The sequence below is a fragment of the Triticum aestivum genome, chromosome 2A (assembly GCF_018294505.1).
Source record: "Triticum aestivum cultivar Chinese Spring chromosome 2A, IWGSC CS RefSeq v2.1, whole genome shotgun sequence".
Classification (NCBI taxonomy): Eukaryota; Viridiplantae; Streptophyta; class Magnoliopsida; order Poales; family Poaceae; genus Triticum; species Triticum aestivum.
The window spans coordinates 230,569,374-230,641,462 of NC_057797.1; the positions used below are offsets into that span (position 1 = coordinate 230,569,374).

Sequence of the window (72,089 nt, forward strand, 5' to 3'; positions counted from 1 at the left end):
AGCGGCGTCGGTCTCAATGTCTAGCGAGAGAAGAGGGGGAAGAAACAATAAATATAATGCAAACAAAAGCATGACGATGCATGACATGACAAAGCGTGATGCTAGGTGTGCCCTAACGCGGTACGAGGTGGTACCGGTGAAGGGGAGGAACATCCTGGAAATTATCCCCGGTGTTTCGCGTTTTCAGGCAGAGGAGTCGGAGGGGGAAAGTTGCGTGTTTGCTATGCTAGGGATGTGTGGTGGACGAACAAGCTGCGTATCCGAATTCGTCTCGTCGTTCTGAGCAACTTTCATGTTCAAAGTTTTTCGATCCGAGCTACGGTTTATTTTATATTATTTTCTGAAGTTTTAAGCATTTAGAATTAATTTTAATAAACTGGTCAATGGTCAACAGTCAACAGAGTTGACTGGACAACAGGGTCAACAGACCCGCATGTCATTGCCTCAAACACTAACTAATAGAATATCTAACTAATTAGATTAGCTAATATTAGTTAGACTAATTAACAAATAATTAACTTAACTAAAATACCTAATTAACTAATTGATTAATTAACTAACATTATTATTTTATTATCTTTTTTTAGTGACAGTAGTACTGGGCCACTGGACAATGTCCAGCCGGACACGTCCAGGGCAGCACCACACATGGCTGGACAATGTCCAGGCCACACCCTTTGGCGCGCCGGACATGTCCGGGCTGGGTGGGGCACGCACGCGGCCAGCGGCCATGGCCAATCCGGCCGGTGCAGCGGGCGGCCAGGTGGCAAGCGAGGTGGCGGGGGGTCGGCCGGAGCAGCGGGCGGCCAGGTGGCATGGCCGGCGATGCGTGGCCGTGCGGCAGTGGGCGAGGCCAGCAGGGGGGCAAGCGGGGCATGTGCGGGCGAGCGGGAGCGGGGCGCGGCTGCCGGTGGCCGTGGCCAGAGGGGACGACGCGGTGGCGCGGCCAGGGCGTGTTGCGCTCGGCCGGTGCGGTGGCCACGGACGGCGTGGAGGGGCGCGACGACCGGGAGGAAAAGGGGCGAGCGGGGCAGCGGGCGGCTCACATGGAGACGAGAGAGGCGGTGAGGGAGGGAGCCGGGAGGCGGCCGGCGGCGGCGGGGTGGCCCGGCGACGGGGCGGGCACCGGTGGGGCGCCGTGTCGGGGAGGCGGCGGTGGAGCGCAGGATCGGGTCTCCTCCCGATCCAGAATGAAGAAGGGGGCTGGGTGAACAGTGGGCTGGTTTAGGGTTTGGGTGTGGTGGGCTAGGGTGGAGGTGGTGGCCATATAGGCCATAGGTAGTGGGCCGGCCAGCTGGGCCTCACGGCCCAGTTGGCCAGGGTGGGTTTTGTTTATTACATTTTAGGTTTTTGTTTTATTTGCCAACTCAGATTTAATTCATTTAGGCATTTTCTAAAAATATGTTTGCTGCACAATAATTACCCTTGTAATATTTGGCAACCACCGAACATTTTTGTTTCAACTTTTTAAAACTTTTGTTGTTTGCCTTTATTTTTAAATTTGAATTTTGAACTGGGTTTCGAACTGCGCGGGTTTATCAACAGTAACCGAGGTGACGTGGCATCATTAGCGGAGAGTCACTGTAGCTTAATTATCCGGGCATTACAAATCAACAACCATTCTCGAAGATCCATCCTTCTTCTCAACCAAAAGCACTGGTGCTCCCCATGGTGACGAACTTCATTGAATGTAATCTTTCTCCAATAACTCCTTAATTTGCTTCTTTATGTCCTCCGGGTCATTTGCGGGCATCCGGTATGGCCTCTTCGATGTCGGTCCAGTGCCTGGCAACAGCTCTATCAAAAACTCAATGTCTCGGTCTGGCGGCATGCCTAGTAATTCCTCTTACATCCGGGCAATCCTTCACTACAGGCACTTCCTCCTGAACAACTCCTAAGAGGGAATTTACTTGGGTTCTCCTTGGCGCATGCCTAGATACATACTTAATCATTTTTCCCTCCGGGGCGGTGAGCAGAATTGACCCACTAGCACAGTCAATGTTTCCTCCATACTTCGATTGCCAATCCATGCCTAGTATCACATCCAATCCTTGTGACTCCAGAATTATAAGGTTGGAGGGGAAAACATGGCTACCAATGGTTAAGGGTAACAGATCGCACCATCGGCTGGCCATATACTCTACACCTTGTGAGCTTACTAACATGGGCGTCCTAAGGGCTAAGGTGGGTAGCTTAAACTTGTCCACAAATCCCCTTGATATGTATGAATGCGATGCACTAGTATAAAAAAGAACGAGTGCGGTAAATGACTGAACCAAAAACTTACCGACAACTGTGTCTGGCTGCTCTTCAACCTCCTTCATGTTAACGTGGTTCACTTGTCCCCTATTGAAAGGGTTGGGCTTCTTCACAGAGCTTCCATTGCCATTACCATTCTTTGCTTCAAGGCACTCATTGGCATAGTGTCCAGTCTTCCCACACTTGAAATAGTGTCCAATCTTCCCACACTTGAAACAAGTAATGTGACTTTGGTCCTTCTTGGCGGGTGTGGCTGGGTTAGAGCTGTTCTGGTTGCTACCGGCTGCATTCCCATTTCCGTTCTTGGGTGCGAACTTCCTCCATTGTGCGTATTGTGCATATGTCCTCCATGGTTAGGGGTATATCCTCCCGAGTTCAGGGTAAAATGAGGCTTCTGCTGAGCTCCTCAATTGTACTTCCCTTGTCCATACTTCCTCTTGCGGCTCTCTATCTCTTGCTGCTTCCCTTCAATCATAAGAGCCTTGTCTACCAACTCCTGGTAATTGTTAAATGTTGCCACCATTAACTGCATACTCATCTCATCATTCAACCCTTCCATAAACTTCTCCTGCTTCACGGCATCTGTGGCCACATCATCTAGGGCATAACGGGCTAACTTACTAAACTCATCCACGTACTGCCCCACAGTACGGTTTCCCTGGCGTAAGTTGTGAAACTCATGCTTCTTCATGCTCATAGCTCCAGTTGAGATGTGAGCAGTGTGAAATTCTTGCTGAAACTGCTCCCAAGTGACATTGGCTATGGGGAATGTGGCTATGTAATTCTCCCACCATGAGGATGCGGGTCCATTAAATTGATGTGCGACAAAACGCACCTTCTCAGCATATGTGCAACCTGCGGTGGTCAACTCCCTTCAAATCCTGCGTAGCCAGTCATCAGCAACTATCGGCTCGACGTTACTAGAAAACACCGGCGGCTGCAACCTCAGAAAACGGGCTAAGTTGTCAACTGGAGGTGGTGGTAGTGGTGGATTGTTGTTGTTGTTGTTGCCTTGGTTCTGGACTAGTAGTTGCATCAAGTCATTCTGCTGTTGGAACAACTGAGTGAGCTCCGGTGGGAAGGCAAATCCGGGGTCACGTCTCGGAGGCATCTGATGGGTTTAGAGGGGAGAGATTAGAATAGAATGAGGTCTAGTGAGAAAGCACTACCCATATGCACATGAGACAATCATGTTCATATCACACCAATCAATTCAAACAAGGGCATACAATCGATCTAACTATCCTTACAGTGCTCGGACTATTACTATATACATGGGGAAAATACTACTGATCATATGGTGGTCTACTAGAAATTTTGATCGGTGGAAGACTCCATGATATCTGCTCTAGCTTCATCTTCATAGTCATCATCACTAATGTCGCGGTCGGAGTCGGTGTCGTCGATGATGATGTAGTCCTCGGGATGGTCGTCATCTCCTCCTGGAACGGGGTCTCCCATGAATACTCCTAGCTTCCTTGTCAGGTAGTCATTCTTCTCCACTAGTATTGCAATTTCCTCCTCATATCTGTCGCGTGTAGACTTGAGTTCCTCTTCTAGCTCCCGGTTCCTGGTCATCACCTTCTTCAGGTCTATCATGCTTGCGCACATTTGGTTCTCCTGGCAACCAATGTGCCGGTTTAACTCTTGGATGAAGGCTGCAATGGACATCCCTCCTGGTGCTGATCATCTCCCATTGCTCATCTCGGTGCCCACATATCTGGTAGATGGTGTCCTTAAGATCCTTGTGATAAACTTCGTCGATGCGTCCCATGGTGATGTGGGCTGCCATCCTCTTTCCTAAACTCGAGGTTGGTGCATCAAAGGAAAATTCTATGGGCTCACTAACTGGCGTGAATGCCCTTCCTGGAACTTGAACTCGAATCATCCAACGCTCTCATTCTGGTAAAGTGGTGGTGTAGGTCCCGGTGAAACTTGGTATTCCAATGTCCAGGTACCTAATGACTTCCTTCAAGTGTCGTCCAAAAGGTATGTCTTCATCAGATTGTGCAAACTTGTTCCTTGAGTCCGCCATCCTATAGTGTGGAAAATGGAGAGGAGTCAAAAATGAGTAGAGAAGAGTGACCTATGGCTCATCTTAGTGGTCGTGTCCTACAATCAGCGTGTGCTCTGATACCATCTTGTAGCGATCTGACCTCAAACAGTCAAATCTCTGTGCATAAGTGTCATCCCTGGATCGGTAATGCTGACACACATAGTACTTCGAAGGATTTATAACAGAGTAGCAATCACACACTTATTACATCGAATGTCTCAAAAGAGATCTTAATACAATAATATGGCTTAAGGTCATCTAAGTAAGATAACAGCGGATGGCTTGGAAGATAAAATGAGTCCATCAACTCCAACGGCATAGCTGAGTGCACGACAACGACCTAGCGCACCTTACTCTTTGTCTGAAAAGTCTGCAACATGATATGTTGCAGCCCAAAACGGGTCAGCACATGGAATATGCTGGCAAGATAACACAATAGAGCAATGAACAAGTAAATGCTATCACTACATGCATATATGGCTGGTGGAGGCACTATGGTTATAAGGTTTTTGTGAAAAGCCAATTTTTCCCTATAACAAAGAAATATATTTTATTTAGCTATCATGGTAGTTGATAAACATTGAGAATGGTACCCCCATCTCAATCCCAATTAAAAAGTAATTAATAACCCAACAAATTAATTTAGAGTGATGAGATCAACATGATAATCCAAGAACCAGATACTCAAGATGTCCATAACCGGGGACATGGCTAACCATGATTAGTTTGTACACTCTGCAGAGGTTTGCGCACTCTTCCCCACAAGACTCGATCTCCTTCGTTAGATTTCTTGCATTACATGTTGTTTGAGAAATGGATGACCGAGACACAGTCTTTCAGAAGCATTAACTCTTTACTCTGGGTAGATAGTACCAACCTACATCCGCTACATCTGCTAGCCTACCACTGAAATAGGTCATGGAACATACTCAACTATGCTAGAGCCCATAATAGCTTGTGGCTGCACACAGAAGTTTCTAGCATGAATAATCTTATGATCCCTTTGAGCCTGGGTGGCGAACCAAAAGACAACACTGGTATATCCCCAGGTGCCTTCAACCAATCCACCCAGATGTGTGTTTAAGTAGTCACCTTAAGTTGACCATTAATTAACAATCTCACATCTGTCATGGATCACTCAAACCAAACCACGTCTACGAGCATAGCATGGCAACCTAAGCATAACGTAGAAGTAACTCCCAAGGTTTGATAATAAAAGGGCAATAGGTTCTACCTCATCATCTACTTCCCAATACCCACATGTTAATCACATCCTAATCATGAAGTGTTTGAGGATTGAAACTAATGCATAAAAACTGGGTAATAAAAGGGTATGATCAAAGTGTTACTTGCCTTGCTGACGATCCGCAAAACCTAGAGACTCGTAGTAGCACGCTTCGCACTCTGGGAATTCTATCGCAAAACAATAGCGTACATAAGCACTCAAGCAAAGATGCAAGGGTAAAAATCAAATAAGAAGATCCAATCTGAAGTCCAACTGAAGAGCTTCAATTTGCAAAAAGAATCAACTAAATCGGAGCTAGGGAACTGAAACTACGATCAAAAGAACTTCGAAAACAAATCCGCTTCAGACCAAATTTTAAATTGTCAAAACCACGTTCAAGTTGATTAACTAGAAAGTGGGGCTCGAGACGGAGATTTTGGCGTTGGTTTCACTGGATTCGGACAAACGGTTGAAAAATTGCGATGGTTTGAAGATCAGGGGCTAATTTGCGATGAAAATAATCACAGATAGGTCCCTGGCGAAACTAAAACAGAAAAAGAAAAATCTATCGGACGAATGTCTGCTAACAGAGACTAACAGACGAATTCGTTCGTTAAAACGAACTAACAAACGAACGCTCATAAAATAATCTAAACCAAGAAAAACTGATCTATTAAAAAAACCAAAACGGATTTAGGGTTTCAAAAAAAATGAATGGTTTATACCTAAACCGAAAGGAAAACCGGCGGCGGCGGCGAACTCCGGCGACGGCGACGACGCCTGGCGCGGCGGCGGTGGCACGGATCTGGCGGCGGCGGCGCGGATCGCGAGGCTCGGCGCGGCTAGGGTTTCGGTGGCTGGGCTGGGGCGGCGGCCTCGGGCATTTATAAAGGGGACTGGGCGGGACGAGTCCGGCTCGGGCACGGCCCGATGTCGGTTCGCGCGTTTTTTTAAAACGGACGGAGTAAATAAATAAAAAGAAATATTAAACGGAGTCCAAAAATTCTGAAATAAATTTTCATGGTCCTCTAATAAAATTTAGGACAAAGTGAACAATTTTCCCGGACCTAATGCAACTTTTAAAAATGCAGTTTTTTCCGAATTTAATTAAAATAACTCCGAATAAAAATCCAAATAATATCTAGTAAAATATTCATTTTATTTTTAACATTTTTCCTCCAATATTTCTTTTATTTTGAAGAAGTCATATTATCTCCTTTTGTTTACTTTATATTTAAAATATTTTCGGAGAGAAAAATAATCAAAATCAAAATGATCCCCTTTTCAATATTTGAGAAGAATTTCAAATATGAAAATGAATGAAATCCCCAACTCTCTCCGTGGGTCCTTGAGTTGCTTAGAATTTTTAGGATCAAAACCAAAATGCAAATAAAATATGATATGCATGTGATGACCTATGTATAACATTTCAAATTGAAAATTTGGGATGTTACAGTTGGTTATGTTTCTAAATGGGTAGAAGCTATTCCAACCAGTAGTGCTAATCACAACACCTCTATTAAAATGCTTAAGGTAGTTACTTTCTCAAGGTTTGGAGTCCCTAGATATTTAATGACTGATGGTAGTTCACATTTTATTCATGGTGCTTTCCATAAAATGCTTGACAAGTATGATGTTAACCATAGAATTGCATCACCTTATCATTGCTACCTCTTGAGCACTGCGTTGGTTTTCCCTTGAAGAGAAAAGCGTGATGCAGCGAAGTAGCGTAAGTATTTCCCCCAGTCTTTGAGAACCAAGATATCAATCCAGTAGGAGACTACACGCAAGTCACCTCGCACCTATACAAACAAATAAGAACCTCGCAACCAACATGATAAAGGGGTTGTCAATCCCTTCACGGTCACTTTACGAGAATGATATCTGATAAAGATAATAAGATAAATATTTTTGGTATTTTTATTATATAGATAGGAAAATAAAGATTGCAAAGTAAAATAGATTGGAAACTTATATGATGGAAGATAGACCCGGGGGTCATAGGTTTCACTAGTGGCTTCTCTCAAGATATCATAAGTATTACGATGGGTTTCTACCTCTTGAGCACTGCGTTGGTTTTCTCTTGAAGATGAAAGGGTGATGCAGCAAAGTAGCGGAAGTATTTCCCTCAGTTTTTGAGAATCAAGGTATCAATTCAGTAGGAGACTACACGCAAGTCCTTCGTACCTACACAAACAAATAAGAACATCGCAACCAATGCAATAAAAGGGGTGTCAATCCCTTCACGGTCACTTACGAGAGTGGGATCTGATAGAGATAATCTTTCCCTATATATAATAATAAAGTACGGATGGAGTTTGTCGGGTTCACCGTCACGACATTTTTACACAAAGGTCCCTGAAGTTTGTAATAATCAACCCGCAGTCCACAAAGGTCACTCAGCGTAAGTGAAAAAAAAACGGTTCGTACGCAGCCCTCACTCGCCCGTCGCTGAAATTGCTCCCCCCGTCCCCCGCACGAGAACCTGATTTCTTCCGCCGCCTCGCCCCCTTCCCTCCGCCGCCGCCGTCCCTCCACTCTTCGGTGCCCGTCCTCGATCCGGGGTCTCCAAATTCGGACGATATTGGCAGGATCCGCCACATCTCCCGCGAAACCCATCCGCGAGCTGCTCGTCGGCCATGCGGGGAGCATGGACGAGCTGCTCGTCGACGTCCATCCCACACCCCCGTCGACGACGGTGCCCAGCCTCCTCGATAGCGCGCCTCCTACTTGCCGCACGGTATGTCTCCCCTGCTGCATAGATGATTTACAAGCACCACCAAGATCTGTTGACTCGACCCCTACCCCATCTCCGCAGTTTTCAATAATTAAATGTTTCTGATTGCAGCCAGATTTTATAGTAGGGGAAGGATGGATACTGCAGGGCTTTCATATGTTTTTTTGATTTTTGCGGATAGGGCTTTCTTATATTCTGGCAAGAGTCAAGCTAGCAACCGTGAAGATGCAGAATTCATGCAACCTCCAACCCTCAGGTTTGTCACTAATTGTCTTTGTGATGCCTATATGTAGCGAAATTGTAGCCTAAATCAGCTTGATCTCTGGCAATTTCCCGCAATATCCCGTGATTACTGCATGCAAATTGTGGGACGATTTCCTAGCAGCGAATGAAACGCGATCACAGCCAAATCACTGTGATTTGAAATCATAGTATAAAGTAGTTCGGCTTGATATTCAATATTGAGTGTTCATACATATGATTAACATCATACCATCTGGTTTTGTAAGTATTATATCTCAGGGATGCTTAAAACTATCACCATCTACCACTACTTTTCCATGGCTGCAACCATTAGTATTATAATTCTTTTGTTCTACAGAATTATCTGTTCAATTGCTTCCAGTCACAGAGTAAGGAAGGCCATCTTTTCCAACCAGCAAATGAGTTTTACATTTGTTGGTCAGTGTCCTACTCTGAAATTGTTTGTAAGATAGTGCTTTATTTTGTATAGCAAAGGGAAGAAGCCTCAGTTGGTAGCTATGGAGGGGAGTGATCCTTCGTTGGATGAAAAATTGGTGTAAAAATTGGTTCTCCTCCCCCCGTGTCGCTGCCACCATCGATGCCGCAAGGTATGTATGCTTTTCTAGCTGCTTGGTAGCTTCAACTTGGTGATGACGACTACCTATGGAGTAAAGTTAAAGGTCCCGTGCTCCTGTTGTTCTTCAGGACTTTTTTTCTTTTGCTCAAACCAGCATAAACTATTCAGAGTTTTAACAGAGAAAATTGGTCCTGTGCTTCCTCATGAAATACAAGAAAAGCTCAATTGTTTAGAGGAAGAGTACTTCAGGAGCCACTCTTCAGCCATTAAGTCATATATCTCAGAGCTGGATATAGATTTAACAGTGGTATGTATATTTCCAGTTTCATTTGCTTTTGGGGGATGAAACACGATTGCCAGACTTATTGTATAGTTTTTATAGGGCATGGTACCCCCCAGGGATCCTTATATCCAGGTTTGGGTGCTGGAGGACTTTGGTGAAGTATCTCTTGGTGACCATTCCATATCATTGACCAAAATTTGCTCCACTTCCTTAGGCGCACAGATGCAAAACAATTTATATCACATGTTTGCTATCTGTTACGCTATATTTTCCCACTCTGAAATCTTAATATTTCCAGTAAGAATAATATTCTGTTTAATTTTAATAGGGTCTCATGGAAGAATTTCTGGATTAGGGATCACATATGATGTAAAATAGGTATTGCTCCTCAGTCCTCACTGTGATCTTGTTAGTTAATTAAACAGCAGCGTGAACGTAATACAGTGACCAGTGCTGGCAGCATGTCTTAGATACGAAAAGGCTTGATGCTTGCTAAATATTTTTTCACCTGACACATGACTTGTACTATTAGCTACCTTGAAATTGTGTTGTGCATTCTGACCTTATTTTTGAATCAATGTGTGTGAGCTGCATATTTTAACTGCCACCCACAACATTTTCTTCATTGTTGCAGTCTGGTGGAATATGCACTCTTGAGGTTCTGATCGAGACTATGCGAAAAAGGAAAGAACATATGCTATCTTCAGGTGTCTCTCTGTTCTTCGGCAATTAAATTCATCACTGAATACTGAAATCCACTTCAATCCTAACGTTTGATCCGGGGAAATTCAGTTATGCATATTTATGAGCACTGGTCATAATCTTTTTTTAGATAAGCACACTCTTGACTTGAATAATTATGTCTTATATGAAGTGGAGGCACATGAGTTGGGGTGATCTGTATCGCCTCCGGCGGCATCGGATTCATGGAATTAGTATAGCAGCTCTCGCGAGAGTTGGCTTTGGTGTTTATTTTCATGTTTAACTATTTGGATGTGTTCTTTGAATGCCTCTGATTGTCTGTGTATAGTGTATCTAAGCATTCTTCCTTTTCTTTATTATTAAGATGACTAAATTTTGGATATTCTTTCATACATTTGATATTTAATTGTGTTGTGTACTGTTATGTTGTTAGATCAGAAAGTGGGACTTTAAACCGTTTGGCCATGGCCATATAGTTAGCTGCTTGGAGTACATTAGATGCACATGTTCCTTTAGTTACATGATCCATGATGTATGACAACAGACCTCCCAATTGACTGGCGATGTTTAAATAGATATGACAAGATTCATATGATGTTTTCCTACAAATCTAACTATAAATCCTAGAAGTGAGTTTTTAGTAATTTGCTTATTAAATGATCGTGTTGTTGTTTAATTTTGCCTGATTTATTTCTGTGAAACATACATGATCGTCTATAGTTTCATTTGGCCTGAAACAAATTAAGTTGTATTCACTCCAAACCTGCGTATTTGTTAGCATATTTTTGTGTTTGTTTTGGTCGATGGTTAGACATGCTTTGCATCAATCATTTCGTTTTTACATGAGGATGTATGCAGTAAACATTGTGTTGCAATCTTAATTTTTCTATAGGGTGAACCTCTGGACCTCTCAAATTAGAAGTAACCAGGAGCTGCGCAAATTGATGAAGCTGAAGTAGCGCAGTTTGTAGGAGAAGTTGGCCCAGTTTGGCCCCGACCACATTTTTTGGGACACATTTTGGCCCCAACCACATTCTTTTCCTCGGCCAAAGTCGATTTGTTCTCTAGAAAGAAAATACACAATTAGCGGCAGCAGCTACTAGTCGCCTGAGCTTGGACAGAGGGTGCCGATACTCCTTGTGCATCTGGACCATGATCTATCCTTCGATGATTGGCCAAATTTTCAAAGTTTGCCTGGTGGTAATCCGTCGTGATCCAAACCAACGGACACAAAAGGAAGTCACTCATATTCATCGTGATGCTCACGTCGTGGGAGATTTGGAACGAGTGGAATGCCTGCGGTTTTCCGGAACATTTACACCTTGCCAACAACGATCTTCGCAAAGATCAAGCGTGAGGCGGCATGTTGGGGCAAAACACTTGAGATGATCATGCCACGAGAGTAATTCCTTGCATATTATTGTGCCCTCGGGCAAGTGTTGTAATCGTAAATCTTATTAGTGAAATGAGGCAAAGCTTTTTACCATAATTAAAAAAATTATCCGCAGCAGCAGCAGCATACCTGAACAACAGCCCTGAGGTGACCGGTCCTGTTGTAATTGTCTTCCTCGATGATAACCTCCCCTGACAAAGGAAGAAATGAGGCCAAGCTTTGACATTTATTTAAATTGGGTATGGAAAAATGGTGCACGATGAAGCATGAAGTAGGATGTGCCCATTTTCAAGCATGAAGTAGGTTGTGCCCATTTTCGCCCGGTGCAACGCACGGGCATTTCTACAATAATAATAATAATAAGATAAATTTTTTTGGTATTTTTATGATATAGATTGAAAGTAAAGATTGCAAAATAAAATAGATGGGAAACTTATACGATAAAAGATAGACCCGGGGGCCATAGGTTTCACTAGTGGCTTCTCTCAAGATAGTATGAGTATTACGGTGGGTGAACAAATTACTGTCGAGCAATTGATAGAAAAGTGCATAATCATGTATATAGGCATCACGTCCGCGACAAGTAGACTGAAACGATTCTGCATCTACTACTATTACTTCACATATCAACCGCTATCCAACATGCATCTAGAGTATTAAGGTCATAAGAACAGAGTAACGCATTAGGCAAGATGACATGATGTAGAGGGATAAAGTCAAGCAATACGATATAAACCTCATCTTTTTATCCTCGATGACAACAATACAATATGTGCCTTGCTACCCCTCCCGTTGCAAGAAAGATCAATCTAGTAGGCCAAACCAAACTGATAATTCGAAGAGACTTGCAAAGATAACAAATCATACATAAAAGCTTTCAGAGAAGAATCAAATATTGTTCATATATAATCTTGATCATAAACCCACAATTCATCGGATCTCGACAAACACACCACAAAAAGAACTACATCGAATAGATCTTCAAGAAGATCGATGAGAACTTTGTATTGAGATCCAAAGAGAGAGAAGTCATCTAGCTAATAACTATGGACCCAAAGGTCTGTGGTAAACTATTCACACATCATCGGAGAGGCTATGGTGTTGATGTAGAAGCCCTCTATGATCGATTCCCCCTCCGGCGAAGCTCCGGGAAAGGCCCTAAGATGGAATCTCTTGGGTACAGAAGGTTGCGGCGGTGGAAATAGGGTTTCATGGTGCTCCTGGATGTTTTTGGGGTATATGGATATATAGGAGGAAGAAGTAGGTCGGTGGAGCTGCGAGGGGCCCACGACGGTGGGGGACGCGCCCAGGGGGCAGGCGCGCCTCCCTGCCTCGTGGCCTCCTTGCTCCTTTCTTGACATCTACTCCAAGTCCCCTGGTTCATGTTTGTTCCAAAAATAACTCTCCCGAAGGTTTTATTCTATTTGATATTTCTTTTTTGCGAAACACTGAAATAGGCAAAAAAAATAGCAATTTGCACTGGGTCTTGGGTTAATAGGTTAGTCCCAAAAATAATATAAAAGTGTATAATAAAGCCCATTAAACATCCAAAATAGATAATGTAATAGCATGGAACAATCAAAAAGAATAGAAATGTTGGAGACGTATCAAGCATCCCCAAGCTTAATTCCTGCTCGTCCTCGAGTAGGTAAATGATAAAAACAGAATTTATGATGTGGAATGCTATCTAGCATAATTCTTAATGTAATTTTCTTTATTGTGGCATGAATATTCAGATTCGAGAGATTCAAGACAAAAGTTTAATATTGACATAAAAATAATAATACTTCAAGCATACTAACTAAGCAATCATGTTTTCTCAAAATGACATGGCCAAAGAAAGTTCATCCCTACAAAATCATATAGTTTGGCCATGCTCCATTTTCGTCACACAAGAATGCTCTCATCATGCAAAACCCCGATGACAAGCCAAGCAATTGTTTCATACTTTAGTAATCTCAAACTTTTTTCAATTTTCACGCAAAACATGAGCGTGAGCCATGGATATAGCACTATGGGTGGAATAGAATATAATGATGGGGGTTATGTGAAGAACAAAAAAAGGAGAAAGTCTCACATCGACGCGGCTAATCAATGGGCTAGGGAGATGCCCATCAATTGATGTCAATGCAAGGAGTAGGGATTGCCATGCAACGGATGCACTAGATCTATAAATGTATGAAAGCTCAACAAAAGAAATTAAGTGGGTGTGCATCCAACTTGCTTGCTCATGAAGACCTAGGGCATTTTGTTGGCGTTCTGGGAACGGGGGTCCCCAGACTTGCCTTCCTGCGGCCTGCGGCGTGGCTCAAAAGGGGGCCCAGCGCGGCCCATCTTCACCAACACAAACCCAAGACCCTCGCAAGGGGCCAAGCCTCGCGGGGCGGACGACGCGGAGCTTCCTCAGGCACGGCCTCGTCAGGCTGGCTCACGAGGAGGCGGAGAGATCAAGGAGGGGTACCTCACGAGGTGCCCGTGACGCAAGCCATGACGACCGAGGGCGCCAGGCGGGTGCCAGCCCGCGCAGTGTCCTCCTTTCCTCTTTGGTGCAAAGGGGGCAAGCGCAGCCGCGGAGTACCGATGCATCAGGCAAATGTTGCCATTTCGGTGCAGCGAGACCAAGACCAGGAGGACTACGAGACGGAGGTCACCGTGGAGCCCAAGACGGCGTCATCACCAGAGCTTTGCGCAGGCGAAGACTACTTTTGTCAGGATAGCTAGTACTAGATGTCCCCCTTCAAATTAGCCTGCCATTTTTGGCTCCCTTCCCGCTCGATATTTGGGAAAGAGGACTAGGGCCCCTATAAATAGGACCAGCCACCCGCTAGACAGAGAGAGAGGACCGAGGGCAAAAAGAAAGAGAGAGAGAGAGAGAAGGGCGACTGAGCTCCTTCCAGCAGTTCATCGCCCCAGCCAAGAACAGACCCTCGCGAGGCTGTTTTTCCTTGTATTGTTCATCATCATCAGCCCAAGGGGCAATCCACCACACCACACACTAGAGTAGGGTATTACACCACAACGGTGGCCCAAACCAGTATAAACCCTGTGTCTCTTGTGTTGTTCTTTCCTTAGTTTAGATCCTAGCAAGGCGGAGGGGTGCAGGTAGGTAGGAGACGAAAGCTCCACGCGCACCCCAGTGTTCGAACCTCAAGGGTCTGCCGGAACCCGAAATCCAACATTTGGCGCGCCAGGTAGGGGTGCGCCCAGATTCGTCTTCCACCACCCCGTTCTCCTCCGACCATCACGCCCATGTCTGATGCTCGTCGGGCCCGCGCCGAGCGCCGGGCCGCGCTCGCTTCCTGCGTCGCCCAGACGGCCCCTGTCGGCGGGCGCCCTCGCCGTTCCCCGTCACCTGCCGTCAACGCCGCCACCGGCCCGGCGGGGACGAGTGGCAAGCATCGTCCCAGCATCCGTTCGTGCGGCAAGACGGCCGCACCGCAACTCCCTCGCTCACCCCAGCTGGTTCTTCATCCCGCGCGCTCCGCGCGCCCATGGAGGCTCGAGCTGCACTCATCGCGGCGAACGAGCTCCTGCGCTACCGCCCCGTCGACGACATCTACGAAGAATGGCTCGACCGCGTCGCCGAGCTCGTCCGTGCCGCAGGGGGCTCTCCTGCGCCGTCCGTTCCGCTGCACCGCACCCTGCCCCGCGCGGGCAATGAAGCTCCGGCGGCGTCCCGATCGCCTCCTCCTCAGGAAGGCGCCATGGACCCAAGGCGCGCGGCCCCTGGGCGGAACCCGCTCCGGCAGGCGCCAGCGCAGCAAGAGCAGAGCTGTCAAGAAGTCCCTCGCCCGCAAGAAGCTTCCCGGGCGCTCCCTGCTCCAGCACGTCGCGACCATGCTCCTGCTCCCGCGCGTCAAGACCCCTCGCTGCACCCAGCTGCAGCGCGTGGGAACATGCAAGACCAAGCTCCCCGTCATCCAAGGCCTCCCGTGGCCACAGCAGGCTGCCGCGCCTTCACCGCCGAGCTACGCAGCGTCGCTTGGCCCGGCAAGTTCAAGCCAGACTTGCCTCCTCGCTACGATGGCACGGCTGACCCTGCGGAGTTCCTCCAGCTCTACGAGCTGGGCATCGAAGCTGCCAACGGAGACGAGAAGGTCATGGCGAACTGGTTACCCATGGCACTCAAGGACGGGGCCCGCACCTGGCTCCTGAACCTGGCTCCAGGCACAATCTCCTCCTGGGACGAGATGCGCACCCGCTTCATCGCCAACTTCCAAGGCACTCGCGACCGGCCACCCGCCGTAAGCGACATGCGCCGCATCAAGCAACAGCCCGAGGAGACCCTGCATAAGTACATCCAGCGCTTCAACAACGGGCGCCTCAAGATTCCCAAGGTGACCGAGGAGGCCATCATCTCGGCCTTCTCCAACGACGTGCGTGACGTCAAGATGAAGGAGGAGCTGATGATGCATGAAGACCTGTGCACCTCCTTGGAGCTGTTCAACCTGGCAACCAAGTGCGCCAGGGCCGAGGAAGGGTGTCTCTCCCTCCTCGAGCTGCCTGCCGCAGACCAGAAGAGAAGAAGCCCAAGACCAAGGATGTGAAGCGCAAGGGGGCTATCGTGCTCCCAGCAGAACCAGACACCAAGCGAGGCAGAGATCATCCCGAACCTTCCAAGGGCGGCCGGTACTGTGTGTACCATGACCTCCATACCCACAACACCAACGAATGTCAAGAGCTCCGAGCCGTGCGAGAAGGAAGGATCGGCCGTCGCCCTGATCACAGTGACCGGGGCTACGGCCGAGGAGGAGGAAGGAACACAGGACGCTGGGAAGACCGTGGCCCACGCCAAGGGTGGCATGACCAACCTCGCGAGGATCGCTGGCAAGACCCGCCTCGCGAGGGAGGCTAGAGGGATCAGCCTCGCGAGGGGGACTGGAGGGATCAGCCTCGCGAGGATCGCCCGCAAGGCAACGCAGGCCTCCCACCGCTGCCGCCGCAGCCAAGAAGAAACGAAGACCGCCACCAGGACGAGGGGGCTGGGGGCTTCCAGGAGCCGCGCGCGATCGCCTGCATCTTGGGTGGGGCACAAGCCCCAGCCTCTCAGCGCATCTTCAAGCAGTTCGCCCGCGAAGTGAACGCAGTCCTCCCCAGGCTCGAAGCCACGCGCCCTCTCAGGTGGTCGACGTGCGCCATCACGTTCAGCTCGGCAGATCAGCTCAAGTGTGCGGCTGTAGCCGGAGTCCTCCCGATGCTTTGTTCCCCAATCATCAGCAACGTGGTGGTCACCAAGACCCTCATCGATGGCAGGGCAGGGCTCAACGTCCTGTCCGTGGAAACATTCAACAACCTCCAAGTGCCCTACAACCAGCTTCAGCCAACCAAGCCTTTCTCTGGTATCACCGACGGCTCCACGGTCCCGATTGGGCAGGTCCGCCTCCCTGTCACCTTCGGGGCACGCAACAACTACCGCACCGAGCTCATCGACTTTGACGTCGCTCACATTCGCCTGCCGTACAACGCCATCCTTGGGTACCCAGCGCTGGCCAAGTTCATGGCCGTAACTCACCACGGCTACAACGTCCTCAAGATGCCAGGAAGTGGCGGAGTCATCACGGTGCCCTATGAAGAGAAGGACGCGGTGTGTTCCCTGGAACGAGCCTTTCAGGCCGCGTCACTGGAAGACCCGGATCGTGGAAGCAGGAGGCCTCCCGAGACCGCCCCTAAGAACAAGAAGACATCGTCCGGCCCGACCACTCAGGAGGCAGGCCCCTCTGGGCCCGCGCCTGCCCAGGGGGAACCTCCTTCCATCGCATAGGAAAGCGCGCCCAGCGCCCTCCTCAGGCAGGGCTCGGGGGCTCTTCCCTGGAGGGCCACCGACCTAGCTAGGGTCACGAGGGAGGCGCTTGGGCACCACATGGAAGCGTGTTTCGAAGCACGTTTCCCTCAAGAAGGAGCAAGGCAAGGAGATCCAGACCCTCAGGAGTTCATCAGCAAGGTCATTCAGGAGCTACAGGAGTCAAGAGTCATGAAAGGCGGCCGCCGCCTACCAGCAGTGGCTCCCCATCCAGGCGAGGATGGTGGGCTGCGCGTCTGCATCGACATACCAGGGCTCAACCGAGTCGCCTCTCTGGAGCGCCTCTAGCCCTCGCGAGTGGGGCGCTGCGGAGGCCCACCCCACAGCTACGTTCGCATGCCTTACGGCCTGCCGAGCGCGGCTGACGCGTACCAGCGCCTCATGAGGGGCATCACGGAGGCACGAGAGGCCAGGCGTTCCGCTGCCCTGGCAGGGATGGAGATGGCCCGCGAGGAGCCGCCAGCGCCTCCGGAGCCTCCCGAGGCCCCTGGGGCTGGGGGCTCGTGAGGATCGGCTCCCGCAGCCCACCGAGCCTGCTACATCAACGCTCCTTCATCCTCAACATCATCGGGTAACACCTTTCTAGTTTTACTTCCAGCTGGGAGCGCCCCCCAGGGCTGCATTATTCCCAGGCCGTGTGGGTCCATCCCTGCGGCGTGTATCCCTTTTTTATTCCATGTTGTTAGCTTACCTTGTTGGGGGCGCCCCTCAGGCTGCATGATCCCCAAGTCGCTCGGGCCTGACGCAGTGATGTCCGCATTCCCAGCATCTATTTGAACGAATCCACTCCTTCGCGGCTAATGTGTTTTACCTAGTTGCCTGCTCAGCTGACGCCAACTAACGGAGCTGCTCCCAAACGGCATGACGCTTGCGCATGGGTCCGTCCCTGCAACGCCAACAAACCTGGATGGCTGAGCTCTGGCCGCGGCAGCCCCGCACAGCGTCACCTCATCAAGCCTTCAGTGCCTCACTACCCCTCGGAAGCAACCAATGGCTGACTGTCAACTGTCATGGCAACCCCTTGTTTTTTCTATGGTGGACCTGCAGGACCTCCTGAAGGAGCTGCGTCAGGCAAGGCCCTTGCGGTGTCTCTTTCGCCCTCGTCCGCGCGAACCGCTTGCACGTTAAAGGGGGGGGGGTGCCTGAGCATCGCGACTCAGGGATCCTACTAGCTCTCCAGCCCTCACCCTTTGGCCTTGACCACGACATCACGACCTGGCATACCAGCGACGGCTGAGACCCGCTCGAGGGCCGGGACCCGAGGACGTAGAGCAGAAAGGGGAACAAAGGCGAGAGGGGAGAGACACGCGAGGACCTCGCCGAGCAACCTCGCGCCTGCCGAAGCACGGACCCGGCGACACACCAGAGAGCGGCCCCTGATCCTCGAGATAAGTCATCACGCGGAAGCGCCAGCTACCGTGGCACCATCCCCGCACCTAATGCCATCCCGTGTTAGCGACGCCACTCTCCTTTCTCACCAAACGATGGCTGCTTGGGCGCCAAAGGGGACCTCCTGAGCGTCGCGACTCAGGGGCTCTTACCGGACTCCGGGTCGCTCACCTCCTGGCCTTGACCACGGCAACGTGACCTGGCATACCAGCGACGGCTGAAGCCGCCTTGGGACTGGGACCTGTCGGTGCAGAGCACCAAGCCCTCGTGAGGTTCGAAAGGGAGGACTGAGCTAAGACGGAATGAGCAACTCGCACAATTCTACGACAGGGGTTATATTAACAAAACAGGATCACATGCACCTTACAAGCCCCCACGGGACGCATTTTTGATTCCTCGCAGGGAACAGATCCTAAAGGGACACAAACTACACGCGTCCCAGCAAAAGACGCCATCATCAATAGTGGGCCATCAAGCATCGACGCCAACCCCATCCAGATCAGGGTTGGTGGCGGCCTGACGAGCCCGCCCTGCTCCAGGAGCGGCGCCGGCTCGGGGGCTCGTAGCTATCGTCGCTTGTCTCCGGAGTCACTAAGAGCTCGCCGGAGTTGCTGGAACCTCCGACGCCTCCACCACCCGAGGAGCCGCCAAGGGAGCGATTGGCAGGCCCAGTCCTCGTCGCGGCAGGGTCCTGGCCACCTTCCCTGGGGTAGCACTCCAGCCGGCGCCCGCTCGCATCGAAGACCTTGAAGAGCATCACCGAAGCACCGTCATAATCCAAGTGGACCGTGAAGACGCCCCTTACCTTGCTAACCCGGGCGATCTCTCTCCAGCCCCGAGTCATGTAGACCTCGCCCGGGGCAACGACCGTGACCTCTGCCTCGGTCGCGAAGGTGCTGCAGCCGGCGTGCTGCAGCCAGAGCTCCAGGGGCTCCCCTGCGGGATGATGGAGGCGAAGAAGGGAGGAAGGCGGATCCAAGACTGAAGAGGAATGGCAATGTGAAGCACGAACTCTCGGGAGGAGCCCTCGGTGTGGACCCCAGGGGGACGACCCACACCTTCGTGACCCGCCGGGGCCGACGGCGGCGCCGCCCGTGGCGGTCAGCATCAGCTCCTTCAGGGCCCTCGACGTGGGCGTACAATGGAAGCGGGAACCCCGGCGGTGCCCGCTCGCACAAAGGATTCGACTCCACCTGAAGGGCCCCCTCGTCCGAGCCACGGGGGGTGAGCCGTTTCTTCAGCGGGAGTGGGTCTGGTTCCACTCAGGGAGCCTTTCCCTTCTCTGCCGTTGAGAACCGGCGGATTGGAGCCATCGCAGCAAGACGGAGCAAGGATCGGGAAGAAGGAGAAGCAAGGAGGGATGGACCGGAAGGGCGCGCGCTGTTCCATACTTATGGCCGACGGAGGCCAACCGCCTACCTCCATGATCACAGGTAATCATGACCCACTTTGCATGCAGGGACTTGTACAATCCGTGTAGTTGCCAAGGCGCCATGGGGAAGTGGAGGCGCCCACGTCCAATCAACCGCCCCGCGGCGCCCAAGGCCGCAGACTGTTAGGACCCGCGGCGCTTCGCTCTTGCCCTTCCGCCTCCCTGCACGGCCAAGTCCGGGCGCGCCTTGGGCCCGGGGGCTACTGTCGGTGTTCTGGGAATGGGGGTCCCCAGACTTGCCTGCGTGCGGCCTGCAGCGTGGCTCAAAAGGGGGCCCAGCGCGGCCCATCTTCACCAACACAAACCCAAGACCCTCGCGAGGGGCCATGCCTCGCGGGGCGGACGACGCGGAGCTTCCTCAGGCACGGCCTCGTCAGGCTGGCTCACGAGGAGGCGGAGAGATCAAGGCGGGGTACCTCACGAGGTGCCCGTGACGCAAGCCATGACGACCGAGGGCGCCAGGCGGGTGCCAGCCCGCGCAGTGTCCTCCTTTCCTCTTTGGTGCAAAGGGGGCAAGCGCAGCCACGGAGTACTGAGGCATCAGGCAAAGGTTGCCATTTCGATGCAACGAGACCAATACCAGGAGGACTACGAGACGGAGGTCACCGTGGAGCCCAAGACGGCGTCATCACCAGAGCTTTGCGCAGGTGAAGATTACTTTTGTGAGGATAGCTAGTACTAGCTGTCCCCCTTCAAATTAGCCCGCCATTGTTGGCTCCCTTCCCGCTCGATATTTGGGAAGAGGACCAGGGCCCCTATAAATAGGACCAGCCACCCGCTAGACAGAGAGAGAGGACCGATGGCAAAAAGAAAGAGAGAGAGAGAGAGAGAGAGAGAGAGAGAGAGAGAGAGAGAGAGAAGGGCGACTGAGCTCCTCCCAGCAGTTCATCGCCCCAGCCAAGAACAGACCCTCGCGAGGCTGTTCTTCCTTGTATTGTTCATCATCATCAGCCCAAGAGGCAATCCACCACACCACACACTGGAGTAGGGTATTACACCACAACGGTGGCCCGAACCAGTATAAACCCTGTGTCTCTTGTGTTGTTCTTTCCTTAGTTTAGATCCTAGCAAGGCGGAGGGGTGCAGGTAGGTAGGACACGAAAGCTCCGCGTGCACCCCAGTGTTCGAACCTCAAGGGTCTGCCGGAACCCGAAATCCGACACATTTGAGGAAGCCCATTGTTGGAATATACAAGCCAAGTTCTATAATGAAAAATTCCCACTAGTATATGAAAGTGACAAAACAAGAGACTCTCTATCATAAAGATCATGGTGCTACTTTGAAGCACAAGCGTGGAAAAAAGGATAGTAGCATTGTCCCTTTTTAATTCTCTCTTCTTTTTTTGGGCCTTTCTTTATTTTATTTGGCCTTTCCCATTTTTTTTATTTGGTACAATGCTCTATTAATGATGATCATCACACCTCTATTTATTTACAACTCAATGATTACAACTCGATACTAGAACAAAAGATGACTCTATATGAATGCCTCCGGCGATGTACCGGGAAGGGCAATGAATCAAGAGTGACATGTATGATAAATTATGCATGGTGGCTTTGCCACAAATACGATGTCAACTACATGATCATGAAAGGCAATATGACAATGATGAAGTGTGTCATAAATGAAACGGTGGAAAGTTGCATCGCAATATATCTCGGAATGGCTATGGAAATGCCATAATAGGTAGGTATGGTGGCTGTTTTGAGGATGATATAAGGAGGTTTATGTGTGATAGAGCGTATCATATCACGGGGTTTCGATGCATTGGCAAAGTTTGCACGATCTCTCAAGGCGAGAAAGGGCAATGCACGGTACCGAATAGGCTAGCAATGATGGAAATGTGAGAGTGCGTGTAATCCATAGAATTAACATTAGTCATAAAGAACTCACATACTTATTGCAAATATCTACAAGTAGTCAAAAACCAAGCATTACGCGCATGCTCCTAGGGGGATATATTCGTAGGAAAAGACCATCGCTCGTCCCCGACCGCCACTCATAAGGAGGACAATCAAAGAACACCTCATGTTTCAAATTTGTTACACAACGGTTACCATACGAGCATGCTACGGGACTTGCAATCTTCAACAGAAGTATTTCTCAAACTCACAACTAGCCAACTAGCACAACTCTAATATCAAAATCTTTATATATCAAAACAATTATTAAGTATCAAACTTCTCATAGTATTCAATGCACCTTTTTATGAAAGTTTTTATTATACCAATCTTGGATGCCTATCATATTAGGACCAATTTTATAGCCAAAGCAAATTACCATTATAGCCAAAGCAAATTACCATTATGTTCTAAGTTATGAGAGATCAATAATTTCTATAAAATAAAACCACCACCGTGCTCTAAAAGATATAAATGAAGCACTAGAGCAAAATTATCTAGCTCAAACGATATAAGTGAAGCACATAGAGTATTATAATAAATTCCGATTCATGTGTGTCTCTCCCAAAATGTGTGTACAGCAAGGATGATTGTGGTAAACTAAAAAGCAAAGACTCAAATCATACAAGACGCTCCAAGCAAAACACATATCATGTGGTGAATAAAAATATAGCCTCAAGTAAAGTTACCGATGGACGGAGAAGAAAAAGGGGATGCCTTCCGGGGCATCGCCAAGCTTAGGATTTTGGTTGTATTTGAATTTTACCATGGGGTTCCTTGGTAATCCCCAAGCTTAGGCTCTTTCCACTCCTTATACCATAATCCATCAAATCTTTACCCAAAACTTGAAAACTTCACAACACAAAAGTCAACAGAAAATCTCATGAGCTCCGTTAGTGTAAGAAAACAAACCACCACTTAAGGTACTGTAATGAACTAATTATTTATCTATATTGGTGTTAAACCTACTGTATTCCAACTTCTCTATGGTTCATACCCTCCGATACTAGCCATAGATTCATCAAAATAAGCAAACAACACACGAAAAACAGAATCTGTCAAAAACAGAACAGTCTGTAGTAATCTGTAGGTTTCGAATACGTCTGTAACCCCAAAAATTCTGAAATAAATTTGTGGACGTGAGGAATTTGTCTATTAATCATATGCAAAAAGAATCAACCTAATTTAACTCTCCAGTAAAAAATGGAAGCAAATCTCGTGAGCGCTAAAGTTTCTGTTTTTTACAGGAAGATCGCAAAAACTCCCCCAAGTCTTCCCAAAGGTTCTACTTGGCACAAACACTAATTAAAAGCATAAAACCACATCTAAACAGAGGCTAAATGAATTATTTATTACTAAACAGAACCAAAAATCAAGAAACAAAAATAAAATTGGGTTGCCTTCCAACAAGCGATATCGTTTAACGCCCCTAGCTAGGCATAAAAGCAAGAATAGATCTAGATATTGCCATGATAATGATAAGGCAAATCGCGAAAACTCATCTCATACTCCCAACATTCAGCAGCAAGTTTTCTTTGTGGCAAGAAAAAGTAATCAAAAGGGCTAAATTTAATGGGACAAAAGTCCCCAAGATCAAGCTCGGGAGGTATTGATTCCTCCGTTGGCCCCTCATATTGCACAACCAATTCATCATTATAAGCATTCTTTTGGCAAAAAGTCATGAGCCTTTGTTCAAGAGAAAATACTAAATCATTATTCTGGATGGCAAAATTATTATTATGTTCAGAAATCCTGTCAACTAGAACATCAGTAGGAACCTTTTTTCTAAGGTTTTCATTAAAAGCAACATGATCTAAAGATCGTAAGCGCATTATGTCTTCTTCATAAAAAATGATTGCTTCTATGGGAGGACGGCCGGCGTCCACCCTATAATGCGCAAAATTTCATTGGCTTCTTTTACTATGAATCTAAACTCATGAGCTAAAAAGATGGTAGCTACTCTCTTAACAGAAGAATGCTCAATATTAGAAAATTCTAGAAAAATCCTTTGGATGCATGGGTGCATATGAATAAATTGTCTTTCAAGTTCAACTATGAGCAAAGATATAACATCCATAAAACTACTAGTTCTATGGAGAATAGACCCTTCCATAGTAGGTAAAGCATCGGCACAAGTAAAGAAATCTTGAATAACTCCTTTTCCAATAATATTACCACTACCGATCCGAAACTTTTTAGTATGAAAAATAGTTGGTTCTTTATGAGGATAATCAAAAACATCAATATTTTCCATGTTATTACCGCTATCCTTGATAACCTCCCCGATTTCAGACCTCATAGCAGCAAGACGCAAGCAAAAAGAGGTGAACGGAAAAAGAGGGCGAATAAAACAGCAAGGGTGAAGTGGGGGAGAGGAAAACGAGAGGCAAAAGGCAAATAATGTAATGCGAGGGATAATAGTTTGTGATGGGTACTTGGTATGTATTGACTTGTGCGTAGATCTCCCCGGCAACGGCGCCAGAATTCCTTCTTGCTACCTCTAGAGCATTGCATTGGTTTTCCCTTGAAGAGGAAAGGGTGATGCAGCAAAGTAGCGTAAGTATTTCCCTCAGTTTTTGAGAACCGAGGTATCAATCCAGTAGGAGACTACACACAAGTCACCTCGCACCTACACAAACAAATAAGAACCTCGCAACCAATGCGATAAAGGGGTTGTCAATCCCTTCACGGTTGTCGGTGTCAAAACCGGCGGATCTCGGGTAGGGGGTCCCGAACTGTGCGTCTAGGCCGGATGGTAACATGAGGCAAGGGACACGAAGTTTTACGCAGGTTTGGGCCCTCTCGATGGAGGTAAAACCCTACGTCCTGCTAGATTAATATTGATGATATGGGTAGTACAAGAGTAGATCTACCACGAGATCAGAGAGGCTAAACCCTAGAAGCTAGCCTATGGTATGATTGTTGATGTGTATGTTGTCCTACGGACTAAAACCCTCCGGTTTATATAGACACCGGAGAGGGTTAGGGTTACACAAAGTCGGTTACAATGGTAGGAGATCTAAATATCCGTATCGCCAATCTTGCCTTCCACGCCAAGGAAAGTCCCTTCCAGACACGGGACGAAGTCTTCAATCTTGTATCTTCATAGTCCAGGAGTCCGGCTGAAGGTATAGTCCGGCTATCCGAACACCCCCTAATCCAGGACTCCCTCAACGGTCACTTACGAGAGTGAGATCTGATAGAGATAATAAGATAAATATTTTTAGTATTTTTATTATATAGATAGGAAACTAAAGATTGCAAAGTAAAATAGATTGGAAACTTATATGATGGAAGATAGACCCGGGGGCCATAGGTTTCACTAGTGGCTTCTCTCAAGATAGCATAAGTATTACGGTGGGTTGCTACCTCTTGAGCACTGCGTTGGTTTTCCCTTGAAGAGGAAAGGGTGATGCAGCAAAGTAGCGTAAGTATTTCCCTCAGTTTTTGAGAACCAAGGCATCAATCCAATAGGAGACTACACACAAGTCCCTCGTACCTAAACAAACCAATAAGAACCTCCCAAGCCACGCGATAAAGGGGTTGTCAATCCATTCACGGTCACTTATGAGAGTGAGATCAGATAGAGGTAATAATAATAAGATAAATATTTTTGCTATTTTTATGATATAGATTGAAAGTAAAGATTGCAAAATAAAATAGATGGGAAACTTATATGATAAAAGATAGACCCAGGGGCCATAGGTTTCACTAGTGGCTTCTCTCAAGATAGCATAAGTATTATGGTGGGTGAACAAATTACTGTCGAGCAATTGATAGAAAAGTGCATAATTATGAGAATATCTAGGCATGATCATGTATATAGGCATCATGTCCGCGACAAGTAGACCGAAACGATTCTACATCTACTACTATTACTCCACACATAGACCGCTATCCAGCATGCATCTAGGGTATTAAGTTCATAAGAACAAAGTAACACATTAGGCAAGATGGCATGATGTAGAGGGATAAACTCAAGCAATATGATATAAACCCCATCTTTTTATGCTCGATGACAACAATACAATACGTGCCTTGCTGCCCCTGCTGTCACTGGGAAAGGCCACCGCAAGATTGAACCCAAAGCTAAGCACTTATCCCATTGCAAGAAAGATCAATCTAGTAGGCCAAACCAAAATGATAATTCGAAGAGACTTGCAAAGATAACAAATCATACATAAAATCTTTCAGAGAAGAATCAAATATTGTTCATAGATAATCTTGATCATAAACCCACAATTCATCGGATCTCGACAAACACACCACAAAAAGAATTACATCGAACAGATCTCCAAGAAGATATAGGAGAACTTTGTATTGAGATCCAAAGAGAGAGAAGAAGCCATCTAGCTAATAACTATGGACCCGAAGGTCTGTGGTAAACTACTCACACATCATCGAAGAGGCTATGGTGTTGATATAGAAGCCCTCCGTGATCGTTTCCCCCTCCGATGGAGCTCCGGGAAAGGCCCCAAGATGGGATCTCTTGGGTACAGAAGGTTGTGGAGGTGGAAATAGGGTTTCGTGGTGCTCCTGGATGTTTTTGGGGTATATGGATATATATAGGAGGAAGAAGTAGGTCGATGAAGCTACGAGGGGCCCACGAGGGTGGGGGACGCGCCTAGTGGGGCAGGCATGCCTCCCTGCCTTGTGGCCTCCTCGCTCCTTTATTGACGTCTACTCCAAGTCCCCTGGTTCATGTTTGGTCCAAAAATAACTCTCCCGAAGGTTTTATTCCGTTTGGATTCCGTTTGATATTCCTTTTTGGCAAAACACTGAAATAGGCTAAAAAATAGCAATTTGCGCTGGGCCTTGGGTTAGTAGGTTAGTCCCAAAAATAATATAAAAGTGTATAATAAAGCCCATTAAACATCCAAAATAGATAATGTAATAGCATGGAACAATAAAAATTATAGATAAGTTGAAGACGTATTAAGCATCCCAAAGCTTAATTCTTGCTCGTCCTCGAGCAGGTAAATGATAAAAACAGAATTTTTGATGCGGAATGCTATCTAGCATAATTCTCAATGTAATTTTCTTTATTGTGGCATGAATATTTAGATCCGAGAGATTCAAGACAAAAGTTTAATATTGACATAAAATAATAATACTTCAGCATACTACTAAGCAATCATGTCTTCTCAAAATGACATGGCTAAAGAAAGTTCATCCCTAGAAAATCATATAGTTTGGTCATGCTCCATTTTCGTCATACAAGAATGCTTCATCATGCACAACCCCGATGACAAGCCAAGCAATCGTTTCATACTTTAGTAATCTCAAACTTTTTTAACTTTCACGCAATACATGAGCATGAGCCATGGATATAGCACTATGGGTGGAATAGAATATGATGATGGGGTTATGTGGAGAAGACAAAAAAGGAGAAAGTCTCACATCGACGTGGCTAATCAATGGGCTAGGGAGATGCCCATCAATTGATGTAAATGCAAGGAGTAGGGATTGTCGTGCAACGGATGCACTAGAGCTATAAATGTATGAAAGCTCAACAAAAGAAACTAAGTGGGTGTGCATCCAACTTGCTTTGTCACGAAGACCTAGGGCATTTGAGGAAGGCCATCATTGGAATATACAATCCAAGTTCTATAATGTAAAATTCCCACTAGTTTATGAAAGTGACAACATAGGAGACTCTCTATCATGAAGATCATGGTGCTACTTTGAAGCACAAGTGTAGAAAAAGGACATTAGCATTGTCCCTTTTTATTTCTCTCTTCATTTTTTGGGCCTTTCTTTTTTTGGCCTTTCCCATTTTTTATTTGGTACAATGCTCTATTAATGATGATCATCACACTTCTATTTATTTACAACTCAATGATTACAACTCGATACTAGAACAAAATATGACTCTATATGAATTCCTCCGGCGATGTACCGGGAAGAGCAATGAATCAAGAGTGACATGTATGATAAATTATGCATGGTGGCTTTGCCACAAATATGATGTCAACTACATGATCATGAAAGGCAATATGACAATGATGAAGTGTGTCATAAACGAAACAGTGGAAAGTTGCATGGCAATATATCTCGGAATGGCTATGGAAATGCCATAATAGTTTGGTATGGTGGCTGTTTTGAGGATGATATAAGGAGGTTTATATGTGATAGAGCGTATCATATCACAGGGTTTGGATGCACCGGTGAAGTTCGCAGCAACTCTCAAGGTGAGAAAGGGCAATGCACGGCACCGAAGAGGCTAGCAATGATGGGAAGGTGAGAGTGCGTATAATCCACGGACTCAACATTAGTCATAAAGAACTCACATACTTATTGAAAAAATCTACAAGTCTTCAAAAACCAAGCATTACACGCATGCTCCTAGGGGGATAGATTGGTAGAAAAGACTATCGCTCGTCCCCGACCGCCACTCATAAGGAGACAATCAAAGAACACCTCATGTTTCAAATTTGTTACACAACGGTACCATACGTGCATGCTACGGGACTTGCAATCTTCAACACAAGTATTTCTCAATTCACAACTACTCAACTAGCACACTCTAATATCACCATCTTTATATCTCAAAACAATATCAAGTATCAAACTTCTCATAGTATTCAATGCACCTTTTTATGAAAGTTTTTATTATACCAATCTTGGATGCCTATCATATTAGGACTAATTTTATAACCAAAGAAATTACCATGCTGTTCTAAAGGCTCTCAAAATAATATAAGTGAAGCATGAGAGATCAATAATTTCTATAAAATAAAACCACCACCGTGCTCTAAAAGATATAAGTGAAGCACTAGAGCAAAATTATCTAGCTCAAAAGATATAAGTGAAGCACACTGAGTATTCTAATAAATTCAATTCATGTGTGTGTCTCCCAAAAGGTGTGTACATAAAGGATGATTGTGGTAAACTAAAAATCAAAGACTCAAATCATACAAGACGCTCCAAGCAAACCATAATCATGTGGTGAATAAAAATATAGCCTCAAGTAAAGTTACCGATGAACGAAGATGAAAGAGGGGATGCCTTCCGGGGCATCCCCAAGCTTAGGATTTTGGTTGTCCTTGAATTTTACCTTGGGGTTCCCTGGGCATCCCCAAGCTTGATGTAGGATAGGGGCCCTAATCAGCCAATCTTTCACGAAAGGAGCAGATCCCGCGATGAACACGAAGAACACGAGGAGGGAAAGGAGGGGAAAATCACAAGGGGAACACAATAGAACACTAAACCAACACACGAAAGTCACACATGTGCTAGATCCTCGAATACATAGGATTCACATGGTACATGATCAACCAAGGACGATACAAGGGTAACAGTCTTCTCCATGAGGAGGTCTTGATGTTCTTCCCTAAAGAGGGGTCTTGAATCCGCTTGGGGGATCTTCTCCGTAGGAGGCTAGAATCTCTGAGGAGAAGGTAACCAAGTGGATGAGCAAAGCTCTCACACGAAATATGAGCTAATCCTTTGTTAACCCTAGAAAGTCTGACGAGGTGGAGTATATATAGTCTTAGTGCAAAAGAGGGGGGTGAAGGGGTACTTGGGCTGCGGCCCAACACGAAACGGTGCACAGGTGTTGGACGTCCAGGGGTCACCGGTCGTCAGGAGGCTCGCGAGGGTCCGGACGTTCGATGCGTGTCGCACGTCCGTAGATTCTTCTCGGGTGGTCTTGGGTCGGGCGTCCGGTCGGGGTCGGTCGTCCGAGGGTCGTCGGTCGTCCGGGTGGCGTCGGACGTCCGTCTGTTTTGGCTTGGGTGTGGCAGTGTCGGTCGTCCGGAGGAGGCCGGACGTCCAGAGCCTGGAGGTCGTCGGACGTCCGGGGTTTGTCGGTCGTCCAGAGCCTGGAGACTTTGATCTTCTCTTCTTTTTTGTCTCCGTCTTCACGTCCATCTTCCTCTTCATCTTCTCCTTGCTCCTTAGCTTCTCCACGATACCTGAGAATGCACAAAGTGTCCGTATGAGGTAGTAGCCATGTCTAATGTGCATCAAAGTGGAAATGTGAGAGGAGAGATGTCACCTCGGTTTCAAGGGCTCTTGCATGTGCTCATGTCATGGGTCCAAGAGGTGTCGTAGGAGATGTAGTTGGGTCCTTGGGGATGGCCTTGGGATGCTCCGCATCACTTAGGCTCTTTCCACTACTTATTCCATAATCCATCAAATCTTTACCCAAAACTTGAAAACTTCACAACACAAAACTCAACAGAAAATCTCATGAGCTCCGTTAGTGTAAGAAAACAAACCACCACTTAAGGTACTGTAATGAACTCATTCTTTATTTATATTGGTGTTAAACCGACTGTATTCCAACATCTCTATGGTTCATACCCTCTGATTTCCTTGGGATGCTCCGCATCATCTCCCCTCCCTTGGGGAAGATCCGTCCTCGGATCAAATTCTTCATCACCATGGAAGGGAGAAAGATCTTTGATGTTGAAGATGTCGCTCATGTTGTACTTGTCACACGGAAGGTCGAACTTGTAAGCGTTGTCATTGTATCGTGCGAGCACCTTGAAGGGTCCATCCGCTCGGGGTCGAAGCTTGGACTTGCATTCTTGTGGAAAACGGTCCTTGCGAAGGTGTAGCACACCAGATCACCAATGTTGAAGATCATAGGTTGCTTGTTGAAGTTGAGCTTGGTCGCAAGGCATTGAACTTGGCGCTTTATGGTGTTTCCTATATCTTCATGCACCTTCTTGAGATGTGTCACACATGCACTTGCGTCCAAATTGATGCGCTTTTGGAGTGGTAGAGGGAGAATGTCCAAAGGGGACAAAGGGTTGAAACCGTAGACGACCTCAAAGGGGGACTTGCCGGTTGTTGAGTGTCTTGCTCGGTTGTAGGCGAACTCGGCGATAGGTAGGCACTCCTACCTCTCCTTAATGTTCTTATTGATTAGTACCTGAAGTAGAACAGAGAGTGTGCGGTTGGTAACTTCCGTTTGGTCGTCGGTTTGTGGACGATACGCCATGGAGAAAAGTAGCTTGATTCCGAGCTTGGCGCATAGGGTCTTCCAAAAGTAGCTAAGGAACTTGACGTCGCGGTCCGAGATGATAGTCTTTGGCACTCCATGTAGACGCAAGATTTCCCTACAAAAGAGAGTAGCAACATGTGAAGCATCGTCTATCTTGTTGCAAGGAATGAAATGTGCCATTTTTGAGAAACGGTCCACAACGACAAATACCGAATCCTTCCCATTTCGAGTCCTAGGCAACCCAAGTACAAAGACCATGCTAATGTCTTCCCATGGTTGATATGGAATTGGTAGAGGCATATAAAGGCTGTGGGATTGAGCTTTGGACTTAGCTTTGCGACATGTAGAGCAATGGTTGGTGAAGCGATTGACGTCGCGAAACATCTTGGGCCAAAAGTAGTTCTTCGAGAGTGTAGCGAACGTCTTGTCGCGTCCAAAATGTCCCATTAAGCCTCCTCCATGAGATTCCTGCAAAAGCAACAAACGAAGAGAAGACTGGGGGATGCAAAGTTTGTTAGCTCTCATAAGATATCCATCTTTGATGTAATAGCGTTCACAAGAGGTGTGCGACAAACACTTGGCATAAGGAGTAGGAAAAGTAGGATCATGCTCATACAAGTCTTTGATATGCTCAAAATCAATGACATCCAATTCAAGTTGGGTGACAAGCATGCAAATGCGGGAAAGGGCAACCACCACAATGTTTTCCTTACCCTTAATGTACTTGATGACATAAGGAAAAGACTCAATAAATTCACTCCATTTAGCATGACGCTTGTTCAACTTGGTTTAGCCCTTAAGATACTTGAGCGTTTCATGATCGGTATGAATGATAAACTCATGAGAGCGAAGATAGTGTTCCCATTCATGCAAAACACGGACTAAAGCATATAGCTCTTTGTCATAGATGGGGTAATTGAGTTGCGCGCCAGAGAGTTTCTCACTGAAGTAAGCTATGGGGCACTTCTCTTGCGTTAACACACCTCCTATGCCATTACCACTAGCAATGCAATGAATCTCAAAGGGTTTGTCAAAGTTTGGTAATGCAAGCACGGGAGCATGAGTAAGCAACTTCTTAAGCTCATTGAAAGCGGTATCTTGGGATGGTCCCGAAACAAAAGGCGCATTCTTCTTGCTCAAAGCATGCAAAGGCGAAGCAATGGTGCTAAAATCCTTCACAAAGCGACAATAGAAACCCGCAAGGCCAAGAAAGCTACGCACTTGTTGCAAATTGGTTGGTTGTGGCCAAGTCTTAATAGCATCGATCTTGGACTCATCAACATGAACACCCTTAGAAGAAACAACAAAACCCGAGAAAATGAGCTTGTCAACGCCAAAAAGGCATTTCTCCATATTAGCATAGAGATGCTCTTTTCAAAGAGTTTGCAAAATGGTACGAACATAGGTGACATGATCTTTAAGAGATTTGCTATAAACAAGGATATCATCAAAGTAGACCACAACAAATATACCAATGTAAGGGCGAAAGACATGATTCATAAGATGCATAAAAGTACTCGGTGCTTCCGATAGACCCATAGGCATGACTAACCACTCATACAAGCCAAACTTGATTTTGAAAGCCATTTTCCATTCATCACCCTCTTGTATGCGGATTTGATAGTAACCACTCTTAAGATCAATTTTAGAAAAGATAGTGGCACCGCTAAGCTCATCAAGCATATCATCTAGGCGTGGATGGGATACCTATAGCGAACGGTGATAGCATTGATAGGTCTACAATCGGAGCACATGCGAAAGCTACTGTCTTGCTTTGGCACAAGAATGACCGGGACGACACAAGGGCTCAAACTTTCACGCACATGTCCATGGTCTATGAGATGCTTTACTTGCCTTTGTATTTCTTTGGTTTCTCCAGGGTTGACACGGTAGGGAGCTTTGTTCGAACGTGGTGCTCCGGGGCTGAGGTCGATGCGGTGCTCAATGTCTCATAGTGGAGGTAGTCCCGGAGGTAGCTCGTCGGGGAAAACGTCGTGAAATTCCTGCAAAAGAGATGACAACAACAGAGGAAGAGTGTGAGAAGTGTTAGTTTGTGGTGCATTGTCCTTGCACACAAGGACGTAGTGTAGGACACTAGATGGGTTCTCACACACTCCTCTTATCTCACTTTTGGTGGCAAATAGTACTAAGTTCTTCTTTTCGCTCATCGTGGAGGTGTTTGATTTGGGCTTGTGGCACTCACTCTCTTTTTGGTGGCTTGCTCTCTCACTATGATCTCCACGATGGGTGGCCTGCTTATCGGCGACAACTTGGCTTGGAGACATGGGACGAAGTACATACTCCTTGCCCTTCATCTTGAAGATGTAGTGGTTTGTTCGGCCGTTGCGGATGACTCCTCTATCAAATTGCCATGGGCGTCCAAGGAGAAGGTGGAAAACGGTCATTGGAACGATGTCGCACTCCAAGGTGTCTTCGTGGGCGCCAATTTTGAAGGAGACTTGTACTCGGTGATCGACTTGGATGGTGCCGGAGTCGCTAAGCCATTGCACTTTGTATGGATGTGGATGCTTCGTCTTGGGCAATTGGAGCTTGGAGCAAAGTTCTTCACTTGCGAGGTTATGAAAACTCCCTCCATCGATGATGACCTTGATGGATCGTCCATTGATGCTGGCCTTGGTGTGGAATATGTGGCATCGTTGGTCTTCTTCTTGGTGATGTTGGAGAGTCAAGACCTTGGAGACAACAAGAGAGGGACTTGAATCTTCATCGCAAAAGACGTGTTCCTCTTCATCGTTCACTTACTAGTGCATGGCGACTTGCTCGATGGCGTCCATTTCTCCTTCACTCATCGAATCATAAGTGTCATCGTCGAGGATCATGGTCCGCTTGTTGGTGCACTCGTAGGATTTGTGGCCTCGGCCTCCGCATGTGAAGCATTTGAAGGAACTCGTCTTGACGGTATCATCGGTGGGGGTTGAGGATGATGAAGCTCTCGGCTTGAAGTTGCTTGTAGTAGGAGGATGACTTGGGGTTAATGAAGCTTTCTTGAAACTTGACTTGTCGATGTTGCTAGTAGAAGGCTTGGTAGACGGTGTTGGAGTCATTGAAGCTTGTGTGTTGGAGAAGCCATATGACCTGAATGAGAACTTGGCATACTTGAAATCATCTTGCACTTGGCGTTCTGCTTTGGTAGCTTGATGCACTAGCTCAATGAGGTTCGAGTATGGTTGGAAGTCGGCGATCTTCTTGATAGGATGGTTGAGTCCATTCAAGAAACGTGCCATTGTTTTCTCATCATCTTCCGTGACATTGGCTCTTATCATGGCAATCTCCATCTCCTTGTAGTACTCTTCAACGCTCTTGGTTCCTTGCTTGAGTAGTTGGAGTTTCTTGAAGAGGTTGCGGTTGTAGTAGGTAGGCACGAAGTGTGCTCTCATGACATCCTTCATTTGCACCCAAGTAGTGATGGGTGGTTCACCTCTTGCCTGTCGGCGCTCTATGACTTGTTCCCATCAAATGAGGACATAGTCTTGGAACTCAAGGGATGCCATCGCGATTTTCTTCTCTTCTTCATAGTTGTGCAAATGGAAGATTTTGTCGACCTTCAATGCCCATGAAATGTACTATTCGGGATCGTTGCTTCCGTTGAACTTGGGCATGGTGAACTTGAGCTTTCCGTAGCGTTGTTCTTCATTGTGTTGGGGTCGGGGATGATGGCGCCCGTGTTGTAGATGATTGTCAAGCTCGTGTTGCTCTTGGTGAGGAGGGTTGTCAACCTCATGTTGCTCTTGTCATGGGGGATTTCCATTGTCGTCTTGCGCCTGATGAACTTGATGTTCTTGGCGAGCTTGTGGAGGAGCTTGTCGAGCTCGAGGAGGAGCTTGAGGAACTTGACGATGCACGCAAGCTTGAAATCTCCGTTCTTGAATTTCTTCGCGAAGTGCTTCTTCTTGTTCTCGAGCTTGTCGGCCTCGGTTGGCTACGACTCTACTTGAATCTTGGAGGGCTTGTTGCTCCGCAAGTGCTTGAGCTTCACGGAGTTGTTGTTCTTGGCGTTGTGCCTCGACATCTTGTGCAACTTGGTGTAGACGTGCTCGCTCTTCCTCTTCATGTTGGCATTGTCGTTGCCGTTCTCGTGCTAGCGCAAAAGCCTCTTGGGTTTGACGTCGTTGGAGCTCTTGAGAATCGGTGTCGCATAGAGGATTGAGGCTTGCTTGACGATCGTTGCGTGCGGTACGGCGTAGAGTGTTCGATATCGGTGTACTTGAGCCGGAGAGGGTGAAGTCGGAGTGTCGACTTGAGCGAGTCCTTCTTGATGAAGACGAAGTGGAAGAAGAGAGGTTGAGCAACAAAGCGTGAATTTCGTCCATCCTTGCGTCATTCTCTTGCTTGTGATCGTCGAGCTTGTGGTCGAAGTAGTCCCTTGTATGTTGCTCGGAGAGTCGCAAGTCGGCGGCAAGGTTTTCGATGCGTTCACTCATGGCTTGTTGCTCTTGATGCAAAGCACGTTGTGCACCAAAGAGGTGGCTCTTGGTGACGTAGGAGTTCATGTCATCATCGTGCTCAATGAAGAGTGGGTTTGTAGAAGTACTTGGCCTATCCATCATTCCAAGACAAATGTGAGTGGTAGAAAGAGAAGAACGAATACCAAATGTACCTTGACCGAAGTTGAAAGTGGATCGATGATCACTCCAATGTAGGACAAGGAAATAGCACAATTGGTACTAGCTCTTGTCGGTTTCTCACACCTACACAAGTAAAAGCTTATGGTGGAGCTTGGTTAGGATGGTGGCACAAAATTTGATGCAATTGTAAGTGGGCTTCAATAATGTTGGAAAAGATTCGCAAGATGCAATGTAACAAGTAGACCAAGCTTATAAGGTACACGGGAACACACACGCAAAAAGATAAGTGGGGTCGTGCAACCAAGGGTGAGCCAAAATGTGGAATCCACAAAAATGCTCTTGTTGCACAACACTAGAGAGACACTAGCATGATTGCAAAATAGGCGGACACAAAGAACTTGTGCACAACCTACTTAGCAAAAATGCAACGACTTCTATCCCAAGTATGCTCTATGCAAGTTGTTTCTATGATATGATCCAAGATGATCTAGTATGATAATATTAATGTTGTATGATGCTATGGTTCTTGCTTAAAAGCTCTTTGCTTATCTTTCCTCGTTGCTTAAAAGCTTGTTTGGCCCTATGATGTTGGAGCTCTTTCCTTATGCAATGCTTGACGAACCAAGATAGCAATTGTGTATGCGATGACAACTTTGTGACACAAGAGATGATACCAATATATGCAACAATGATGTATGTATGCTATGGTAAGTATGATCACTAATGTGCACAAGTCTCGTTGCCGGCAATACTCCATGGCTAGTCTCGATGGGTAAGCAACGCAAAGGAGTAAGGCTATGATGGCTACCAATGTAATGGCAAGAGTGATATGTCCAATACCAAGATGAGGTTACCGGTCTTGCGTCCGGTATGGTGTCAAAATGGTGGCACGAATACCAAGGTGTAGTCGAGGTGGTCGTTGTTGATGACGCGTCCATGGCGAAGATGAGCGGCGGTGATGTCGATGTCGAACCGTACCTAGGTAGCCGAAACACAAAAGGATACGGAACCGCAACTCAAATTCTCAAAGCTCGAAGTGGCAACACGTGTCGGAGTGCGAAGCAGTCCAAATGGTGGTGGTATGTGGAAGTATTGATGGTGTATTGGTGGTGGGAGTGCGTATGCGGAAAGTTGGGGCGGTGGTGGTTACTATACTAAAAAAAATTCAGTTTTGTCAGGGTCGGTCGGACGTCCGAGCTGGGTCGGTCATCCGGTCGTCGTACGTCTGGGCTGGGTCGGACGTCTGGTGCCTGGGCGAAATTCGCGCACGGGATGAACAGCTAGGGTTCGAGGTGGAGATGGCGAAAATGGTCAAATCCAGAGGATTTTGTGGATGGAAAGGGTGGGGAAAGGGGGAAAAGCTAGATCCACTCAAAGCAAAGCAAATCCACAGATCCAAACCAACAAAATCTCAACACACTAACAAATCACAAAAAAAGTTGTGGCTATTTTTGTGGGGAATTTTTGAATTAGGATGAAAAACAACAAAAACTAGGCTAGAAACACAACGAGGAGGCTCCGAAATCGTGATCAACGTGGCTCATGATACCAAGATGATGTAGGGTAGGGACCCTAATCGGTCGATCTTTCACGAAAGGAGCGGATCCCATGATGAACACGAAGAACACGAGGAGGGAAACGAGGGGAAAATCACAAGGGGAACACAAGAGAACACTAAACCAACACAAGAAAGTCACACATGTGCTAGATCCTCGAATACATAGGGTTCACACGGTACATGATCAACCAAGGACGATACAAGGGTAACGGTCTTCTCTGTGAGGAGGTCTTGATGTTCTTCCCTAAAGAGGGGTCTTGAATCCACTTGGGGGATCTTCTCCGTAGGAGGCTCGAATCTCCGAGGAGAAGGTAACGAAGTGGATGAGCAAAGCTCTCAGACGAAATATGAGCTAATCCTTTGCTAACACTAGAAAGTTGGACGAGGTGGAGTATATATAGCCTTAGTGCAAAAGAGGGGGCGAAGGGGTACATGGGCTGCGGCCCAACACGAAATGGTGCACAGGCATCGGACGTCCGGGGGTCACCGGTCGTCCGGAGGCTCGCGAGGGTCCGGACGTCCGGTGCCTGCCGGACGTTCGTAGATTCTTCTCGGGTGGTCTTCGGTCGGACGTCTGGTCGGGGTCGGTCGTCCGAGGGTCGTCGGTCGTCTGGGTGGCGTTGGACGTTCGTCTATTTTGGCTCGGGTGTGGCAATGTCGGTCGTCCGGAGGAGGCCGGACGTCCGGAGCCTGGAGGTCGTCGGACGTCAGGGGTTCGTCGGTCGTCCGGAGCCTGGAGACTTTGACCTTCTCTTCTTCTTCGTCTCTGTCTTCACGTCCATCTTCCTCTTCCTATTCTCCTTGCTCCTTAGCTTCTCCATGATACCTGAGAATGCACAAAGTGTCTGTATGAGGTAGTATCCATGTCTCATGTGCATCAAAGTGGAAATGTGAGAGGAGAGATGTCACCTCGGTTTCAAGGGCTATTGCACGTGCTCGTGTCATGAGTCCAAGAAGTGTCGTGGGATATGTAGTTGGGTCCATGGGGATGGCCTTGGTATGCTCCGCATCACTTAGGCTCTTGCCACTCCTTATTCCATAATCGATCAAATCTTTACCCAAAACTTGAAAACTTCACAACACAAAACTCAACAGAAAATCTCATGACCTCCGTTAGTGTAAGAAAACAAACCACCACTTAAGGTACTGTAATGAGCTCATTCTTTATTTATATTGGTGTTAAACCTACTGTATTCCAACTTCTCTATGGTTCATACCCTCCGATACTATCCATAGATTCATCAAAATAAGCAAACAACACACGAAAAACAGAATCTGTCAAAAACAGAACAGTCTGTAGTAATATGTAGGTTTCGAATACTTCTGTAACCCCAAAATTTTTGAAATAAATTGGTGGAGTGATGAATTTGTCTATTAATAATCTGCAAAAAGAATCAACCTAATCTCACTCTCCAGTAAAAATGGAAGCAAATCTTGTGAGCGCTAAAGTTTCTGTTTTTTACAGCAAGATCACAAAAACTTCCCCCAAGTCTTCCCAAAGGTTCTACTTGGCACAAACATTAATTAAAAGCATAAAACCACAACTAAAAAGAGGCTATATATTTTTTACTAAATAGAACCAAAAATCCAGAAATAAAAATAAAATTGGGTTGCCTCCCAACAAGCACTATCGTTGAACGCCCCTAGCCAGCCATAAAAGCAAGAATAGATATAGATATTGCCATGATAATGATAGGGAAAATCGCGAAAACTCATCTCATACTCCCTACATTCAGCGGCAAGTTTTCTTTGTGGCAAGCAAAACTAATCAAAAGGGCTAAATTTAATGGGACAAAAGTCCCCAAGTTCAAGCTCGTGAGGTATTGATTCCTCCGTTGGCCCCTCATATTGCACAACCAATTCATCATTATAAGCATTCTTTTGGAAAAAAGTCATGACCCTTTGTTCAAGAGAAAAAGCTAACTCATTTTTATGGATGGAAAAAATTATTATTAAGTTCAGAAATCATGTCAACTAGAACGTCGGTAGGAACCTTTTTTCTAAGGTTTTCATTAAAAGCAACATGATCTAAAGATCGTAAGCAGATTATGTCTTCTTGATAAAAAATGATTGATTCTACGGGAGGACAGCCGGCGTCCACCCTATAATGCGCAAAAATTTCATTGGCTTCATTTACTATGAATCTGAACTCATGAGCTAAAAAGATAGTAGCTGCTCGCTTAACAGAAGAATGCTCAATATTAGAAAATTCTAGAAAAATCCTTTGGATGCAAGGGTGCATATGAATAAATTGTCTTTCAAGTTCAACTATGAGCAAAGATATAGCATCCACAAAACTACTAGTTCTATGGAGAATACACCCTCCCATAGTAGGTAAAGCACCGGCACAAGTAAAGAAATCTTAAATAACTCCTTTTCCAATAATATTACCACTACCGATCTGAAACTTTTTAGTGTGCAAAATAGTTGGTTCTTCATGAGGATTATCAAAAGCATCAATGTTTTCCATGTTATTACCACTATCCTTGATAACCTCCCCGATTTCAGACATGATGGCAGCAAGACGCAAGAAAAAAGAGGCGAACAGATAAAGAGGGCGAATAAAATGGCAAGGGTGAAGTTGGGGAGATGAAAACGAGAGGCAAATGGCAAATAATGTAATGCGAGGGATAAGAGTTTGTGATGGGTACTTGGTATGTCTTGACTAGTGCGTAGATCTCCTCGGCAACTGCGCAAGAAATCCTTCTTGCTACCTCTTGAGCACTGCATTTGTTTTCCCTTGAAGAGGAAAGGGTGATGCAGCAAAGTAGTGTAAGTATTTCCCTCAGTTTTTGAGAACCAAGGTATCAATCCAGTAGGAGACTACACGCAAGTCACCTCGCACCTACACAAACAAATAAGAACCTCGCAACCAACGCGATAAAGGGGTTGTCAATCCCTTCACGGTCACTTACGAGAGTGAGATCTGATAGAGATAATAAGATAAATATTATTGGTATTTTTATTATATAGATAGGAAAATAAAGATTGCAAAGTAAAATAGATTGGAAACTTATATGATGGAAGATAGCCCGGGGGCCATAGGTTTCACTAGTGGCTTCTCTCAACACAGCATAAGTATTACGGTGGGTTGCTACCTCTTGAGAACTGCGTTGGTTTTGAAGGAAATATGCCCTAGAGGCAATAATAAAGTTATTATTTATTTCCTTATAATCATGATAAATGTTTATTATTCATGCTAGAATTGTATTAATCGGAAACATAATACATGTGTGAATAAATAGACAAACAAAGTGTCACTAGTATGCCTCTACTTGACTAGCTCGTTAATCAAAGATGGTTATGTTTTCTAACCATGAACAATGAGTTGTTATTTGATTAACGAGGTCACATCATTAGTTGAATGATCTGATTGACATGACCCATTCCATTAGCTTAGCACCCGATCGTTTAGTATGTTGCTATTGCTTTCTTCATGACTTATACATGTTCCTATAACTATGAGATTATGCAACTCCCGTTTACCGGAGGAACACTTTGGGTACTACCAAACGCCACAACGTAACTGGGTGATTATAAAGGAGTACTACAGGTGTCTCCAATGGTACATGTTGGGTTGGCGTATTTCGAGATTAGGTTTTGTCACTCCGATTGTCGGAGAGGTATCTCTGGGCCCTCTCGGTAATGCACATCACATAAGCCTTGAAAGCATTACAACTAATATGGTAGTTGTGAGATGATGTATTACGGAACTAGTAAAGAGACTTGCCAGTAACGAGATTGAACTAGGTATTGGATACCGACGATCGAATCTCGGGCAAGTAACATACCAATGACAAAGGGAACAACGTATGTTGTTATGCGGTCTGACCGATAAAGATCTTCGTAGAATATGTAGGAGCCAATATGGGCATCCAGGTCCCGCTATTGGTTATTGACCGGAGACGTGTCTCGGTCATGTCTACATTGTTCTCGAACCGTAGGGTCCGCACGCTTAACGTTACGATGACAGTTATTATGAGTTTATGCATTTTGATGTACCGAAGGTTGTTCGGCCCGGATGTGATCACGGACATGACGAGCAGTCTCGAAATGGTCGAGACATAAAGATTGATATATTGGAAGCCTATGTTTGGACATCGGAAGTGTTCCGGGTGAAATCAGGATTTCACCGGATTACCGGGAGGTTACCGGAACCCCCCGGTAGTCATATGGGCCTTATTGGGCCTTAGTGGAAAGGTGACAGGGCTGCCCATAAGGGCTGCGTGCCTCCCCCCCTCCCCTAGTCCTATTAGGACTAGGAGAGGTGGCCGGCCACCCCTCTCCCTCTTTCCCCCTTGGGAATCCTAGTTGGAATAGGATTGGGGGGGGGGAGTCCTACTCCCGGTAGGAGTAGGACTCCTCCTGCGCCCTCCTCCTAGCCGGCGCACCTCTCCCCCTTGGCTCCTTTATATACGGAGGCAGGGGGCACCTCTAGACACAAGTTGATCATTGAGATCGTTCCTTAGCCGTGTGCGGTGCCCCCTGCCACCATATTCCACCTCGATCATATCGTTGTAGTGCTTAGGCGAAGCCCTGCGTCGGTAATACATCAAGATCGTCACCACGCCGTCGTGCTGACAGAACTCCTCCCCGAAGCTTTGCTGGATCGGAGCCCGAGGATCGTCATCGAGCTGTACGTGTGCTAAGAACTCGGAGGTGCCGGAGTAACGGTGCTTGGATCGGTTGGATCGGGAAGAAGACGTACGACTACTTCCTCTACGTTGTGTCAACGCTTCCGTTGCGATCTACAAGGGTACATAGATCATACTCTCCCCTCGTTGCTATGCATCACCATGATCTTGCGTGTGCGTAGGAAAATTTTGAAATTACTACGTTCCCCAACAGGTTTTCCCTTGAAGAGGAAAGGGTGATGCAGCAAAGTAGCATAAGTATTTCCCTCAGTTTTTGAGAACCAAGGCATCAATCCAATAGGAGACTACACGCAAGTCCCTCGTACCTAAACAAACCAATAAGAACCTCCCAAGCCACGCGATAAAGGGGTTGTCAATCCCTTCACGGTCACTTACGAGAGTGAGATCTGATAGAGATAATAATAACAACAACAACAATAATAATAAGATAAATATTTTTGGTATTTTTATAATATAGATTGAAAGTAAATATTGCAAAATAAAATAGATGGGAAACTTATATGATAAAAGATAGACCCAGGGGCCATAGGTTTCACTAGTGGCTCCTCTCAAGATAGCATAAGCATTACGGTGGGTGAACAAATTACTGTCGAGCAATTGATAGAAAAGTGCACAATTATGAGAATATCTAGGCATGGTCATGTATATAGGCATCACGTCCATGAAAAGTAGACTGAAACGATTTTGCATCTACTACTATTACTCCACACATCGACTGCTATCTAGCATGCATCTAGAGTAGTAAGTTCATAAGAACAGAATAACACATTAGGCAAGACGACATGATGTAGAGGGATAAACTCAAGCAATATGATATAAACCCCATCTTTTTATCCTTGATGGCAACAATACAATACGTGCCTTGCTGCCCCTGCTGTCACAGGGAAAGGACACCGCAAGATTGAACCCAAAGCTAAGCACTTCTCCCATTGCAAGAAAGATCAATCTAGTGAAGGAAATATGCCCTAGAGGCAATAATAAAGTTATTATTTATTCCCTTATATCATGATAAATGTTTATTATTCTTGCTAGAATTGTATTAACCAGAAACATGATACATGTGTGAATACATAGACAAACAGAGTGTCACTAGTATGCCTCTACTTGACTAGCTCGTTAATCTAAGATGGTTATGTTTCCTAGCCATAGACATGAGTTGTCATTTGATTAACGAGATCACATCATTAGGAGAATGATGTGATTGACTTGACCCATTCCATTAGCTTAGCACTTGATCGTTTAGTATGTTGTTATTGCTTTCTTCATGACTTATACATGTTCCTATAACTATGAGATTATACAACTCCCGTTTACCGGAGGAACACTTTGTGTTCTACCAAACGTCACAACGTAACTAGGTGATTATAAAGGTGCTCTACAGATGTCTCCGAAGGTACTTGTTGGGTTGGCGTATTTCGAGATTAGGATTTGTCAATCCGATTGTCGGAGAGGTATCTATAGGCCCACTCGGTAATACACATCACTATAAGCCTTGCCAGCATTGTAACTAATAAGTTAGTTGCGGTATGATGTATTACGGAACGAGTAAATAGACTTGCCGGTAAAGAGATTGAACTAGGTATTGAGATACCGACGATCAAATCTCGGGCAAGTAACATACCGATGACAAAGGGAACAACGTATGTTGTTATGCGGTTTGACCGATAAATATCTTCGTAGAATATCTAGGAGCCAATATGAGCATCCAGGTTCCTCTATTGGTTATTGATTGGAGACATGTCTCGGTCATGTCTACATAGTTCTCAAACCCGTAGGGTCCGCACGCTTAAAGTTTCGGTAACGATTGTATTATGAGTTTTTGTGTTTTGATGTATCGAAGGTAGTTCGGAGTGCTGGATGTGATCATGAACATGACGAGGAGTCTCGAAATGGTTGGGACATAAAGATTGTTATATTGGACGACTATGGTCAGACATCGGAATGGTTTCGGGGGTTTTCGGACATATACCGGAGTACCGAGGGGTTACCGGAACCCTCCAGGGAGTTTAATGGGCCAAGATGGGCTTTAGTGGAGAAGAGGAGGGGCTGCTAGGGCAGGCCGCGCGCCCCCTCCCTCTCTAGTCCGAATTGGACAAGGAGGGGGCGGCGCCCCCCTTTCCTTCCTCTCTCTCTCTCTCCTTCGCTTCCTTTCCCCCTCCTACTCCAACTAGAAAAAGAGGGAGTCCTACTCCCGGTAGGAGTAGGACTCCTCCTTGGCGCGCCCTCCCCTGGCCGGCCGCCTCCTCCCCCTGGTCCTTTATATACGGGGGAAGGGGGCACCTCTAGACACAAGAATTGATCTCTTGATCTCTTAGCCGTGTGTGGTGCCCCCTCCACTATATTCCACCTCGATCATATCATAGCGGTGCTTAGGCGAAGCCCTGCATCGGTAACAACATCATCACCGTCACCATGCCGTCGTGCTGATAGAACTCTCCCGTGAAGCTCTGCTGGATTAGAGTTCGCGGGACGTCATCGAGCTGAACGTGTGCTGAACTCAGAGGTGCCGTACGTTCGGTACTTGGGTCGGTCGGATTGTGAAGACGTACGACTACATCAACCGCGTTGTGCTAACGCTTCTGCTTTCGGTCTACGAGGGTATGTAGACAACACTCTCCCCTCTCGTTGCTATGCATCACCATGATCCTGTTTGTGCATAGGAATTTTTTGGAAATTACTACATTCCCAACAGTGGCATCCGAGCCTAGTTTTATGCGTAGATGTTATATGCACGAGTAGAACACAAGTGAGTTGTGGGCGATACAAGTCATACTGCTTACCAGCATGTCATACTTTGGTTCGGCGGTATTGTTGGATGAAGCGGCACGGACCGACATTACGCGTACGCTTACACGAGACTGGTTCTACCGACATGCTTTGCACACAAGTGGCTGGTGGGTGTCAGTTTCTCCAACTCTAGTTGAACCGAGTGTGGCTACGCCCGGTCATTGAGAAGGTTAAAACAACACTAACTTGACGAACTATCGTTGTGGTTTTGATGCGTAGGTAAGAACGGTTCTTGCTCAGCCCGTAGCAGCCATGTAAAACATGCAACAACAAAGTATAGGATGCCTAACTTGTTTTCGCAGGGCATGTTGTGATGTGATATGGTCAAGGCATGATGCTAAATTTTATTGTATGAGATGATCATGTTTTGTAACCGAGTTATCGGCAACTGGCAGGAGCCATATGGTTGTCGCTTTATTGTATGCAATGCAATCGCCCTGTAATTGCTTTACTTTAACACTAAGCGGTAGCGATAGTCGTAGAAGCAATAGTTGGAGAGACGACAACGATGCTACGATGGAGATCAAGGTGTCACGCCGGTGATAATGGTGATCATGACGATGCTCCGGAGATGGAGATCACAAGCACAAGATGATGATGGCCATATCATATCACTTATATTGATTGCATGTGATGTTTATCTTTTATGCATCTTATTTTGCTTAGATCGACTGTAGCACTATAAGATGATCTCTCACTAAATTTCAAGGTATAAGTGTTCTCTCTGAGTATGCACCGCTGTGAAAGTTCTTCGTGTTGAGACACCATGTGATGATCGGCTATGATAAGCTCTACGTTCAAATACAACGGGTGCAAAACAGTTGCACATGCGGAATACTCAGGTTAAACTTGACGAGCCTAGCATATGCAGATATGGCCTTGGAACACTGAGACCGAAAGGTCGAGCGTGAATCATATAGTAGATATGATCAACATAGTGATGTTCACCATTGAAACTACTCCATCTCACGTGATGATCGGACATGGTTTAGTTGATATGGATCACATGATCACTTAGAAGATTAGAGGGATGTCTATCTAAGTGGGAGTTCTTTAAATAATTTGATTAACTGAACTTTAATTTATCATGAACTTAGTACCTAATAGTATTTTGCATGTCTATGTTGTTGTGACGCCCCCGACTCAATCGTACACTAATCATGCACGCAATAGTGTACGATCAAGATCAGGGACTCACGGGAAGATATCACAACACAACTCTAAAAATAAAATAAGTCATACAAGCATCATAATACAAGCCAGGGGCCTCGAGGGCTCGAATACAAGTGCTCGATCATAGACGAGTCAGCGGAAGCAACAATATCTGAGTACAGACATAAGTTAAACAAGTTTGCCTTAAGAAGGCTAGCACAATCTGGGATACAGATCGAAAGAGGCGCAGGCCTCCTGCCTGGGATCCTCCTAACTACTCCAGGTCGTCGTCAGCGGGCAGCACGTAGTAGTAGGCATCTCCGGTGTAGTAGGGGTCGTCGTCGACGGTGGCGTCTGGCTCCTGGACTCCAGCATCTGGTTGCGACAACCAGGAAGAAGGAAAGGGGGAAAAAAGGGGGGGAGAAAGCAACCGTGAGTACTCATCCAAAGTACTCGCAAGCAAGGAACTACACTACATATGCATGGGTATATGTGTAAGGAGGCCATATCAGTGGACTGAACTGCAGAATGCCAGAATAAGAGGGGGATAGCTAGTCTTATCGAAGACTACGCTTCTGGTCACCTTCGTCTTGCAACAGGTAGAAGAGGGTAGGTCGAAGTCCTCCAAGTAGCATCTCCAAGTAACATCTCATAGCATAATCCTACCCGGCGATCCCCTCCTCATATCCCTGAGATAGAGCGACCACCGGTTGTATCTGGCACTTGGAAGGGTGTGTTTTATTAAGTATCCGGTTCTAGTTGTCATAAGGTCAAGGTACAACTCCAAGTCGTCCTGTTACCGAAGATCACGGCTATTCGAATAGATTAAACTTCCCTGCAGGGGTGCACCACATAACCCAACACGCTCGATCCCATTTGGCCGGACACACTTTCCTGGGTCATGCCCGGCCTCGGAAGATCAACACGTCGCAGCCCCACCTAGGCAAAACAGAGAGGCCAGCACGCCGGTCTAAACCTAAGCGCGCAGGGGTCTGGGCCCATCGCCCTGAGCACACCTGCACGTTGCGTGGGCGGCCGAAAGCAGACCTAGCCTAGTGGCGTTCCAGTCCAATTCGGCGCGCGCCGCTCCGTCGCTGACGTCTGAAGTGCTTCGGCTGATACCACGACGTCGGGATACCCATAACTACTCCCACGTAGATGGTTAGTGCGTATAGGCTCGTAGCCAGACTCAGATCAAATACCAAGATCTCGTTAAGCGTGTTAAGTGTCCGCGAACGCCGAACAGGGCCAGGCCCACCTCTCTCCTAGGCGGTCTCAACCTGCCCTGTCGCTCCGCCACAAAGATCCACACAGAGGGCCGTCGGGACAAAGGTCCTTTCAGCCCCCAATCCGTGAATCACTCGCGGGTACTCTTCGAGCTGACCCGACTTTAGTCACCATCTGTATAGTATGTATGTATGTATAGTATATACCCGTGATCACCTCCCAGGTGATCACGGCCCGATAGTATAGCAAGGCAGACTGACAAGAATGTAGGGCCAATGATGATAAACTAGCATCCTATACTAAGCATTTAGGATTGCAGGTAAGGTATCAACAGGTGTAGCAACAATGTCAGGCTATGCATCAGAATAGGATCAACAGAAAGCAGTAACATGCTACACTACTCTAATGCAAGCAGTATAGAGAAGAATAGGCGATATCTGGTGATCAAGGGGGGGGCTTGCCTGGTTGCTCTGGCAAGAGAGAGGGGTCGTCAACTCCGTAGTCGAACTGGGCAGCAGCAGCGTCGGTCTCGTAGTCTACCGGAGAGAAGAGGGGGAAGAAACAATGAATACAATGCAAACAAATGCATATCGATGCACGACATGACAGGTAACGATGCTAGGTGTGCCCAATCGCGGTAATAGGTGATACCGACGAAGGGGGGAAACATCCGGGAAAGTATTCCCGGTGTTTCGCGTTTTCGGACAGATGAACCGGAGGGGGAAAGTTGCGTGTTTGGTATGTTAGAGGTGTGTGGTGGACGAACGGGCTGCGTATCCGGGTTCGTCTCGTCGTTCTGAGCAACTTTCATGTTGAAAATATTTTAATCCGAGTTACGGATTAAAAGATATGATTTTTAAAAGATTTTAACAATTTTGGAATTTAATCATTTATTTAATTAATTCGAAAAAATGTATTTATGACGTCAGCATGATGTCATGCTGACGTCAGCAGTCAACAGGGGTTGACTGAGTCAACCCTGACATGTGGGTCCAGTGGGACCCACCTGTCATTCTCTATTTAAATTAATTAGGGTTTAGGTTAATCTAATTACAGTTTAATTAAACTTAACTAGTTAATTAATTTAATTAAACCGGATTAATTAACTTAATTAATTAATTAATTAATAATTTTATTAAATCATTTTAATTTTATTAATTATATTTATTGTTTTTTATTTATTTTATTATTTATTATTAATTTTTTTTTATTTTTTTTTGCGTTCTGGGGGCGGGGCCCCCATGTCATTGGCACAAGTGGCCAAAGTGGTTTCGGTGTTAGCGGGCGCTGGGCACCCGCCCGAACTGGCGCAGCGGGCGCCCGTCCGCGGCCAACGGGGAAGGGGGGGGCACGGCGAGCCGGGGCGCAGGCTCGCCGGCGGCAGCGACGGCGCACAGGGCGGAGCGGGGGAAACAGGGGCGTCACGGGGCCGGGCGCCGTGTGCAGAGGAGGCGGGGCACAGGCGGGTGAGGCCGGCAGGTAGCGGTGGTGGCCGGCCGCGGGCGTCGGCGACCAAAACCACGCGCAGGCCGGCGTGGAGAGGCGAGGCCAAGGCGAGGGGAGAACGGCCGGGGCGCGCGAGGCCATGGCGCAGTCGGCACGGAGGGGGGGAGCAGGGAGGAGGGGCGCCCGTGCGGGCGGTTGACCAGGCGAGACGCGTCGAGACGGGGCGACGGCGCGCGGCGCACGCCGTCGGGCGCGGCGACTGGGTGCGGACGTCGCCGGCGACAGAGGGGAAAGGAAGGAGAGGAGCTCACGGGGAGGGACGCGTAGGGTCTCGGGAGCGAGCTCGGGGGAGGTTGGGGAGGCCGTCGGGGACGAGCGGCGGAGTGGAGGAGTCCGGCGAGGGAGAGCAGGCCGGCGGAGAGGGCTCCGGCAACGGGCGATCCGGGCGGCGGCGAGGGCCTCCTCCCTCGATCCCGATCCAGGTCGGGGAGAGGGGGAGATATTTTGGGGGGGGGGGGTTTGTGGGGGTGTCGGTGGAGTGGGCGGGGGTGGTGTAGTGGATAAGGTGGGGGGGGAGTGGCCGGCTGGGCCCTGTGGTGGCCCAGTTGGCCTGTGGTCAGCTGGGCCGAAGCCCAGGGGGTTTCTTTTCTCTTTTTTTTGTATTGTTTTCTGTTTTCTTTTTATTTATTTTCTTTTATGTTTTTTAATTATCTATAAACACTTAGGCATTTAATAAAAATTTGTTTGTTGCATCATAATTACCCTTGTAATATTCGTCAACCACCGAACAATTTTATTTTAAATTTTGAAAACTTTTATTGTTTTCATCAATTTGAATTTTGAATTTGAACGGTTTCGAATTATTTCGAGGATAGCAACAGTAATCGGGATGACGTGCCATGATTAGCGTGGGATTACTGTAGCAAGATTATCCGGGCGTTACAAATCTCCTCCACTACAAGAAATCTCGTCCCGAGATTTTACGAGGTAGAAGGAAACAGTGCGGGGTATTCATCACGCAGGCGATCCTCGCGTTCCCAGGTGGCTTCGTCTTCAGAGTGATTCGACCACTGGACCTTGAGGAACTTGATCGCCTTCTGGCGTGTGCGGCGTTCAGCTTGGTCGAGAATGCGGACCGGATGCTCTTTATAGGAGAGGTCCTGTTGCAATTCGAGGACTTCATGATCCACAGCTCGGATGGGGTCCTTGAAGCAACGGCGGAGTTGTGATACATGGAACACATCGTGAACCTGAGAAAGGTTCGGCGGAAGCTCCAGTTGATATGCCACTTTTCCACGCCTCTCGAGAATAGTGAATGGGCCAATATAGCGAGGAGCTAGCTTGCCCTTGATCCCGAAGCGGTGAGCACCCTTCATTGGTGTAACGCGAAGATAGGCCTTTTCGCCAGGTTGATAGACCATGTCTTTATGATGACGGTCATACTGACTCTTCTGACGTGATTGAGCAGTCTTGAGATTCTCGCGAATAATGCGGACTTGATCTTCGGCATGTTGGATAATATCCGGACCAAAGAGTGGACGTTCCCCAGTTTCTGACCAGTTCAAAGGGGTTCGGCACTTTCGTCCATATAACACTTCGAAGGGGGCCATCTTCAGACTAGCTTGATAGCTATTATTATAAGAGAACTCAGCATACGGAAGAGATTCCTCCCATTTCTTGCCGAAGGAAATAACACAAGCTCGAAGCATGTCTTCGAGAACTTGGTTGACACGTTCAACTTGCCCTTGTGACTGAGGATGAAAAGCAGTGCTGAAAGACAGATGAGTGCCCATAGCTTCTTGGAAACTTGCCCAGAATCTTGAAGTGAATAAACTGCCACGGTCTGAACTGATAACCAATGGAATACCGTGAAGCGAGACAATTCTGGTCATGTAGAGGTTTGCCAGCTGACTAGCAGTGATCGTTTCCTTGACAGCCAGAAAATGTGCAACTTTAGAAAGTCGGTCAATGACGACAAGAATAGCATCATTGCCTTTCTGCGATTTGGGGAATCCAGTAACGAAGTCCATCTCGACATGGTCCCATTTCCATTCCGGAATAGATATAGGTTGCAGAGTTCCAGCAGGCCTTTGATGTTCTGCTTTGATACGACGGCAAACGTCACATTCAGCAACATAACGAGCAATGTCTTGCTTCATGTTAGACCACCAGAATCTCTGGCGGATGTCTTGATACATCTTCGTACTACCAGGATGGATACAAAGAGGCGTATCATGAGCTTCTTTCATAACCTCCTGGGTCATATTCAGGTTTTCCTTCTTACACGGCACCACTAGGCGGCCTTTGAAGTACAAGGCGCCATCATCAGCAATAGTGAAGGATGAGGAACCTCCTTCTTTGAGGTCTTGCTTAATCTTGTAGACTTCAGAGTCAAATCCCTGCATTGTCTTTATGGTGCCCACGAGATCGGGTTCAACAGCCAGGGTATAGAGGGAACCCTGGGAAACAACACGGAGATTCATCTTGCGGAACTCCGGGGGAGGGGGAGCGAGTGCACCCGGAGGAACAATATGGAGGTTTAGCTTTCTGAATTCTTCAACAAGTGAGGGCTGAACTTTGTGAACCTGGAGGTGGTTGCAGTAAGACTTGCGGCTCAAGGCATCAGCCATTACATTAGCCTTGCCTGGGGTATAGGAAATACCCAAATCAAAGTCTGCAACAGTCTCCATCCATCTCTGCTGACGGAGGTTCAGGTCTGGCTGAGTAAATAGATACTTCAGACTTTGGTGGTCAGTGAAGATCTCGCAACGATTACCGAGTAGGTAATGTCGCCACTGTTTTAGTGCATGAATGACAGCAGCAAGTTCGAGGTCGTGAACTGGGTAGTTCTCTTCGTGAGGGCGCAATTGCCGAGAGGCATAAGCAACCACTTTGCGCTCTTGCATTAGGACACAGCCTAATCCTTGACGGGAAGCGTCGCAGTAAATGACGAAGTCCTTCTTTGTATCAGGTGGAGCTAGTACTGGGGCAGAAGTCAACTTGTCTTTGAGTGCCTGGAAGCTTTCCTGACATTTGTCTGTCCACTGGAACTTGACGCCCTTATGCAATAGGTTAGTCAGAGGCCTGGCAATCTTGGAGAAGTTCTCGACGAATCGACGGCAGTAGCTGGCGAGACCGAGAAAACTTCTGACTTGCTTAACGTTCTTCGGAGGAGTCCAATCGAGAATAGCCTGAACTCGTTCAGGGTTGACGGCAATACCATCCTTAGAGATGACATGCCCAAGATAGGTTACTTCGGGAAGCCAGAATTCACATTTGGAGAACTTGGCATAAAGTTGATGCTCTCGTAGCTTTTCCAGCACGAGGCGAAGATGTTCAGCATGTTCCTCTTCGTTCTTGGAAAATACCAGAATATCATCCAGATAAACCACGACGAACTTGTCGAGGTAATCCATGAATATATAGTTCATCAGGCGAGAGAAGGTGGCTGGAGCATTGGTTAAGCCGAAAGACATGACGGTGTACTCGTATGAACCATAACGAGTCACAAAGGCGGTCTTGGGGATATCTTCCTCACGAACACGGATCTGGTGGTAACCCAACCTCAAGTCGAGTTTAGAGAACACTGATGAACCAGCCAATTGATCATACAGATCATTGATCCGAGGAAGAGGATACTTATTCTGAATGGTAGCTTGATTTATAGGACGGTAGTCTTGGACCAATCGGTTTGTCCCATCTTTCTTCTTGACAAAGAGAGAAGGTGCTCCCCAAGGAGAGCAACTTGGGCGAATGAAACCACTTTGAAGAGATTTATCGATTTCCTCCTTAAGCTCAAGGAGTTCATGCGGCGGCATCTTGTAGGGTCTCTTGGCTATAGGAGTGGTGCCTGGTTTCAAGTCGATGACGAATTCGACAGCTCTAGCAGGGGGAATCCCTGGGAGTTCTTCAGGAAAGACGTCTAGGAATTCACGCACGACAGGAATGTTTTCAATGCCCTTGAGTGGTGCAACGTTCAATGCGTTTAAGGCATAAAGCCTGGCCTCGGCATTCCGAACCAGATGAGCATCATAGCTAATTATTTCATCAGAAGGGTGTAGCAGATGAACGGTCTTAGTGGCGCAAACGATAGAAGCAGTATGCGCCTTTAACCAATCCATTCCCAGAATGAGATCAATGCTACAGGACTTCAGTACGATGGGAGAGACAAGGAATTCCAGTCCTTCGATTTCTACAGGGACGTCGTTGCAAATCATGGAGGTTCGACATTGGCCCGCAGGGGTGTGCACTAATAGTGAAGCATTCATGTCCTCACATTTAATGTCGTGCAAGCATGCAAAATCTTCTGACATGAATGAATGCGATGCACCTGTATCGAATAAAACAGATGCTGGTACTGAATTTACGAGGAGTGTACCCATCACAGTAGCAGGCTGGTCTTGAGCTTCATTCAGATCAATGTGGTTGGCATGAACACGGCCATAAGACTTGGCAATGTTGTTGCGGGCCTGGTTGTTCCCACGGCCAGTTGCTGGAAGGGCCAGTTGATTCTGTCTCTGGTTGCATTCCCTAGCACGGTGCCCTGGTTGTCCGCACCTGAAGCACAACCCATTCTCGGGGGTAGGAACAGGAGCTTGGGGTGGTGGAGCTGGAAGCCTCGGCTGCCTAGTTGGAGCAGTCGGCAGACGAGGTGCAGCAAAAGACTGCCTTGGGGCAGGTGCAGTTGGACGGTACATGCTGTTCGGGATCCATATCTTACGCTTCTGCGAGGGCGGGCCCGAAGATGAGCCCGTGTCACGGTTGCGCCTTTGAGAGCTCTGGTGTTCTTGCAGACCAGTCTCGACATTGATGGCCTTGTTCACCAAGGTGGCGAAATCGGCAAAGTCATGCACTAGAAGTGTGAGCTTGATGTCAGCTTGAAGGCCTTCACGGAACTTCTCCTGTCTGCGAGCATCAGTTGCAATGTCTTCTTCAGCATAGCGGGATAAGTCCAGAAACTCCCGCTGATAAGCTTCAACAGTCTTGTTGCCTTGGGTGAGGTTGCGAAACTCACGCTTCTTCCTGTCCATGATTCCCTGAGGAATGAAGCGGGCACGGAAGGCAGCCTGAAAGTCTGGCCAGGAGATGATTGTCCCAACTGGCAGAGTACGCCTATGGCTGTCCCACCATTGAGCTGCGGGTCCCTTCAGGAAGAAGGAAGCAAAAGTGACATAGCTGGCAGGGGCTACATCAGCAGACTCCATCTCATAGGTGATGTCACGGAGCCAGTCATCAGCATCCAGCGGCTGGGTTGAGCTGCGGTACACACTTGGGTTGAGGCGTATGAAATCCTGCAGAGTTGTTGTGTTTGGATGCTGGTTCATATTGGGGCGAGGAAACTGAGCCATCATGTTTTCCATGAACTGGCGATTCATCTCAAGCTGTTGGATCATACCAGCCATGTACTCAGGCGGTGGTGGGAAGTTGCCACCACGACCACGACCAGCTGGTCTAACCATCCTGTTAATATATAACAGGGGTAGTTCAGTATTGAGAATTTTGCATAGACAAGAGTCATTCATGATGAAACATGCATAATAAAAGGAGCACGACAGATACCACATAGATAGTCGGCATAACTTACAAAAGGGGTCGGACATAGAGTTCAGTACACAGAGTTCAGTACATAGATTAAGTCATCATAGGCGGCACGCAGGCTCGCGAGTGCATCTAAGACTAATGAACAAGACTACATCAGTCCCAGGAGGTACTGTGAAGGTAGCTGTAACCTGACAGCTGGTAGTGAGGCAACGGATAGTCCTCCACGTCAGTGGCCTGGGGGCCGCGGATACTCTGGTGTAGAACCCGACGCTCAGGTGGCAGAAGAGGACCAAGTGCGGGAGAGTAGCCTCCCACCTCTGGCCATCCGACACCGTGGGGCATCACGGTCCTGGCTGGGTAGATCGCAGAACGCGGCAGCTGTCCAGACCGGACAAAGGGGTGCAACCGCGTCAGAGCCCTGTAAAGGTGCTGACGAGTGGTGTACAACTCGTGGCGAAGAGCTCTGTTAGCTCGGTCCAGCCCATCAGCATGCAGAACCAGGCGCTGATGGTGGAAAGGCTCTCGGGTGACGGTGGAGTAGGCGGCAGTGTAGTATCCCTCCGCACCAACGTCAGATGCGATAGGAATGTGCCTGAAAGGGGAAGTGTCCAATGCCTGATACTCTCCACGAAGACGTGTCAGAGCAGCATGAGCCGCATCGTGAACTGCCATCTCGATGGTCACTCCAACACCATGAGCGGTGTGCAGCACGGTAGTGGACTCATACTCCCGAGAGTAGAGGTGGACGATGGCACGGTACTGCTCCTGGTTAAAGTCCTGGTACTCCTCGTAGACGGTGTACTCAGGGTGCCAGCGATAACCCAGATAGGTCATCATATCAGCTAGCACAGCAGGTGATCCTGAGGCACCAATGGCCGCAGTGTGGCGCACGACCTGCCTCGCGGGTTCCATCTGAAAACAAAGATGTTTCAATGGAGTCAAATGACAACACGGGCACTATTCAAAATGCTATCCTGCAGAATAACTATGGTTTATCCAACTTTGGGGTGAACGTGGTAACGGGATCCTAAAGTCAGAGCAGGTAATTTCGTTTAACCCGAGTAGAAAAGAGTTCAGAGTCCCAGAGTAAAGGTCGAGGAGTAAAAGACCCTAGTACCACCCAATGGCGACGTGGGCCCGTAAGGCTCACAGCCATGTTAGTAAAAGTTTTGTAGTGACTAGACTCGACTTCGGCCAAGGAGTGTGGAAGGGGGATTCCTACAGGCAGTCGGCTCTGATACCAACTTGTGACGCCCCCGATTCAATCGTACACTAATCATGCACGCAATTGTGTACGATCAAGATCAGGGACTCACGGGAAGATATCACAACACAACTCTAAAAATAAAATAAGTCATACAAGCATCATAATACAAGCCAGGGGCCTCGAGGGCTCGAATACAAGTGCTCGATCATAGACGAGTCAGCGGAAGCAACAATATCTGAGTACAGACATAAGTTAAACAAGTTTGCCTTAAGAAGGCTAGCACAAACTGGGATACAGATCGAAAGAGGCGCAGGCCTCCTGCCTGGGATCCTCCTAACTACTCCAGGTCGTCGTCAGCGGGCAGCACGTAGTAGTAGGCACCTCCGGTGTAGTAGGGGTCGTCGTCGACGGTGGCGTCTGGCTCCTGGACTCCAGCATCTGGTTGCGACAACCAGGAAGAAGGAAAGGGAAAAAAAGGGGGGAGAAAGCAACCGTGAGTACTCATCCAAAGTACTCGCAAGCAAGGAACTACGCTACATATGCATGGGTATATGTGTAAGGAGGCCATATCAGTGGACTGAACTGCAGAATGCCAGAATAAGAGGGGGATAGCTAGTCTTATCGAAGACTACGCTTCTGGTCACCTTCTTCTTGCAACAGGTAGAAGAGGGTAGGTTGAAGTCCTCCAAGTAGCATCTCCAAGTAACATCTCATAGCATAATCCTACCCGGCGATCCCCTCCTCATATCCCTGAGGTAGAGCGACCACCGGTTGTATCTGGCACTTTGAAGGGTGTGTTTTATTAAGTATCCGGTTCTAGTTGTCATAAGGTCAAGGTACAACTCCAAGTCGTCCTGTTACCGAAGATCACGGCTATTCGAATAGATTAACTTCCCTGCAGGGGTGCACCACATAACCCAACACGCTCGATCCCATTTGGCCGGACACACTTTCCTGGGTCATGCCCGGCCTCGGAAGATCAACACGTCGCAACCCCACCTAGGCAAAACAGAGAGGCCAGCACGCCGGTCTAAACCTAAGCGCGCAGGGGTCTGGGCCCATCGCCCTGAGCACACCTGCACGTTGCGTGGGCGGCCGAAAGCAGACCTAGCCTAGTGGCGTTCCAGTCCAATTCGGCGCGCGCCGCTCCGTCGCTGACGTCTGAAGTGCTTCGGCTGATACCACGACGTCGGGATACCCATAACTACTCCCACGTAGATGGTTAGTGCGTATAGGCTCGTAGCCAGACTCAGATCAAATACCAAGATCTCGTTAAGCGTGTTAAGTGTCCGCGAACGCCGAACAGGGCCAGGCCCACCTCTCTCCTAGGCGGTCTCAACCTGCCCTGTCGCTCCGCCACAAAGATCCACACAGAGGGCCGTCGGGACAAAGGTCCTTTCAGCCCCCAATCCGTGAATCACTCGCGGGTACTCTTCGAGCTGACCCGACTTTAGTCACCATCTGTATAGTATGTATGTATGTATAGTATATACCCGTGATCACCTCCCAGGTGATCACGGCCCGATAGTATAGCAAGGCAGACTGACAAGAATGTAGGGCCAATGATGATAAACTAGCATCCTATACTAAGCATTTAGGATTGCAGGTAAGGTATCAACAGGTGTAGCAACAATGTCAGGCTATGCATCAGAATAGGATCAACAGAAAGCAGTAACATGCTACACTACTCTAATGCAAGCAGTATAGAGAAGTATAGGCGATATCTGGTGATCAAGGGGGGGGGCTTGCCTGGTTGCTCTGGCAAGAGAGAGGGGTCGTCAACTCCGTAGTCGAACTGGGCAGCAGCAGCGTCGGTCTCGTAGTCTACCGGAGAGAAGAGGGGGAAGAAACAATGAATACAATGCAAACAAATGCATATCGATGCACGACATGACAGGTAACGATGCTAGGTGTGCCCAATCGCGGTAATAGGTGATACCGACGAAGGGGGGAAACATCCGGGAAAGTATTCCCGGTGTTTCGCGTTTTCGGACAGATGAACCGGAGGGGGAAAGTTGTGTGTTTGGTATGTTAGAGGTGTGTGGTGGACGAACGGGCTGCGTATCCGGGTTCGTCTCATTGTTCTGAGCAACTTTCATGTTGAAAATATTTTAATCCGAGTTACGGATTAAAAGATATGATTTTTAAAAGATTTTAACAATTTTTGAATTTAATCATTTATTTAATTAATTCGAAAAAATGTATTTATGACGTCAGCATGATGTCATGCTGACGTCAGCAGTCAACAGGGGTTGACTGAGTCAACCCTGACATGTGGGTCCAGTGGGACCCACCTGTCATTCTCTATTTAAATTAATTAGGGTTTAGGTTAATCTAATTACAGTTTAATTAAACTTAACTAGTTAATTAATTTAATTAAACCGGATTAATTAACTTAATTAATTAATTAATTAATAATTTTATTAAATCATTTTAATTTTATTAATTATATTTATTGTTTTTTATTTATTTTATTATTTATTATTATTATTATTATTATTATTATTTTTGCGTTCTGGGGGCGGGGCCCCCATGTCATTGGCACAAGTGGCCAAAGTGGTTTCGGTGTTAGCGGGCGCTGGGCACCCGCCCGAACTGGCGCAGCGGGCGCCCGTCCGCGGCCAACGGGGAAGGGGGGGGCACGGCGAGCCGGGGCGCAGGCTCGCCGGCGGCAGCGACGGCGCACAGGGCGGAGCGGGGGAAACAGGGGCGTCACGGGGCCGGGCGCCGTGTGCAGAGGAGGCGGGGCACAGGCGGGTGAGGCCGGCAGGTAGCGGTGGTGGCCGGCCGCGGGCGTCGGCGACCAAAACCACGCGCAGGCCGGCGTGGAGAGGCGAGGCCAAGGCGAGGGGAGAACGGCCGGGGCGCGCGAGGCCATGGCGCAGTCGGCACGGAGGGGGGAGCAGGGAGGAGGGGCGCCCGTGCGGGCGGTTGACCAGGCGAGACGCGTCGAGACGGGGCGACGGCGCGCGGCGCACGCCGTCGGGCGCGGCGACTGGGTGCGGACGTCGCCGGCGACAGAGGGGAAAGGAAGGAGAGGAGCTCACGGGGAGGGACGCGTAGGGTCTCGGGAGCGAGCTCGGGGGAGGTTGGGGAGGCCGTCGGGGACGAGCGGCGGAGTGGAGGAGTCCGGCGAGGGAGAGCAGGCCGGCGGAGAGGGCTCCGGCAACGGGCGATCCGGGCGGCGGCGAGGGCCTCCTCCCTCGATCCCGATCCAGGTCGGGGAGAGGGGGAGATATTTGGGGGGGGGGGGTTTGTGGGGGTGTCGGTGGAGTGGGCGGGGGTGGTGTAGTGGATAAGGTGGGGGGGGAGTGGCCGGCTGGGCCCTGTGGTGGCCCAGTTGGCCTGTGGTCAGCTGGGCCGAAGCCCAGGGGGTTTCTTTTCTCTTTTTTTGTATTGTTTTCTGTTTTCTTTTTATTTATTTTCTTTTATGTTTTTTAATTATCTATAAACACTTAGGCATTTAATAAAAATTTGTTTGTTGCATCATAATTACCCTTGTAATATTCGTCAACCACCGAACAATTTTATTTTAAATTTTGAAAACTTTTATTGTTTTCATCAATTTGAATTTTGAATTTGAACGGTTTCGAATTATTTCGAGGATAGCAACAGTAATCGGGATGACGTGCCATGATTAGCGTGGGATTACTGTAGCAAGATTATCCGGGCGTTACAGTTGTTCCGTTGAATTTTAATGCGTTCCTTGAGAAAGCAAAGTTGAAAGATGATGGTAGCAATTACACAGACTGGGTCCGTAACTTGAGGATTATCCTCATTACTGTGCAGAAGAATTACGTCCTGGAAGCACCGCTAGGTGCCAAACCTGCTGCAGGAGCAACACCAGATGTTATGAACGTCTGGCAGAGCAAAGCTGATGACTACTCGATAGTTCAGTGTGCCATGCTTTACGGCTTAGAACCGGGACTTCAACGATGTTTTGAACGTCATGGAGCATATGAGATGTTCCAGGAGTTGAAGTTAATATTTCAAGCAAATGCCCGGATTGGGAGATATGAAGTCTCCAATAAGTTCTACAGCTGCAAGATGAAGGAGAATAGTTCTGTCAGTGAACATATACTCAGAATGTCTGGGTATAGCAATCACTTGATTCAACTAGGAGTTAATCTTCCGGATGATAGTGTCATTGATAGAATTCTTCAATCACTGCCACCAAGCTACAAGAGCTTCGTGATGAACTATAATATGCAAGGGATGAATAAGACAATTCTCGAGCTCTTCGCAATGCTAAAGGCTGCGGAGGTAGAAATAAGAAGGAGCATCAAGTGTTGATGGTCAACAAGACCACTAGTTTCAAGAAAAAGGGCAAAGGGAAGAAGAAGGGGAACTTCAAGAAGAACAACAAACAAGTTGCTGCTCAAGAGAAGAAACCCAAGTCTGGACCTAAGCCTGAGACTGAGTGCTTCTACTGCAAGCAGTCTGGTCACTGGAAGCGGAACTGCCCCAAGTATTTGGCGGATAAGAAGGATGGCAAGGTGAACAAAGGTACATGTGATATACATGTTATTGATGTGTACCTTACTAATGCTCGCAGTAGCACCTGGGTATTTGATACTAGTTCTGTTGCTAATATTGCAACTCGAAACAGGGACTACAGATTAAGCGAAGATTGGCTAAGGATGAGGTGACGATGTGTGTGGGAAATGGTTCCAAAGTCGATGTGATCGCGGTCGGCACGCTACCTCTACATCTACCTTTAGGATTAGTTTTAGACCTAAATAATTGTTATTTGGTGCCAGCGTTGACCATGAACATTATATCTGGATCTTGTTTGATGCGAGACTGTTATTCATTTAAATCATAGAATAATGGTTGTTCTATTTATATGAGTAATATCTTTTATGGTCATGCACCCTTGAGGAGTGGTCTATTTATATTAAATCTCGATAGCATAGTGATACACATATTCATAATATTGAAGCCAAAAGATGCAGAGTTGATAATGATAGTGCAACTTATTTGTGGCACTGCCGTTTAGGTCATATTGGTATAAAGTGCATGAAGAAACTCCATACTGATGGACTTTTGGAGTCACTTGATTATGAATCACTTGGTACTTACGAACCATGCCTCATGGGCAAGATGACTAGAACACTGTTCTCCGGAACAATGGAGCGAGCAACATATTTGTGGGAGATCATACATACTGATGTATGTGGTCTGATGAATATTGAAGCTCGCGGCGGGTATCGTTATTTTCTCACCTTCACAGATGATTTAGCAGATATGGGTATATCTACTTAATGAAACATAAGTATGAAACATTTGAAAGTTCAAATAATTTTAGAGTGAAGTGGAAAATCATCATAACAAGAAAATAAAGTTTCTACGATCTGATCGTGGAGGAGAATATTTGAGTTATGAGTTTGGTCTACATTTGAAACAATGCAGAATAGTTTCGCAACTCATGCCACTCGGAACACCACAGCGTAATGGTGTGTCCGAACGTCGTAATCGTACATTACTAGATATGGTGCGATCTATGATGTCTCTTACTGATTTACCGCTATCATTTTGGGGTTATGCTTTACAGATGGCTGCATTCACGTTAAATAGGGCACCATCAAAATCCGTTGAGACGACGCCTTATGAACTGTGGTTTGGAAAGAAACCAAAGTTGTCGTTTCTTAAAGTTTGGGGCTGCGATGCTTATGTGAAAATACTTCAACTTGATAAGCTCGAACCCAAATCGGAGAAATGTGTCTTCATAGGACACCCAAAGGAAACTGTTGGGTACACCTTCTATCATAGATCTGAAGGCAAGACTTTTTTTGCTAAATTTGGATCCTTTCTAGAGAAGGAGTTTCTCTCAAAAGAAGTGAGTGTGAGGAAAGTAGAACTTGATGAGGTAACTATACCTGCTCCCTTATTGGAAAGTAGTTCATCACAGAAACTGGTTCATGTGACACCTACACCGATTAGTGAGGAAGTTAATGATGATGGTCATGAAACTTCAGATCAAGTTACTACCGAACCTCGTAGGTCAACCAGAGTGAGATCCGCACCAGAGTGGTACGGTAATCCTATTCTGGAGGTCATGTTACTAGACCATGACGAACCTACGAACTATGAGGAAGCAATGATGAGGCCAGATTCCGCTAAATGGCTTGAGGCCATGAAATGTGAGATGGGTCCATGTGTGAGAACAAAGTGTGGACTTTGGTTGACTTGCCCGATGATCGGCAAGCCATCAAGAATAAATGGATCTTCAAGAAGAAGATACACGTTGACAGTAATGTTACTATCTATAAAGCTCGACTTGTCGCAAAAGGTTTTCGACAAGTTCAAGGAGTTGACTATGATGAGACCTTCTCACCCGTAGCGATGCTTAAGTCCGTCCGGATCATGTTAGCAATTGCTGCATTTTATGATTATGAAATTTGGCAAATGGATGTAAAGACTGCATTCCTGAATGGATTTCTGGAAGAAGAGTTGTATATGATGCAACCTGAAGGTTTTATCGATCCAAAGGGTGCTAACAAAGTGTGCAAGCTCTAGTGATCCATTTATGGACTGGTGCAAGCCTCTCGGAGTTGGAATAAACGCTTTGATAGTGTGATCAAAGCATATGGTTTTATACAGACTTTTGGAGAAGCCTGTATTTACAAGAAAGTGAGTGGGAGCTCTATAGCATTTCTAATCTTATATGTGGATGACATATTGTTGATTGGAAATAATATAGAATTTCTGGATAGCATAAAAGGATACTTGAATAAGAGTTTTTCAATGAAGGACCTCGGTGAAGCTGCTTACATATTGGGCATCAAGATCTATAGAGATAGATCAAGACGCTTAATTGGACTTTCACAGAGCACATACCTTGACAAAGTTTTGAAGAAGTTCAAAATGGATCAAGCAAAGAAAGGGTTCTTGCCTATGTTACAAGGTGTGAAATTGAGTAAGACTCAATGCCCGACCACTGCAGAAGATAGAGAGAAAATGAAAGATGTTCCCTATGCTTCAGCCATAGGCTCTATCATGTATGCAATGCTGTGTACCAGACCTGATGTGTGCCTTGCTATTAGTTTCGCAGGGAGGTACCAAAGTAATCCAGGAGTGGATCACAAGACAGCGGTCAAGAACATCCTAGAATGCTGGAAAAGGACTAAGGATATGTTTCTTGTTTATGGAGGTGACAAAGATCTCATCGTAAATGGTTACGTTGATGCAAGCTTTGACACTGATCCGGACAATTCTAAATCACAAACCGGATACGTGTTTATATTAAACGGTGGAGCTGTCAGTTGGAGCAATTCTAAACAAAGCGTCGTGGCGGGATCTACGTGTGAAGCGGAGTACATTGCTGCTTCGGAAGCAGCAAATGAAGGAGTCTGGATGAAGGAGTTCATATCCGATCTAGGTGTCATACCTAGTGCATCGGGACCAATAAAAATCTTTTGTGACAATACTGGTGCAATTGCCTTGGCAAAGGAATCCAGATTTCACAAGAGAACCAAGCACATCAAGAGACGCTTCAACTCCATCCAGGATCAAGTCCAGGTGGGAGACATAGAGATTTGCAAGATACATATGGATCTGAATGTTGCAGACCCATTGACTAAGCCTCTCTCACGAGCAAAACATGATCAACACCAAGACTCCATGGGTGTTAGAATCATTACAGTGTAATCTAGATTATTGACTCTAGTGCAAGTGGGAGATTGAAGGAAATATGCCCTAGAGGCAATAATAAAGTTATTATTTATTTCCTTATATCATGATAAATTTTTATTATTCATGCTAGAATTGTATTAACTGGAAACATGATACATGTGTGAATACATAAACAAACAGAGTGTCACTAGTATGCCTCTACTTGACTAGCTCGTTAATCAAAGATGGTTATGTTTCCTAGCCATAGACATGAGTTGTCATTTGATTAACGAGATCACATCATTAGGAGAATGATGTGATTGACTTGACCCATTCCGTTAGCTTAGCACTTGATCGTTTAGTATGTTGCTATTGCTTTCTTCATGACTTATACATGTTCCTATGACTATGAGATTATGCAACTCCCGTTTATCGGAGGAACACTTTGTGTGCTACCAAACGTCACAACGTAACTGGGTGATTATAAAGGTGCTCTACAGGTGTCTCCGAAGGCACTTGTTGGGTTGGCGTATTTCGAGATTAGGATTTGTCACTCCAATTGTCGGAGAGGTATCTCTGGGCCCACTTGGTAATGCACATCACTATAAGCCTTGCAAGCATTGTAACTAATAAGTTAGTTGCGGTATGATGTATTACGGAACGAGTAAAGAGACTTGCCAGTAATGAGATTAAACTAGGTATTGAGATACCGACGATCGAATCTCGGGCAAGTAACATACCGATGACAAAGGGAACAACGTATCTTGTTATGTGGTTTCACTGATAAAGATCTTCGTAGAATATCTAGGAGCCAATATGAGCATCCACGTTCTGCTATTGGTTATTGACCGGAGACATGTCTCGGTCATGTCTACATAGTTATCGAACCCGTAGGGTCCGCACGCTTAAAGTTTCGATGACGATTGTATGATGAGTTTTTGTTTTTTGATGTACCGAAGGTAGTTCGGAGTCCCGGATGTGATCATGGACATGACGAGGAGTCTCGAAGTGGTCGAGACATAAAGATCGATATATTGCACAACTATGTTCGGACACCGGAATGGTTTCGGGAAGTTTTGAACATATACCGGAACACCGGGGGGTTACCGGAACCGCCCGGGGAGTTTAATGGGCCAAGATGGGCTTTAGTGGAGAAGAGGAGGGGCGGCTAGGGCAGGCCACGCCCCCCTCCCCCTCTAGTCTGAATTGGACAAGGAGGAGGCGGCGCCCCCCTTTCCTTCCTCTCTCTCCTTCCCTTCCTTTCTCCCTCCTACTCCAACTAGGAAAAGAGAGAGTCCTACTCCCGGTGGGAGTAGGACACCTCCCTGGCGCGCCCTCCCCTGGCCGGCCGCCTCCTCCCCCTGGTCCTTTATATACGGGGGAAGGGGGCACCTCTAGACACAACAATTGATCTCTTGATCTCTTAGCCGTGTGCGGTGCCCCCTCCACCATATTCCACCTCGATCATATCATAGCGGTGCTTATGCGAAGCCCTGCGTCGGTAGCAACATCATCACCATCACCATGCCATCGTGCTGACAGAACTCTCCTGTGAAGCTCAGCTGGATTAGAGTTCGCGGGACGTCATCGAGCTGAACGTGTGCTGAACTCGGAGGTGCCGTACGTTCGGTACTTGGGTCGGTCGGATTGTGAAGATGTACGACTACATCAACCACGTTGTGCTAACGCTTCTGCTTTCGGTCTACGAGGGTACGTAGACAGCACTCTCCCCTCTCGTTGCTATGCATCACCATGATCCTATTTGTGCGTAGGAATTTTTTTGAAATTACTACGTTCCCCAACATCTAGTAGGCCATACCAAACTGATAATTCGAAGAGACTTGCAACAATAACCAATCATACATAAAAGATTTCAGAGAAGAATCAAATATTGTTCATAGATAAACTTGATCATAAATACACAATTCATCGAGTCTCGACAAACACGCCACATAAAGAGTTACATCGAATAGATCTCCAAGAAGATCGAGGAGAACATTGTATTGAGATCCAAAGAGAGAGAAGAAGCCATCTAGCTAATAACTATGGACCCGAAGGTCTGTGGTAAACTGCTCACACATCATCGGAGAGGCTATGGTGTTGATGTAGAAGCCCTCCGTGATCGATTCCCCCTCTGGTGGAGCTCCGGAAAATGCCCCAAGATGGGATCTCTTGGTTACAGAAGGTTGCGGCGGTGGAATTAGGTTTTTGTGGTGCTCCTGGATGTTTGTAGGGTATGTGAACATATATAGTAGGAAGAAGTAGGTCGGTGGAGCAACGAGGGGCCCATGAGGGGGGAGGGCCCACCCAGGGGGTAGGCGCGCCCCCTGCCTCGTGGCCGCCTTGTTGATTTCTTGATGTCCACTCCAAGTCCTCTGGATCACATTTGTTCCAAAAATCACGTTCCCGAAGGTTTCATTCCATTTGGACTCCGTTTGATATTCCTTTTGTACGAAACACTGAAATAGGCAAAAAACAGAAATTTGGGTTGGGCCTCCAGTTAATAGGTTAGTCCCAAAAATAATATAAAAGTGTAAAATAAAGCCCATTAACATCCAAAACAGATAATATAATAGCATGGGACAATAAAAAATTATAGATATGTTCGAGACGTATCAGCATCCCCAAGCTTAATTCCTGCTCGTCCTCGAGTAGGTAAATGATAAAAATAGAATTTTTGATGTGGAATGCTTCCTAGAATATTCTTCAATGTATTTTTCTCTATTGTGGCATGAATGTTCAGATCCGAAAGATTCGATATAAAAGTTTATTGTTGACATAAAAATAGTAATACTCCAAGTATGCTAATCAAGCAATTATGTCTTATCAAAATACCATAGCCAGAGAAAACTTATCCCTACAAAGTCATATAGTTTGGCCGTGCTTCATTTTCGTCACACAAAATGCTCTCATCATGCACAACTCCGAAGACAAGCCAGCAATTGTTTCATACTTAGCCTTTTCAAACTCTTTCAACTTTCACGCAATATATGAGCGCGAGCCATGGACATAGCACTATGGGTGGAATAGAATATGATGATTGAGGTTGTGTGAGAAGACAAAAGGGGAGAAAGTCTCACATTGACGCGGATAATCAATGGGATATGGAGATGCCCACCGATTGATGTCAATGCAAGGAGTAGGGATTGCCATGCAACGGATGCACTAGAGCTATAAATATATGAAAGCTCATCCAAGAAACTAAGTGGGGTGTGCATCCAACTCGCTTGCTCACCGAAGACCTAGGGCATTTTAGGAAGCCCGTCATTGGAATATACAATCCAAGTTCTATAATGAAAATTCCCACTAGTATATGAAAGTGACAAAATAAGAGACTCTCTATCATGAAGATCATGGTGCTACTTTGAAGCACAAGTGTGGAAAAGGATAGTAACATTGTCCCTTATCTCTTTTTCTCTCATTTATTTATTTATTTATTTGGGCCTTCTTTCTTTTTTTGGCCTCTTTTATTTATCTTTTTTTTCGTCCGGAGTCTCATCCCGACTTGTGGGGGAATCATAGTCTCATCATCCTTTCCTCACATGGGACAATTCTCTAATAATGATCATCACACTTTTATTTTCTTACAACTCGATACTTAGAAAAAAATATGACTCTATGTGAATGCCTCCGACGGTGTACCGGATTGCGATGAATCAACAATGACTGTATGAAAAATTATGCATGGTGGCTTTGCCACAAATACGATGTCAACTACATGATCATGCAAGGCAATATGACAATGATGAAGCGTGTCATAAAAGAAATGGTGGAAAGTTGCATGGCAATATATCTCAGAATGGCTATGGAAATGCCATAATAGGTAGGTATGGTGGCTGTTTTGAGGAAGATATAAGGAGGTTTATGTGTGATAGTGCGTATCATATCATGGGGTTTGGATGCACCGGCGGAGTTTGCACAAACTCTCAAGGTGAGAAAGGGCAATGCGCGGTATCGAAGAGGCTAGCAATGATGGAAAGGTGAGAGTGAGTATAATCCATGGACTCAACATTAGTCATAAAGAACTCACATACTTATTGCAAAAATCTACAAGTCATGAAAAACCAAGCATTACGTGCATGCTCCTAGGGGGACAGATTGGTAGGAAAAGACCATCGCTCGTCCCCGACTGCCACTCATAAGGAAGACAATCAAAGAACACCTCATGTTTCAAATTTGTTACACAACGGTTACCATACGGGCATGCTACGGGACTTGCAATCTTCAACACAAGTATTTATCAGATTCACAACTACTCAACTAGCACACTCTAATATCACCATATTTATATCTCAAAACAATTATCAAGTATCAAACTTATCATAGTATTCAATGCACTTTCTATGATAGTTTTTATTATACCCATCTTGGATGCCTATCATATTAGGACTAATTTCATAACCAAACCAAATTACCATGATGTTCTAAAGGACTCTCAAAATAATATAATTGAAGCCTAAGAGATCAATAATTTCTATAAAACAAAACCACCACTGTGCTCTAAAAGTTATAAGTGAAGCACTAGAGCAAAATTATCTAGCTCAAAAGATATAAGTGAAGCACATAGAGTATTCTAATAAATTCCAATTCAAGTGTGTCTCTCCCAAAAGGTGTGTACAGCAAGTATGATTGTGTTAAACTAAAAAGCAAAGACTCAAATCATGCAAGACACTCTAAGCAAAACATATATCATGTGGTGAATAAAAATATAGCCTCAAGTAAAGTTACCAATGGAAGAAATCGAAAGAGGGGATGCCTTATGGGGCATCCCCAAGCTTAGGCTTTTGGTTGTCCTTTAATTTTACCATGGGGTGCCTTGGGAATCCCCAAGCTTAGGCTCTTTCCACTCCTTGTTCCATAATCCATCAAATCTTTACCCAAAACTTGAAAACTTCACAACACAAAACTCAACAGAAAATCTCATGAGCTCCGTTAGTATAAGAAAACAAACCACCACTTAAGGTACTCTAATGAACTCAGTCTTTATTTATATTGGTGATAAAACTACTGTATTCCAACTTCTATATGGTTCATACCCTCCGATACTAGCCATAGATACATCAAAATAAGCAAACAACACACGAAAAACAGAATCTGTCAAAAACAGAACAGTCTGTAGTAATCTGTAGGTTTCGAATACTTCTGTAACGCCAAAAATTCTGAGATAAATTGGTGGACGTGAGGAATTTGTATATTAATCATCTGCAAAAGAATCAACCTAATCGCAGTCTCCAGTAAAAAGTGGCGGCAAATCTCGTGAGCGCTAAAGTTTCTGTTTTTTATAGCAAGATCGCTAAAACTTCCCCCAAGTCTTCCCAAAGGTTCTACTTGGCACAAACACTAATTAAAAGCATAAAACCAGATATGAACAGAGGCTAGATGAATTATTTATTACTAAACAGAACCAAAAAGCAAGAAACAAAAATAAAATTGGGTTGCCTCCCAACAAGCGCTATTGTTTAACGCCCCTAGCTAGGCATAAAAACAAGAATAGATCTAGGTATTATCATCTTTGGTTCTAATTTTCTTAGCGGAGTCATGCTCGAATCTGGGAGGTTCTTTACGTTTCCCTTCATATTCGGAATTTTTTAGATCTAAAGAATCAAACTGCTTATTGCAAAGGGTAATCAACATATTCATGCGGCGAAGGTTTCCACTAACACTCTTAAGAGGTTCGAGAGATTTTTGTAAAATTTTCGTTACTTCGCAAATCTTCTCAAAAACTTGTGTCTCTTCCTGGGTATGATGTGACCCCTTTTGTTGAGTTAGTGCTCCCACTATCCCCTCTATGATTTCATGTGCAATACTGGGATCAATTTTGATAAAATTTCCCTTGGCAGCGCAATCCAAGAGTTGTCTATGTGACATATTTAGCCCAACATAAAAATTGCGAAGTAAAATTCTAAAATTCACCTCTAAGGTGCAATTACGATAAGATTCCATCATCCTAAACCAAGCATCTTTTAAATTTTATCCTTGTCTTTGTTTGAAGTGAAGAACTTCAAACTCGGGAGACAAAGGGGCAGATAAGGGACTAGCCATGACGAAACACGGTGACACAAGAAGCAAGTGAAAAAGAGGCGAATGAAAAAAGAGGGCGAATAAAACAACAAGGGTGAAGTGGGGGAGAGGAAAATGAGAGGCAAATAGAAAATAATGTAATGCGAGGGATAAGAGTTTGTGATGGGTACTTGATATGTCTTGACTTGTGCGTAGATCTCCCCGGCAACGGCGCCAGAAATCGCACGTTGGTGGGAGATCAAATCTTGACTTGACTTAGTTTAAGCCTCCCCGGCAATGACGCCAGAAATCCTTCTTGCTACCTCTTGAGCACTGCGTTGGTTTTCCCTTGAACAGGAAAGGGTGATGCAGCAAAGTAGCGTAAGTATTTCCCTCGGTTTTTGAGAACCAAGGTATCAATCCAGTAGGAGACGACACGCAAGTCCCTCGTACCTACACAAACAAATAAGAACCTCGCAACCAACGCGATAAAGGGGTTGTCAATCCCTTCACGGTCACTTACGAAAGTGAGATCTGATAGAGATAATAATAATAAGATAAATATTTTTGGTATTTTCATGATATGGATTGAAAGTAAAGATTGCAAAATAAAATAGATGGGAAACTTATATGATAAAATATAGACCCGGGGGCCATAGGTTTCACTAGTGGCTTCTCTCAAGATAGCATAATTATTATGGTGGGTGAACAAATTACTGTCGAGCAATTGATAGAAAAGTGCATAATTATGAGAATATCTAGGCATGATGATGTATATAGGCATCACGTCTGCGACAAGTAGACCGAAATGATTTTGCATCTACTACTATTACTCCACACATCGACCGCTATCCAGCATGCATCTAGAGTATTAAGTTCATAAGAACAGAGTAACGCTTTAGGCAAGATGACATGATGTAGAGGGATAAACTCAAGCAATATGATATAAACCCCATCTTTTTATCCTCGATGGCAACAATACAATACGTGCCTTGCTGCCCCTGCTGTCACTGGGAAATGACACCGCAAGATTGAACCCAAAGCTAAGCACTTCTCCCATTGCAAGAAAGATCAATCTAGTAGGCCAAACCAAACTGATAATTTGAAGAGACTTGCAAAGATAACCAATCATACATAAAAGATTTCAGAGAAGAATCAAATATTGTTCATAGATAAACTTGATCATAAAACCACAATTCATTGGATCTCGACAAACACACCGCAAAAAGAGTTACATCGAATAGATCTCCAAGAAGATGGAGGAGAACATTGTAATCCAAAGAGAGAGAGAAGCCATCTAGCTAATAACTATGGACCCGAAGGTCTATGGTAAAGTACTCACACATCATCGGAGAGGCCATGTTGTTGATGTAGAAGCCCTCCATGATCGATTCCCCCTCCGGCGGAGCTCCGGAAAAGACCCCAAGATGGGATCTCTTGGGTATAGAAGGTTGCTGTCGGCGTTCTGGGAACGGGGAACCCCCGACTTGCCTGCCTGCGGCCTGCGGCGTGGCTCAAAAGGGGGCCCAGCACGGCCCATCTTCACCAACACAAACCCAAGACCCTCGCGAGGGGCCAAGCCTCGCAGGGCGGACGACATGGAGCTTCCTCAGGCACGGCCTCATCAGGCTGGCTCACGAGGAGGCAGAGAGACCAAGGCGGGGTACCTCACGAGGTGCCCGTGACGCAAGCCATGACGACCGAGGGCGCCAGGCGGGTGCCAGCCCGCGCAGTGTCCTTCTTTCCTCTTTGGTGCAAGGGGGGCAAGCGCAGCCGCGGAGTAGCGAGGCATCAGGCAAAGGTTGCCATTTCAGTGCAACGAGACCAAGACCAGGAGGACTACGAGACGGAGGTCACTGTGGAGCCCAAGACAGCGTCATCACCAGAGCTTTGCGCAGGCGAAGACTACTTTTGTCAGGAAAGCTAGTACTAGTTGTCCCCTTTGAAATTAGCCCGCCATTGTTGGCTCCCTTCCCGCTCGATATTTGGGAAGAGGACTAGGGCCTCTATAAATAGGATCAGCCACCCACATCAAAAGGGAGAAGACCACACGAACACAAGGAGAGAGGACCCGAGGGCAAAGAGAGAGAGAGAGAGAGAGAGAGAGAGAGAGAGAGAGAAGGGCGACTGAGCTCCTCCCAGCAGTCCATCGCCCCAGCCAAGAACAGACCCTCGCGAGGCTGTTCTCCCTTGTATTGTTCATCATCATCAGCCCAAGGGGCAATCCACCACACCACACACTGGAGTAGGGTATTACACCACAACGGTGGCCCGAACCAGTATAAACCCTGTGTCTCTTGTGTTGTTCTTTCCTTAGTTTAGATCCTAGCAAGGCGGAGGGGTGCAGGTAGGTAGGATACGAAAGCTCCGTGCGCACCCCAGTGTTCGAACCTCAAGGGTCTACCAGAACCCGAAATCCGACATTTGGCGCGCCAGGTAGGGGTGCACCGGGATTCGTCTTCCACCGCCCCGTTCTCCTCCGACCATCACGCCCATGTCTGACGCTCGTCGGGCCCGCGCCGAGCGCCGGGCCGCGCTCATTTCCCACGTCGCCCAGACGGCCCCTGTCGGCGAGCGTCCTCACCGTTCCTCGTCGCCTGCCGTCAACGTTGCCACCGGCCCGGCGGGGGACGAGCGGCAAGCATCGTCCCAGCGTCTGTCCGTGCGGCAAGGCGGCCGCACCGCAACTCCCTCGCTCACCCCAGCTGGTTCTTCGTCCCGCGCGCTCCGCGCGCCCATGGAGCCTCGCAACCTCTCCCCCGCCCATCGCGCTGCAGTAACACCCCCGGTCGTCGCGGCCCTCTTGGGCGGCTCGCAGGCGCCGCCTACACGTCACCACGTCAAGTCGTTCATCCGCCGGGTCAGCACCGCTTCCACGCGGTAGGGGGCTCCCCTGGACCGGGCGGCGTCCGAGACCGGCCTGACCTTCAGCTCGGAGGACCACCCCTCCAACTCGGCCTGCTCGGGTGCACTCCCCATGCTGTGCACCCCCACCATCTGTCAGGTGGCCGTTACCAGGACCCTCATTGACGGCGGCGCGGGCCTCAGCATGCTCTCGGTCGAGGCCTTCAACCTCCTCTGCATACCCCTGGAACGGCTGCAACCCAGCCGGCCCTTCTCAGGCGTTGGGGGCGAGTCGTCCAGCTCCTTGGGACAGATCCGGCTCCCAGTAACCTTCGGCACCTACGACAACTTCCGCACGGAGCTGGTCGACTTCGACATCGCCCCCATCCACCTCCCCTACAATGCCATCCTCGGCTACCCAGCGCTGGCCCAGTTCATGGCCGCGACGCACCCGGCGTACAACCTCATGAAGATGCTCGGGAGCAGCGGTGTCCTCACTGTGCACGGGGACACCGGGGACGC

At 46.9% G+C, this 72,089-nt stretch overlaps 1 long non-coding RNA gene across 7 annotated transcripts; it reads left to right on the plus strand.

The window, feature by feature from the left end:
- Positions 1-7,980: 7,980 nt before the first annotated feature.
- Positions 7,981-11,716, plus strand: LOC123188453 (uncharacterized). 7 transcript variants are annotated; one of them, XR_006494652.1, is made up of 7 exons: positions 7,981-8,280; positions 8,389-8,533; positions 9,011-9,404; positions 9,480-9,549; positions 9,709-9,758; positions 10,015-10,087; positions 10,975-11,715. It is a non-coding gene; the product is annotated as an uncharacterized lncRNA (long non-coding RNA). The 7 variants fall into 7 exon arrangements; XR_006494654.1 differs by having other exon boundaries at positions 9,011-9,128; positions 9,277-9,404; positions 9,480-9,758; XR_006494649.1 differs by having other exon boundaries at positions 9,011-9,128; positions 9,226-9,404; positions 9,480-9,758; positions 10,975-11,714.
- The last annotated feature ends 60,373 nt before the right edge of the window (positions 11,717-72,089 follow it).